We start from the raw sequence: 60,948 nt of genomic DNA, 5'->3' as shown, positions 1-60,948 counted from the left end.
CTGGGTTATACTGTCATCCTACAAACACATTATACAGGTCTCTGCTCAATATCATGTCCTCAGTTCCTTTCGACAAAAAAGACTCTTCCAAAAAAAGTCAACCAACTTACTGAAGCCACCTTCTCTTCTCACATACTCTCATCAACCTACTCGCATCCGGCTTTGTCCTTGACATTCCTCTAAAACTGCTCTTGCCAACTGCACCAGTAACTCCCAAGTGGCCCTCCCTCTGGTGTCAGGGGTCGCTCTGCCCAGTTCTCTTTGCAGGAGCTCTCCTCATCTTTCTGACCTCTCTACACACATGCCCCATGGTGGAACCCTTTCCTTCTGTGTCCGCAGACACTCTCTACATGATCTCATTTATCCTCTTGGCTTTAAAAACTAACTATATGTGAAAGGCTCCCTTATTTATGTCTCCAGGGCTGACCTCTTGCCTGAATACCAGATACTTATACCCAACTAGCTACTCAGTGCCTCCTCTTGGGGATCTAATAGGCATCTCAAACTTAACACCTCCAAAACCAAATTCTTGCTTCACGCCTTTTCCCCCAAACCAAATCTATTTCACCCTAATTCTCTCTTTGCTATACATGGCAATGCTGTCCTTTCTCTGGTCAGTTACTCAAGCCAAAATTCCTGACATCATCTTAGGCCCCCCTCTTTCTGGTAAACCCCACATCCAACTCATCGGTAAATGCCATTGCTTATGCTTTCAAACTACATCAAGAATCCAACTTCCTTTTTTCTTTGTTGCTCTTATTACTACTCTCCTGGTTAAAGTCATCATAACTGGTCTCCATCTTTCTATCCTTGCTTTCCCACATTTTATCCTCAATGCAGAAGCCAGGTTGAACCTTTAAAATGTCATGCCTGATCAAGTCACTCAGTGACCTTGAATAGGTTAAAAATTAAATTCACAGTCCAAGAAGTCCTATCTTGTCCTACAGGGCCATGGGTGACCTGGCCTCCTCCTACCCTCTGAACTTCTCTCCTGCCCTGCCTCGCTCACTCTTGCATCCCAGCTCCAATGGCATGCTTGCTGCTCCTGGAACAGGCCAAGGGCTTTTCTGCCTCAGGGTATTTGCACCTGCTCTCCCCTCTGTCTGGAAATTGTTTGCCCCAAGAAGTCTCTTGGCTTGGTCTTCCACTTGCCTTAGGTCTCTGCTGAAATGTCACAGATGCTCCTAGTGCGAGGAAGCCCTGAGAGAGGAGATGCAGGGGGCATCTGGGAAAAGCTACTGGATTATTTATTGAACCACTACTTTGAGTACTTACTGCATGCCAGACACTTCCAAGCAACACCTCATGGATTACAAAACTGCATCCCCTCCGCAGCCTCAGGGAGCAGGTAGGAATAGCTAACACTTAGTGAGTGCTCACCACGTGCCAGGCTAAACACTTCATAATATGAGCTCATTTAATCCTCGTAACAACCCCATGGAGTGAGTACTGCTATGGTGTCCACTTTACATCTGAAGCACAGAGAGGTCAAGTAACTTACCCCACATCACCCAGCCAGAGCTCAGTTTGAACCCATAGCTTAATCTGATGCCGATGGAGAGAAGGCATAAGGCTTAAGTAGAGCCTTTACAGGGGGCTGAGCAGGTCTTCCTCAACGTTATAAGTAGAGGTAGAGCCTTCCTTTGCGGGCAGAAGGCATTGCATGTACACAGGTGCGGAGGCAGACAGTCGCCTTGACGCTGTCCAGGAAGCAGGTGTGGGTAAAGTGTGAAGTGCGGCTTGATCAAGGGAGCCAGCTGAGGAGTACAAGGCTGCACTCCCGCTGTTCTTTGAGCGCCTGCCAAGTAAGGTCAAGGTGGTGGCTCTCTGCTCAGGAGTCGGGAAGTGAGCGGCTGTAGTAGGTGCTGAAGGCTTTTTAAGACCTTGAAATCCTTGTTGGTCGAGCGACCGCGATCGAAGAACTTTGAAGGAGGGGATAGGGGTAGGAAAGGAAGCGGAGGAAAGGCAAGTGAGAGATAAAGGGGAAGTGCAGTTTCAGAACCGGGCTAGCTCTCTCCTCCCTGCCTGCCCAGCCTCCAGCAGCCTCTTCTCCAACTTCCCCCCGGGCGACCCGCGTTGGACCCCATGGCCGACCCCAGACCCAAGAAAGCCAAGATCTGTCTCTGCATGTTTCTATGTCTTCTGGCGGCGGGGGTCATCGCGGTGGTGGTCGGAATCCGGATGCGGCGCCACTCGTCCCAGCACATGAAGTGGAACGGGACGGGCACCAATGCCCATTTTCAAGAAATCGTCCTGGAGCGATGCTACAACTACACGCAGTTGGTGCAGCCGGCGCTCAGGTGGGTTGGCGTCTTCGGCGCATGGCGGGGCACCGCGCGCGGTGGTGGCCGGGCACAGCCGCGCACAGCCGCCCAGGGCGCTCCGAGTAGCCGTCTGGATTGCCTGAAACAAAGCATCGAGTGTTGCGAGGCAGCTGAGAGCCCGCGGGGCAGTGCTGAGTAGGGAGCCCGGGCTCGCGACTCCGCGCGCCAGTCCCCAGGGGTGCGGGCGGGCGGTGGCGAGCGCGCTGCTCCTTGGCCCTTCCGCTCAACTGGCGGACACCTGCCAGAGACGCCCGGCCCCCGGCCCCATGTGGGACCGCAGCCCCACTCGGCCGGGAAGCCGGGGAGTTGCTGGCGTTTCCTGCATTTCATGGGGTTTGCGTTCGCCATCTCTGACCCAAAAGTGCCCCGGACAGTTACAGACAGCTGGTGAAGCGGCTTGCGGAGCCTGAGGTGGGAGGATGGTGTCTGAAGGGCCCGATCACTGAAAGTAGTTTCATTCATTACTATAAAACAGCATCCCGATTCTTTTTGTGGCCCTGAAATGAATGTGACCACAGCATCCAATAACAAAGCAAAACAAAGCTGTAACAACTTAAAATTTTTTTAAAGATAAAACACACGGTAAAGCTCATCTGCTTAATGAATCCGTTCAGACCCTAGAAACACCACCCACGTCAGTCTACGGAACCTTTCTGGAAGGTTCCTCGGGCCCTCTCCCACCTAGCTTCTAATCTCTCCCCATAGTGAACCGCTTTCTTGACTTCCGTTCTCAGGGCTTGGTTTCACCCGGAAAACTCATTTTTCGAAGTTGTACATAAAGCAGAATAAGCTGGGAAGTAAAAAGTTGCTTCTCAGGCTGCCAAAGGCGGCCAGGGGAGCCTCGATTTTCATCTGTGTGCCTGAGATCAGTTCCGCCTCCAAACACCCGCGATCCCAGGGGATGAGCCCTGAGACGCATCAGGGAATTCCTAAATTTTACGTTTGTATCTCTTTTCTCTGACACTAAAAAGCTTGGTTCCTAATAACATTAATATAATTATGTATTCGCTTTCATATATACAAATAATTATAGGTATGTATTATTATTATTATTATTATTACTAACAAAATGTCTAAATGTCTTTATGGTTCTTTTTGTCCTTAGGATATAGGATATATCCAAGAGTGATGAATAGTGATGTATAGAGCATGTACCACTGTCTGACACCTTATTTAAGGGATCCTTCTGGCTGCGGGGTTGAAACTAGATGGTAGTGGGGCAAGGACAGAAGCATGGAGGCCATTTAGAGTTCTTGTAGCAGTTCAGGTGAGAGGTGATTGCGACTTGGATAGTGATGGATGGTGATGAGAAGGAGAAATATTCTGGATACATTTTGAAAGTAGATTCCATGTGATTTGCTATGGACTTGTGTATGGGATGTTAGAGAAAAAGAAGAAACAACAAAAACTCCAAGATTTGTGGGCTGAGTTACCAGAAAAATGAATTTCCATTTGTCAGAAAGGGAAAGGCAGGGATGAAGCAAGTTGGGAAAGGAACCACCGGTTTGGGTTTGTACATATGAGTTTTGCAATGTCCATTGTCATTCAAGTGCAGATATTGAATAGGAAGCTGGTTTCTATGAGTCTAGCGTACTAGGGAGAGGTCTGGGCTGGAGATATAAATGTGGAAGTCAACTGTGCATAGAAATTCAAGCAGATGTTTCATAAGGAGGAAGTGTTAATTGTCTTATTCAAGTGATTCCGACTGGTTAAGCAAGATGAAAACTGAAAATTGACCAATGGATTGATGACTTTGACAAGATCAGTTTTAGAAGAGTGGTCATGGTGAAAGCCTGCCTGGAATGGATTCAAGAAAAAGATGGGAAGAGAGGAATTGGAGACTGTACATAGACAGCTCTCGCCAGGGGTCTTGCTGGAAAGGAGAGCAGAAATAGTGTGCTGGTTGGATGGATAAGGAGGGATTCAAGATGGAAGAAATTGGGGCTTAAGAGCCAGCTTCTTTAAAGTCCACTGAGAAGTTGTCTAAGTAAAGAATGCTTCCTGGGCTTCCCTGGTGATGCAGTGGTTAGGAATCTGCCTACCAGGGCAGCAGACATGGGTTCGAGCCCTGGTCCGGGAAGATCCCACATGCTGCAGAGCAACTAAGCCCGTGTACCACAACTACTGAGCCTGCGCTCTAGAGCCCGCGAGCCACAACTACTAAGCCTGCGTGCCACAGCTACCGAAGCCCGTACGCCTAGAGCCCTTGCTCCTCAACAAGGGGAAGCCACCGTGATAAGAAGCCCGCGCACCACAACGAAGAGTAGCCCCCGCTAACAGCAACTAGAGAAGGACCAACGAGAGAAAGCCTGCATGTGACAATGAAGACCCAACACAGCCAAAAATAAAATAAATAAATTTATATATATAAAAAAAAGAATGCTTCTAGATTTCTACAGTTTCCTAAGGTCTTTGACAATTGTCCTACCAATATCAAATTCAGCAACATTTTTAAAGTGACTCACCTTGGTCATTTTTACCAAAAAATTCAACTTAGTTTTCATAGAAAACATGTTTTTTTCTTTTCCCACTTATCCAATTTATTTATGAACAATTTAATGAAAGCATATAATTAAAGCAAAAACAAGCATAAACATATTCAAGAATAGGTAAATAAACAACCAAGTGAGTGAAAATGAAAGTTCTTGGGGATACTAGAAGTAGCCTATTAATTGTGTAGAAGATAGGCAACTTGTACAGAGAGAACAGAAAGTGATTCAGTTAAATACTGGTCAGTTAAGAGATTTTTCGCAATAAATGAATTTAGAAGTGGTCGTGCATTTTTTCTTGCCGTTAAACATCTATTTCTTGCCTTAGACCTAGATCAAGTTAGAAAACAACCAGGACAAAATTTTCTTTAAATGAGCTGTGGTGGAAAGAACAGATGCAAGATGGTGAGAACAAAACAGGAAACTGAATGAGAGGTGAATCAAGAATTGTTTTCCTGTGTGTTTGTGTGTGTGTGTGTGTGTGTGTGTGTTTCAAAGACTAAGGGCTTGGAAGGGAAGGATTGATTATATTCACGAGTTTTCATAGTTGATATGAGTGGGGAATAGGGGCTCATCTTTTTCAAAAAAATATCACTAGTAAATACCTGCTCTGGAAGTGGGGGGATGATGAGAATCTTGTTATTAAAGACAAAAAAGAAAGTGAAAACTGAGGTCAGAAACTTGAAGAATAAATTGAGCATGAGAATGACATTCTTTTTTCTTCCAATGACATTTTTTTCTGATTATAAAAGTAAAACATGCCCATTTTAGAATACTTGGAAAAATACTTTTAAAATATAGCGAAGAATACAAAATCACTTACCCCCCCAAGTGGAATTCTAAATAGTGGGGCATACCACATTAAAAAAAAAAAAAAGTAAGGAGCTTCACAAAAGAAAGCTATATACCTGCTTAAATGAATGGCTTCAGCTTATTAGTTTTATAGACATAATTCAAATTTCTTCTACAATGAGGCATTTCAAGAATTGCTAAATTTAGTTCTCCACTTCTTACCTGCTGTATCAAACATGACATATCCACATAGCAGAAAGCTGCCTACATCTTTAGTCTTTGGATGTTTTGAAGCAATTAGTAAAGCTTGATTTGAAGAGATATTAACAATTCCCCCAACACAGTTACTTGGCCATGGTCCATATTTGTCTTGATATAGTTCCAAGGTTTGTTTTCTCTTATTATGACTAATAAGCCAATGTTATAAAGTCATTTCTGGTTTTGGTACCTCATGGTGTAAATATTGTGAAATTCATAATAAAATTGCTTCCTGCATTATCTTGGTTTCTAGGAGTAAACATCTGTTTATGAATTAAGTTGTCTAGAGCAGTAATGAAATCTCCTTGGGGATTCTTTAAGAGTAAAGAAAGACGGAAGACATACAGTTGAAACTGGGAGAGATTTAAAACTACAAAGGAATATGTGAGACTTAGATGAAAGACAATTAATCGCATTTTGGGGATCTGATTTCATGTTTTAATACTTCTTGGTAAAAATTTTAAAAGGTGCTTTGGAAACCAAGGTTACGAACATATCCCTTTACAGCTAAAAATTGTACTTTTTGTATTTGACAGGTCTAGTTTTCTTCATTCTTCCTATTCAAGGGACCACTTTCTCCTTCTTCAATATTCCTTATTCCCCGGTTCATATTTCCTCTCCATTCTTTTCTTTAAAAAAATTAAACGTGTTAAATTATGAAAGTGTTAAATGCACTGAAGTATTCATGGAACAATGTTACAACTAGCCATTTACACATTGTGCAGAATTAACAGACAATAAAACTTTTGTCATATTTCTGTCAGATCTTTTATTCCCTAGTTTTTAAAGAAATAACATGCTATAGATAAAAATAAAAATACCTCTCCCCTCAATTTTCTTTTCTTCTTTCTCAGAGGCAAATACTACTTGTTTCACTTGTATCTTTCTAGAAATGTTCTCTGACTGTATAAGCGTATATTCATATGTTCTTTTTTTCTATACACATCCTCTCTTCTCTGTCTCACTTTTTTTTCACTTACCAGTTTATCTTGATTATCAGTGTAGTTCTGTCTCATTCTAATAGTATTCCACTGTATAGATTTACCATATTCTAGACTTGTACTGATGGACATTTAGGTTGTTTTAAAACTTTTGCAATATATTTCAAACCATGCTGCAATAAAATACTTGGAGATGTAAGATAGAATCCTAGAAGCAAAATCACTAAGTCAAAAAATATGCCATTTTACATTTTGAAAACGTAGCCAGATTTCTCTTTATGAGGCAATTCTCTTCATGAGGCAATGAGAGTTTATTTCCTCATACACTCACTACACAGGATGTTTTCAAACTTTCTGATTTTTGCCAATCTGATAAGGGAATATGTTACTGAATTTTAATTTTAATTTGTATTTATTTTGTGTTTTTGCCCTGTAGAATAAATTTGCTTTTTCCACTTACCAATATGTTTTGGTGATTTTGATTACATTATTTTAGAGATTTATTCATGTTGCTATATGAGCACTAGTTCATTAATTTTAACTGCTGTATAGTACCCTGCTGAATGACCGTATCCTACTTATTAATAGATTCCCTTATTCTCAGTTTTTGCTGACAGAAACAATGCTAAAACATACATGTCTACTTGTGCTTATGATTTTTTTCTAAGATGTTTACCTAGAGGCAGAATTCATAATTCTAATTCATAGAGTATGTCATTTTCACCTTTACTGGGTGTATTAATTTGCTAGAGCTGCCACAACAAAGTACCACAAACTGGGTGGCTTAAACAGTGGGAATTTATTGTCTCACAGTTCTGGAGGCCAGAAGTCTGAAATCAAGGTGTCAGAAGTGTTGACTCTTTCTGAGGGCTGTGAGGAAGACTCTGTTACCTGACTCTCTCATTTCTAGAAGCCTTGCGCATTCCTTGCCTAGCAGATGATGTTCTCTCTGTGTCTTCACGTGTTCTTCCTTCTGTGTGTGTCTGTCTCTGGGTCCAAGTTTCCTCCCTTTCTAAGGACCCTGGTCATATTGGATTAAGGGTCACCCTTACTCTCACCTTAACTTGATCTTCTGCAAAGATCTTATTTCCAAATAAGGTCACATTCTGAGGGACTGGGAGTTAGGACTTCAACATCTTTTAGGGGACACAATTTAGCCCATAACAATGGGTGTACCAATTAAGATGCTTTTGGCTGCAAGTAAAAGAATACTCAACTGTAAGAGGTTTAAAGCCAGAGATTTTTTATATATACACATAACAAGCTATCAGAAGTGGGGTGGTCCTTGGGTAGGTTCAGCAGCTCACTGATGGCCCAGGACCTTTCACTCCTCCATCTCCCTAGGGTGGCTTTCATCCTTGAGCTTCTTGTCACAAGATGGCATCTGCAGTTCCAGGCATTATGTCCTTAGAGAGTGATACCCAGGAACAGAGAGCAGGAGGATGGGCAAGAGTGCCCTCCTTGCAAGTCTCTTTATCAGGAAATAGCATCTTTCCCAGAAGCCCTTCCTCAACTGCCTCTGTGCTTCCCCTTGAATCTCATTAGCCAGAATTGGCTCACATGGCTGCCCAAACTGTAGAGGAGGCTTGCGAAGTGAGTATTTGATATTTGGAATCACTATGATAGGAGACATGCTTTGCCAGTAGGGAAGAAGGGTGAGGAATATCTATTTGGGTTGGGAAGCAACAGTGTCTGTCACATTACATATGGCCAAACAGGTCTCCAAATTTGTGGTATCAATTTCTTTTCACAAAAGCAGTGTGAATTTACTTGTTACTGTACATCCTCACCAGCACTTGGAATTGTCAAACAATTTTGCTCATTTCTTTGTGGCTCTAATTTTTGTTTCCCTGATTACTAACATAATTGATCATTTTTTTAATGCATTTATTGGTATTCTGGTTTCCTCTGCGAATTGCCTATTTTTGTCTTTTGCCTTTTTTTGTATTGAATTGTTTTTCTTCTTTATACGTTCAGGATTCTAATTTTTTGTCAGTTATGTGGATTGCAAATATGTTCTCCCAATCTGTGGTTTGACTCTTGACTTTATTTATTGGGTCCTTTGTCTTAAAGAAGATTTTAATGTAATCATATTTATCTTTTATAGTTGTGCCTTTTGTGTGTTATTTAAGAACTTATTTTCTACCAGAGGTCACAAAAGTATCACATATAATCTAAAAATTTGTTTGATTTTCATTAAGCGTTTTATCCATATGGAATATATTTTTGTGTGTGGTATAAAGTAGGAACCTAATTTCATTTTTTTCCCTACAGATGGATAGTCAGTTGTGCGAGTACTAATTATCAAATAATCCATCCTTTATCAAGGGCTTTATAATGCCATTTCTGCTGCATATCAGGTTTATCAGTTCATTTCTGGGCTCTAATCTGTTTTATGATCTATTTTTCTCTATACCACTCCACATTGTTTAAATTACTGATGTCTTGACATTGAGTAGGGTACCTCTACATTCTGTTAGTAGACATTAGTTTACAGTTTTTTGGAAGTTTATATAAACAGAATCACATACTACACACTCTTTTGTTTTTGGCTTCTTTCATGGTTTTGGCATAATATTTTTGAATTCACCCATGTTGTTGTATGTATTAATAGTTCCTTCCCTTTTATTGCTGAATAGTAGTCCATTGTGTGTATATACCACAAGTTGTTTATCTGTTCATCTGTTGATGGGCATTTGGCTTGTATTCACTTTTTGGATACAGTATTATGAATAAAGCTCCTATGAATATTAGTATACAAGTTACTGTGTGGACACGTGGTTTCATTTTTCCTGGGTAAATGTCCAAAAATGAAATAGCTGAACCATGTAGTTTGGCTATTTAAGAAACTACTAAACTGTTTCACAAGGTAATTGTATAGTTTTGTGTGTTCATTATCAGGGTATGAATATTCTAGTTGTTACACTTCCCTGCTAGAAGTGTTCTGATGGGTTTGCCATGGTATTTTAATGGTGGTTTTAATTTGCATTTTCCTCATGGCTAGTGATGTTGAACATTATCTCATGGGCTTATTGAAGTATGTATTCAAATCTTTTCCCAATCTTTAAAAAATTAGGTTTTTGTTCTTATCATTGAGTTGTAGGTGGTTTATGTATTCTGAATACAAGTCCTTTATCAGATGTATCCTGAAAATATTTACTTCCACTTTATGACTTGCCTTTTCATCTTCTTAAATGGAGTCTTTTAAAAAGCAAAGTTTGTTTTTTAAATCTTTATATGGTCCAACTTGTTCATTTTTTCTTATATAACTGTGCTTTAGGTCTTTGATCCATTTCCAGTTAATTTTGTGTATGGTGTGAAATAAGGGTCAATTTCATTTTTTTCACATATGAAAAACCTATTTGCTGTAGTATCATTTATTGAAAAAGCTTTCTCTTCCCCACTGAATCTCTTTGACTCCTTTCCTGAAATTCAGTTGACCATGTCTGAGTCAATTCCAGGTGCCATAACAGAACACCACAGACTGGGTGGCTTATGAACAACAGAAATTTATTTCTCACAGTTCTGGAGGCTGAAAGTCCAAGATCAAGATGCCAGCAGATTCAGTGCCTGCTGAGAACCTACTTCCTAGTTCAAAGGTGGCCACCTTCTCTCTGGGTCTTCACATGGAGGAAGGGAGGAGGAAACTCTCTGGGTCTCTTTTATAAGGATGCTAATCCCATTCATGATGGCTCCACTCTCATAACCTAATTACCCCAAATGCCTCATCTCCAAACGCTATCACCTTGGGAAACAGATTTCAACTTACAAATTTTGGGGGACACAAAATTCACTCTACAGTACCATGTATGTTCTGAACTCTCTGTTCTATTTCCTTGATCTATAGCTATCCTTTCACAACTCTTATATTGTCTAGATCACTGAAGCTCTTTAGCAAGTCTTGAAGCCAAATAATATAAGTCCTCCAGCTTTTTTCCTTTGATTGCTTTGGCTAGCTTGTATTTTCACATAAATTTTAGAATCAACTTGCCAATATTTTTAACAAAGCATGCTGAAATTTTGATTTGTGATTTGGTAACATCTTAATATTGAGCCTTCCAACCCATGAATATGGGATATCTCTCTATTTCCTTAGTCATTTAAAAATTTCTCTCAGCAATGTTTCGTTTTCAGAGTACAAGTCTTGCATATATTTTGTTAAATTTATGGCTCAATATTTACCATTTTTGCATTCCGATAATTATATATATATGTATATATCCTACTTTGATATAATATGTAGAATATAATTTTAATATATAGTATATAATATGTAGTATTTCATATATAGCATATGTTAAAATATATACTACATAGTATATTATGTATCCTGATCAATACCTCGACCCAAAGCCTTCTCCATCTCAGTTAATGGCAACCCCATCCTTCCAGTGTCTCAGGCCCCGAACCCTGGAATTATCATTGACTCCTTATTTCTCTAACACCATGCATCCTATCTGTTAGGAAATTCACAATGAATCAAGAATCTATCACTTCTCACCATCACCACTGCTACCACCCTGGTCCAAATCACCATGGGCACTTGCCCGGATTACTGGTCTACCATTCTCTGCCTGTTCCCTCTTTCAGACTATATTCAACAAAGCAGTCAGAGAAATCTTTTGAAACTTAAGGGATATCATGTACCTCTTGTGCTCAGTATCCTCTATGGCTCCTCAGTGAGTAGAAGCTTATGAAACTCTGCTCAGTGGGGCAACAACACCTTTCTGACCTCATTTCTATCTACTGCCCACCTTGCTCACTCTGCTCCAGCCACACTGGCTTCTCTACTGTTTCTTGAACACACCAAGCACTCGGGCTGTTGGGAAGGTTGTTCCTTCTGCCCAGAACGCTGTTCGCTTGGATGTCTGTATGACTAAGTTCTTTGCTTCCTTCAATTCTTTGCTGAAAGGTCATCTACTATCCTCCTTGTTTAATGCCAAAACCAGACACCTCCTCCCCCATAACCTCTGACACCCTTATCCCATTCTATTTTTCCTTTTCTTCATAGAATTTATAAATTTCTAGTATACTCTATAACATTCATTATCTTTATTGTCAGTCTTGCTGAAAATTGCTTTATTGTCAGTTTTGCTCTGGTAGAATGGAATTCTCACAGGACGGAGACTCTTGTGTATTTTGTTCAGTGGTGTATCTTACTTACTCATAAGTGCGCTTGGAACATAGTATATGCTCAATAAATATTTGCCAGATTGATGAATTAATGATTTCTGAGCTTTCCTTCAGCCGGAAGAGTCTGATTCTAAGACCCTACTTAGGGAAGTCCTAATGGCCTCAGTGAACGCCGACCATTACTCTCTTCTTCCGCTAGGTGGCAGTCTTCACCTTCAATGCAGGCTTCCAGCAGCCTCAAATTTGAGACTTCATAGCTGAGTTAACCTGCACGTTTTCTTTGGTCCAAGACAAGCTGCCCTGCAGGACATAACAGCAGGACAATTCACAGACTGAGTGTAATTACCCCTTGAGATTCAAGTGCTTTTAGGGAAGAGGATTTGGGATGTGAGCACTTTCCCCGGGAGTAACACATTATGAAGGTGATGTTGCTGCGTTGATGGGGACTTTGAAATATAATTGTCACTTATGGGAAGGATGTAGGTTTAGAGAGAGGTGACATTACAGAGTTATAAAGCCTCAAGTAGGCTGACAACATACAAAATGGATTTAACCACCAAATATATCTTTTTTGTTTGTTTGTTTGTTTGTTTTCTTCGCTTTAGCATAAGACTTTTAACACTTTCTGCCCCATCCCCTCTTACTCCACTTACTTTCTGTTCCTATTCTGGTCTTCAAATTCTCATGTGACCTACAGGGAAACGACAGCCCCTCTGGGGTCTTAGGTCCTCCTTTCTGTTAGGACCCACTTCGTTCCGGGGATAGGTAGGGACATGATTTAACATTTCCTGTGGGACGCAGCATTGTTTAGCAGGAAGAGCAGAGTTTGGACATAAGGCAGCTGTGCCACTTGCTGACTGGCTTTGGGCAAGTTACTAAGCTCTGAGCCACAGTAGCAGGGGATTGTACCCCTGCCCCCCGTGGGGCTGGTGTGAGAGTTAAATTGGATGCATTCAGGTGAGCACCGAGCTCAGCGCCTGGCACATGGTGAGTGCTCTGTGGTGTTCGTGCCCCCCTCCTTCCTCCTTCTAGCATGACTTCTGGGCATGGGAGACAACCTACCTAGGTGGGTCAGAGGTAGGGAGAAGGGGTGAGAAGTGAACAAGAGGGAATACTCTCGGGGGATGGGTAATGGCATCTGCTGGAAGGAGCTGAGTGGAAGGAAGGGGCAGGACATCCCACTGACCTTGAATCCTGACATCTGTGCCCAGCCTGCATGCATTGACCCTCAGGTCACCAGTTAAGGAGGCCAACAGAAAACAGCTATCAGACTGAGAGTCCAGCTCAACACGGAAAGTCGCTTATTAACAAATCATGCCTTTCAGAAGCTGCTCCCGGAGCTTGTCAGGCATAAACACTGATGAAGGTGTGATGATTTTTACAGGCCTTTCGATTCTTTAATGTCCCATTCAGACTGCGGGTTACCGTCAATACCTCCCCCAAGCCCCAAGACCACCCACTACACTGTGGTTGAACAAGGTGGGTGTATCGCTCTTTGCAAGAAGACTGAGCGCTCACCGTAGGGACCCACAGGGGCAGGGGAGGGCTCTGTCTGAGGATGATAGAAAGGACTTGTATGACTCAGGCTTATTTTATGAGATTTGGCAAAGGTTCGAGGAGGCTGGCTTTGCCTGGGTGCTGCCAGGAAGCAGAGGGGAAGGGGGTAATTCTGTGATAGGGAATCTTAATAAATCTTATCTATCAGGCTGGAAGAATGAAGCAAAGCTGAAGCTGTAACTGGTAAAGGAGCAGCAGTCACTCATATGAGCTACAATGAATGGATATTGGGTCACTTTATTTGTGTGTGTGCGGTTTGGACATTGCTTTTGTCTGTTCACATGGCGTGCTGTCATGGTCACACAGTGGCCTTACCTGATGTCATTGTCCTGGAGTTGTGGTCCACAGGAGAACACCAAGGCCTTCCTACCATTGCCAGGCCAGCTCCCACGTGTCAAGGGCTGAGTTTCTCTTTTTTCATCACCACCGTCTCCACACACATACAACCTGGTGCGCTCTGGGACCCAGGGAGGAAGGAGCTAAAGTAGCTAAATTTACTTATTTAGGAAGAGGAATGCCCCTGAGGGAATTAAAGGAAGGCAAGTGAGCTGCTGTGGATCTCCTTGACAACTGGCCCTCTGGGCAGATACACTAGTGATATTCGTTAGAATGAAGAGACTTTTATCTCTTGAATGCCCTCAGCAGGATGTCCTTGGTTAAAGGATCACTGATAGAAAATAAATGCAGTGTCTGTGAGGTGTGAGTCCCTGAAAAATCATGGAAGCTGTAGAGTTCTCCAGAGAATGAAATGGAGATACCTCATCACTTCAGTGCTCCTGGCTGTGTGAGGAACCTTGCAAAACCTCATTTGGTAACTTCATCTATCATTCTGGGCCAGGAAGGAGGACAGAATGGACCCTGGGGGCGATACAGGATGCCGCGACCTGTCCTTGCTTTGTCTGAGCTTCTCAATGACCCGTCTCCTTGACATTATTCACAAAGTTTGATTCTGGGTGCAATCTGGGATAAGTGAGAGTGTGATCTGACAATCCGATTTTGCTTACGGATGCAAGGAAGTCTTTAAAGTGGAAAGAAAGATGCCCTGGAAGAGGTGCATGGCTCTAGCCCTCACCTCACCCCATATTTCATGTCATTAGGTCTTGAGAAATGGGTCTGGGTCACCAGCACTAAGTCTCGCCTGGTGTTGAATTGAACTAGATGAGGAATGAGAAATGTCATCTTTTGGGCCAGAGACGTGGGAGACGGCACAGAAATGGTAGGTGGTGACCACGGGGGTTTGGACCTGAGCTGTTCCCATGTTCTAAGACCTTCCAAGAGTCTCAAATGCTTGGTCTAACAGCTCAAGCAACTTGAAAAGAAAATGAAAGTTTTGCCATGCCTCCCATTGTAATATATGCTTATTATAGAAACATTCAAAGTCTAGGGAAGAAAAGGTCACAAAGCAACCCTTACACTCCTAGCAACTAGATATTACTATTTTTAAGACATGGTTTGATTACTGTGGGTTTTTTTCCACTTTTTAAAAATTGACTGTAATCGTACTGGATCTTCAGTTAAAAAAATGTAACCTCTTCTTTTCTAGGTTACTTGCATAATACAAGAATCCATTTCTGTTGTAAGCCAACAGAAAAATATAGGATGAAAGAGGAAATTTCCCTTTATTTCTCTTCCCAGAGACAACTCCAGTGATCAGTTTGATGCCATTCTTTTTCTATTTCTCTAAGTTTAGGCCTACTTTTCCCACTTAATGTAAAATAAACATCACCCAAACTATTCCAAGCTCTGTATAAAAACTTTGTTCAAAGACTGCTTTATATTTCGCTGAGTACAGGCGCCCTATAAAGCATCTCCTTTTTGTTGGGTACAAATCACTAATCACTCTGGAACCCACCAAAGAAAGCAAAGCCAGCAGGTGGTCAAAGAGAAACCCACGGAGGTTATAAACATATATCAATTTTGTGTGTGTCACAACAATTGGGGGAGAAAACAAAGAAAAATCATTCTCAAAATGAGGATACTGATTCACATTTAATCAAGTTTTTGTTTTTCTTTTTTAAATCTGTTTCTATCCTCGGTAGTAGAAAATGAGAAAATGTTCTACTCTCTATTGTGTTTGCAAATTTTAGTGCCTTGGGCAAGCCACCAGTGCTTTAGTTGTAATGAGTTTTGGTCTTTGTCTGCTCTAGACCTTGACATGAGTGTCTTGAAGATAGAAATGGTGTGTATTTATCTTTTTAGCCCTGTGTCTGTTGTGAAGCTAGCAGTAGGCCCTCGGTAAGTATTTGTAGAATGAAAGGATGGGTGGAGGAAGTAACCCAAGTGCCCATGATGGGTGAAGAGATAAACAAACTGTGGTGAATACCTACGATGAAATGTTATTCAGCCTGAAAAAAGAAGGACATTCTGACACATGTTACAACATGAACAGACCGTGAGGTAATTATGCTCAGTGAAATAAGCCAGTCACAGAAAGAAAAATACTGTCTGAGTCCACTTATAGGAGATAACTACAGTCTTCAAATTCATTGAGACAGGAAGTAGGAGGGCTGTTTCCAGGGGCCTGGGAGGAGGTGGGAATGGGAAGCTTTTGGAAAATTGCAGGTTCTGCTCTCTTCCCCTTCCCTCATCCTGCCTCGGTTGGTCCAGAGCCAGGCACTGTGTGTTTCCCAAAGCTCTCCAGGGGATCCTCATGTGTGACCAGAGCTCACAGGACCCGGTGATATCCAACAACCCTTCTGGGCCAGGTGACCATGAGGAGGGGCCACAGGCATGGCCTGAGCTCTCAGGAGCAGCCGCTGGGCTCACGATCCACTTCAGAGGGAAGGGCAGGCCGCCCTAGAAGTATCACAATTAAAGCCTCTAGTTTTGGAACAGAGGAGCTACTGAAGAGAAGAAAGATACTGAACTCTCAGAAATAGTTCTTACTTCTCCCACGCTGCCTCTTTAGCTAGAGACATCTGCTTCCATCCCCACAGGACGCAGGGATCCTGAGGCCCTCTGTTTCCTCGAAACCAGCCTGCTTGCTCGAAACAGCTTTTGCTTGGCTGCCATTTGATTTGATGGAATGGTGCTCTACCCAGGGGGACAAAAATGAGGACTGTGGGCTTTGCAAATAAAAATAACTAAATTAAGGGCTCACATTTTTACAGCCACACTTGTGAACTTGAGGCCCATGTCTGCAATGACATGTATGAATGAGTACTGCTGACATCTCTGTACCCTCTGTCCTAATTTCTTTTTATTTTTATCTATCTATATTTCTTTCTTTCTTTTTTTTTTTTTGTTGGCTGTGCAGCGTTGTATGCGGGATCTTAGCTCCCTGACCAGGGATCAAACCCGCACCCCCCGCAGTGGAAGCGTGGAGTCCTAACCACTGGACCGCCAGGGAATTCCCTCTTTCTTTCTATCCATCTATCTTTCTATCTATCTACCAATTAAAATGCTTATTGCTCATCCATGGTCAAATGTTTACTTTCGATTTTTAAAAAATTTTTGTTGAGGGCTTCCCTGGTGGTGCAGTGGTTGAGAATCTGCCTGCCAATTCAGGGGACACGGGTTCGAGCCCTGGTCTGGGAAGATCCCACGAGCCGCGGAGCAACTAGGCCCGTGAGCCACAACTACTGAGCCTGCGCATCTGGAGCCTGTGCTCCGCAACAAGAGAGGCCGTGATAGTGAGAGGCCCGCGCACCGCAATGAAGAGTGGCCCCTGCTTGCCACAACTAGAGAAAGCCCTCGCGCAGAAACAAAGACCCAACACAGCAAAAAATAAATAAATAAATAAATAAATAAAGTAAACAATGGGTTAAAAAAAACTTTGTTTTGTTGAAATATAGTTGATTTTCAATGTCGTGTTAGTATCAACCATACAGCAAAGTGATTGTTTATATATGTATATATTTATAGATACATATTCTTTTTTAGATTCTTTTCCATTATAGGTTATTACAAGATATTGAGTATAGTCTCCTGTGCTATACAGTAGGTCCCTGTTGGTTATCTATTTTATTTCTAGTAGTGTGTATATTTTAATCCCAAACTCCGAATTTATCCCTCCCCCCAGATTTTAAGGATGAAAAGTGGCTTCATAAAGCCTGCCCCCAACCTTCTCATCACCACTCCCCATTTCCTCTTACTTTTGGGGCATGTAGGAGGCTCTGGTCTCAGACAGTGAAAGGGAAGATGGATGAGTTATAAACTCTTCCAAGGTCTGTTTCAACTCTGATGTTCTAAACTCTGCTCCTCCTAAACAAGGAACTCTGTTTAATTTTTAACCTGGGGTTTCTTGAATTCTTAAGGTAATGTGTCTTGAAGTGGTCTATATACCTAAAAAGCATAAAAATCTTCTTGGAGGTCTGTGAGTTCTCCCGTTTTTGGTGGTGAAAGCATCTGGTATATGGTAGGTGCCCAGCGCATGGTGATTTCTCTGAACTGCCAGCTTTTTTGTGGTGGAAAATTCTCTTGTCCTTCCACGTCAAGGAGATGTCTCTCCTCTTCCACTCTTTGTGGCTGAGGAGGGAGGCAGAAGAGTTTACGAGGGAGTTGGGATCAGAACAGGAAATTCCTGAGAGGGCCACTGCATTACATTAATTGAAGTAAAACATGGTCCTCCAAAGTAAAACAGCCGCCAAACACCTTTGCTCTAAACTTCCTGTGATGGTGCCTCGTAAACGTGGACTGATGTCGAAGTACATAACGTAAGAACGTTTTTCTCTTAAATATATAATGTATGGGCAGAGCCAGGTGGATAATGGTTTCCCGGCAGAGCTTTCGCAGGCCAGCAGTGATGCAGATGAAAGGTCCCATGCATGTTGGGGAAGGGGAGGGGCGTCCATGAAAGAGCCGGGGCCCGGGGGCCATGCCAAGTGTTATCTCATTTAATCCTCCAAAACTTCCCAGGCATGGGAAGTTCTTATCTCCCTCTTACAGATGAGGATACCAGGCTGGAGCAGTTTAATAGCCTGCCCGGTAAGGCTGTAGCCATGTGGGAGGCTCCCACAGATTTGGGGTCCAGTTCCGCCTTACCACTTACTGATCATGTTACCTCGGGCACATTGGTTAAATTCACAGCCTCAAAGTTTCCTCTTTATCAGTAAAACGGGACAATGGTGGTACCTTCCTGGGACAGAGCCTGCAGGCCGGCCCCTTCTCTAGAATTAGAACTGTGCTTTCATGATTTTTTTATTTTAAATTTTTTGGATTCTTTTATTTCAATTTTTTATACAATTTTTAAAGGTTACTTTCCATGTACAGTTATTATAAAATATTGGCTATATCCCATGTTGTAAAATACATCCTTGAGTCTACCTTACATCCAATAATTTGTACCTCCCACTCCCCCACCCCTATATTGCCTGTCCCTCCACCCCACTGGTAACCACTAGTTTATTCTCTGTATCTGTTGGGTCTGCTTCTTTTTTGTTGTATTCACTCGTTTGTTGCATTTTTTAGATTCCACATATAAGTGAGATCATACAGTACTTGTCTTTCTCTGTCTGACTTACTTCACTTAGCATAATGCCTTCCAAGTCCATTCATATGGCTCCAAATGGCAAAATTTCATTCTTTTTCAGGGCTGAGTAATATTCCATCGTATATGTATACACCACATCTTCTTTATCCATTCATCTGTTGATGGACACTTAGGGCCTTCCATATCTTGGAACTTGTAAATAATGCTGCTATGAACACTGGGGTGCATGTATCTTTTCAAATTAGTGTTTTTGATTTTTTTCAGATATATCCCCAGAAGTGGAATTGCTGGATCATATTGTAGTCCTATTTTTAGTTTTTTGAGAAACCTCCATACTGTTTTCTGCAGTGGCTGTACCAATTTACATTCCCACAAACAGCATAGGATGGTTCCCTTTTCTCCACATCCTCACCAACATTTGTTGTTTGTGTTCTTTTTGATGATAGCCATTCTGACAGGTGTGAGGTGATATCTCTTGTGGTAAAACTGTACTTTTTGATGTGGAATGGCCATCAACATTAAAGGCTGCATTTCTCATCTTTCCTTGTAGCAAAGTGTGCCCGTGACTACATTTTACCAAATATGATAAGAGCAAATAGCAAGAACATCTTCTAGCACCTGTCCTTAAAAGGCAGCTGGCACATGCCCATTGCTGCTGTTACTTTTCCCTTCTCTTCCTTCTCCTCCTTTCTTGTCCCCTTTCTTTTCCCTAACCTTTCCTGCTGGCTGGAATGTAGTCATGATGGCTGGAACTGGAGCAGCTATTTTGGACTGAGAAGATGAGTCTCCAACATACACAGGGTGGCTTTGGTGTAAGGGCCTGTGTCTCACAGGTATCCTCTGATTCCTTGGCTTATCAGGAGGAATAATCCACTCGGCTTGGCCAACCTGAGTTGGGAAGGCAAAAGACCCTCTGGAATGGCTGCTTTGTTAGTGCCCTGCAGGGCCAGAGCAGGCTCAGAGGGAATAGAAAACGAGGGGCTCGTCTTTACTCCCCCAGGTTTAGCTGCCTGACCTGGTACTGTACTTGGGATGCTGGGTCCAAAGGCTGGAGTTTGTCCTGATAACCGTGTCTGAGCACTCCCAGTGGAAACCCACTTCCTTCCCCCCAGGAAATGATGGGCTCAGGTGCACTAGTTAACACAGACACAGGAGGGAAGGTCCAGCTGCAATCTTCTCCAGCATCCCTCCCTCCCCTCCATGTCTGCTGCTTCGCCAGCCTGCCTTTTCACTGCCAGGGGCTGTTTGGAGAGGACGTGGGGTTGGAATTCCTATTTCAAAGACTTTGCTACATCTTTGGGGCTGGCACAGAGTTTTTCAGAGTGACTTTTTCAAAAACAAAAATCAGATGAGGCCACTTCCATGCTTAAACCTATCCACTGCCTTCCCACGGTAATTAGGTAAAATTTGAAATCGTTTCCTTGTCTGAAAGGCTGATTATTTTTTGATTTCTCACCACTGCTCCCCTTGTTCTTTTCTCACTTCCTCAAAATCAGCAAGTTCTTTTCTGCCTAAGGGCCTTTGCACTTGGAGCACCCTCTGTCTGGAATGCACTCCCTCTCAACATTTAGTGTCAGGGAGCCCTCTCCAGACCAGCCTCCCTAAAGTGGTCATTGCGTCAATATTCCCCACTGATTTCCTGCATACTTATCATAATCCATACTTATTTCGTTAGCTTATCTGCTTGTTTGTATACTGTCTGTCTCTCTAACCAGAGAGTAAGCCCCACGAGTGCAGGGACCTTGTAGGGCAGGGAGGGTGATGCTTATCTCATAAAACTGTTGTACACATGAGACGTGATGATGTATATGAACCACTTGGCACACAGATTTTTTGGGGGGTAATTATGCTCTAAACATATGTTTGAAATCTAATTATTCATCTTTTATTTCCCATGTTTTACCTCACAGAGATAGAGACTGCCAAAAGATCAGGGAGGCATTCAGGAATGCATTTATCTCTAAGGACCCCTGCAGTGCGACAGAGGAAGACTACCACCCACTGATGAAACTGGTGAATCAAACTGTGCCTTGTGACAAGGTAACTGGGTCAAGTTATGGATTTAAAAACTGAAGATAAAAGCCAAAGGGAAGAGGTCATGGGACCACATTTTGACCAGGATGAGGGAAGAGGAAAATCTGTATATTAGGATGTAGGCATGGTTGGCAGGGAGGGAGCTTGGGGTCCATTGGGAGACCAGGATGTCACTGGGATTTAGAACATCTGGGGACTGGAGGTAAGAGAGAGAACTGGGGACAGAGAAAGAGGAAAGGAGAGTCAGCCAAAAATCAGGCAAAACAAACCTAACACAAACCCCAGCCCAACCCAAACAAAAATAATCCACCTTATAGAACTGCAAAACTCTCCCTGACCTCCGATGATGATGATGATTATGATGATACCAACAATGCCATTTTGCATTTGCTGAGTGCCTTTTTTTGCTTACAAAGGACTTTCTGAACCCTTATCCTGTTAGGTTTTCACAGTCAACTTGTGGAATAGGTAGATCAGACATCAGCAATCCCATTTCACTAGAGAGAAAACTGAGGCTTGGCAAGTTTAGGTGACCAGTGATTACTCAGGTTTGATGGTCTTGAAAGTGACCAGCTGAAATGTAAATGGCCCAAGATTTAGAGCCAGAGAGGCCTGGGTTTTAATACATTATTTATACTGGAAAAGGTCTGTAATGGAGTGCATCTTTTCTAAAGTCAGTGTTTAAGGTGAAAATTCAATGTGCCCCAAATCATCTTCACGAAGCCCTTAAACCAGTCACAAATTACAGAGTCTCCTCCCATTGTTAGCGCTGGAGCGACTATGGAGCTCCGGTGGGTACACCAAGCCCAAAGCCCTACACAGAGTAGCTGCTGGTAAATCATCACCAGGGGACACTGGCTGAATAAGTGACTGGCCACAGACACGGGACATGCACCTTATTTGCATTGTCTCATTTCATCTCAGCATCTCAGGAGTTCCTTACAATTATTATCGATACCATTTTACAGATGGGGAATGTGAGGCTTAGCAATTCTTTGGTTGTCCAAGGTCACACAGCCAGTGAGCAGTGATGCTGGGTTTCATAAGGCAGCATGACTCCAGGGCCCCGGCTTCAAACCTCCACTGCCTCCCACTAAGAATGATTAGATCCATGGCAGGAGATTGTTCTGAAATTTGACTTTCTGCACCTTTACACAGGACCCTGCAAAAACTCACTGTATTTGTTCTTTTCCTTTTTTTGTAAGGGGATAGGGGAGATTTCGGGAAAAAAAAGCAGGGGTTATGGAGCTGTTTAAGAATCAAAGGACACTTCTCCCAGAAAATAGCACTTAGAAAAAATTGTTTTGCCGAGAACTTTAGGAATTTGGAACTACCTAATACCTCCCCCAGATGTGTTTGGAGCTTAGGTTTATTATAAGATTTTGATCAGTGGCTTTCAGACTTTTTCCCTGCAATTCAGAATAATAACTTCATTTTACATCGTGACCTAGAGAACACACACACACACACACACACACACGCCCTCCACACATGTACTCTCTCTCATTCTCACACAGAGATCCGTGAAACCCGCAACACTTACTCTTACTATAGGTGATTTATTCTGATGTTTCCTATGTTTTATTTCATTTAAAAAGATGCAAATTCAGTGGAGTTTTTTTGACTTAGTAAATTAGATCTCAATAATAGATTGTGTTTATGCTCTCTTAGACAGTCTTTTGGAGCAAAACAAAGAAGTTGGCGCATCAGTACACGAAGGTCCAGCGAGAGATGTTCACCCTGGAAGACACACTGCTGGGTTACATTGCGGATGACCTTAGCTGGTGCGGAGATGCAGGCTCTCATGGTGAGGATCTGGTCCATTTGGGGTCGCCTGGGGACGTGCAGGGTGCAGGAGCCCTGAGCTCTGCTAGGGATCACGGAAGATCAGTGTGGAGGAAGGAGCCACAGGTGCCCAGCCTGATGGCATCTATACCCTTAATGACAACTCAGGCTCATGTAAAACAGCATTCTGTAGACCAACTCATGTTTTCTAGAAAAATTGACTTCAGAGTTTAGGGCTGTTCATGCTTCCTGATTCCCTCCTTTCTGAGTGCAAGAGTCGCCTGCTTCTGAATTGTTAGTGTTTTACTTTCTATAAGGGCATCATTCAGGACCAAAGAATTCTAGAACAGAATGAGGCCTCCGAGGGAACCAGGCCAAAGTCCTTGTTCCACAGAACAGCCGTAGGGACCACATGCTGGGCTTCTCTGTGTCTAGGACCAGTGTGTGGCTTTACCATTGTTCAGAGGTCACCTTCCTTGCCCAGAAAGACCCAGAACACCTCACTGTGGGAAGATGTTTTCTACTGAGAAAGCCCAACTGAGCTCATTTCACTTCTTTTTTTCTTTCTCTTTTTATTTATAATGTAGATATTTTTACTTTATATAATTTTATTCTTATTTTTATTGCTTTTGACTATTTAAAAAAACTTATTGTAGTAGCTTCTTCAACCCAGATTTGCATTATTTCCAATTACAAAAAAGATGTACTCTTCATTGAAAAATACTTGCATATACAGAAATGCATCAAAGTAAAATGTAAAAATTCCATTTCCCCCCACTCCTCAATTTTCATGCTCCTTCCCAAAGGGGGACTGTTGTCAACAATTTGGTACGTACCCTGCATTTCCCTGTGCTCATATAAATACATACAGATCTTCCTTATGTCCCCGTAAACCCATCATAAGTTGAAAATATCATAAGTCAAGAATGCGTTTAATCCACCTAGCCTACTGAACACCGTAGCTTAGCCTAGCCTACCTTAAATGTACTCAGAACACTTCCATTAGCCTCTAGTTGGGCAAAATCACCTAACGCAAAGCCTATTTTATAAGGTGTTGAAGAGCTTATGTTATCTGTTGAATACTGTACTGAAAGTGAAAAGCAGAATGGTTGTCTGGGTGTAGAGTGGTTGTATGTGTCTTGGTTATTTACCCGCCGGCTGGCGTAGCTGACTGGGAGTTGTGGCTCACTACCACTGCCCAGCATCACGAGAGAGGATCAGACCCCATATCACCACTCTGAGAAAAGATGAAAATTCAAAATTCAAATTATGTTTTCTACTGAATGCATATCGCTTTCACACCGTCAAAAAGTTGAAAAATCCTAAACCCAAGCGTCGCAAGTCGGGGACAGTCTGTATATTTGAAATGTACACATACTGTTTTGCAACTTGCTTTATTCATTTAAAATTAGTAGGTATAAATGCAGCCATATTTTTTTAAAAGGCTTCATCTTAAGTGCTCTATGGACATATCATAATTTATTTGAACAACCTCCGATTGATGGACGTTTAGGTTTTTCAGATGTTTTTGCTGTTACAACCACCGTTGCAAGGAGCACTTTTGTACACGCACATGCGTGCACACACACATGCATGCTTGTGGAAGTATGTCTGAAAGATAAATGTCTACAGGTGGAATTTCAGTGTGGAATAAATTGTGGTGGAAACTGACAAATTGTTATTCAAAAGGTGGTAACAATTTATACTCTCAAAATATATGAGATAATCTGTTTACCCAGACCCTCACCAACACTGGACATTAATACTTTAAAATGTCTTGCCATTTTGATAAAGAATACCTCGGCTTATTTTTGCATTTCTTTTACTGTGAAGCTGAGTCTATTTGTATATTTAATGGTGGATATTTCTATTTCTATTGTAAACTGGCAGTTCGTATATATTAATCCTTTTTATTGGGATGTCTATTATTTTCTTATTTATAGAAGTTCAATATAAATTAACAATAGTAGCTACTACTTATGGGCCGTTGTTCTGTGTGCTGTATGAATATTCACTCATTTAATCCTCCACAGCCCCTGTGATGATCTCATTGTACAAAGGAGGAGTCTGAGGCACAGGGCTGTTAAGTAAGTTGCCGGCTAGTAAGTGGCAGAGCTGGGAGAGACCCACGATTACTGGCTGGAGAACTCGTGTTCTTAACCACGTGTCATCCTGCCTGTTTTCTGGCACAAAGGTGGCAAATCTATTTTTCTCAGTTTCTGTTTTTCTTCTAATACTGTTTATATTGTCTTTTGCCACACAGAAATGCAATAAATCTGTCTATCCTTTCCTCTTTGGCTGCTGGGTTTCATATTTTGCTTAGATTTTCCTTACTCAAGATTGGAGAGTTTTCTATATTTTCATCTCGTGTTTTTCTTTTGTAACTTTTCAGTTAATCTTTAATCCAGACTCTTTCCATCTAGAAATATGGCATATAAATGTATCTCTCTATTTACCCTTTTTCTTTTTGGTCAACTTCTATAGTTTTTGCCATATTTCTTGCTTTCCTTTTTAAATTTCCCTTATTGCAAGTTAGCTTTTCAAGGTCATTCATTTAACCCTTTTAGCTTATAAATGTGTTTCCTATAAACTTTGCTTTTAGTTTTATTTTTCAACATACCATGTCAGTTCTTTCTTAGAATAAATTGGAGAAATAAAAAAATCTATTTCTCATCAGTTTACCTTTTAGAGTTCTTTATTTTTGCTTTCTTTTCAACTGAATCCTGTATAGGTTGTTTTATTCTGTCTACTTCCTTCTCCTTTGGCCTCAATTTTTATTGATTTTAACCTCTTTTCCTTATTTTATTTGTTGTCTTTCTGGTTCCTAATTTTTATATTTTAATTGTTCTGTCTGGCTTTTTCCTTAATTTTTATTTTTCCTTAAATTTCCTTAATTTCCTTAACACTTTTTCCTTAATTTTTTTTTCTACCTTAGTTTTGCCTTGTTTTATTATGAAAGTCATAGTTTCTGTTATAACCTTCTAATCTCTCTCTTTTTAACTTCTTATTCTGCTTTTTTATATACCTAATTTCTCTTACTTTATTGTAAAATTTCTCTCCTTTTCTTTTTCTCTGTGACTTTCAAATTTTATTTAATGGGCAGGTGGCAAGGGGGAGACATCCTGGTAGGGAGAGGGTAGGTGAAACTCAGAGACTTCTCTCCAGATATGGTTGTGAAGATAAAAGAGCTTTATGTTCATGAAAACCTATGAACAGGGGCACCCTTGTAGCACCTTACAAAATTATGTTCACTTCATCATCGTCAACATTTTTGCCTCTATTGGAGATGATTCAAATTTATCTTTTGACTCCGCAGTAATTATTTACATCTGTACATGGAATTTTTTTTCTAATTTGTGCTATTTTGTTTTTAATGCATTTAATTATTATAAAAACTCCCAGGATTACTTCCTCATCCCCGGAAGTGTTTCTGATCTAGAACTTTCTTTCTGGTCATTGGCAGTCAAGCCCACGTCTGTGGTTATATTAGTTTCCTGCAGCTGCCGTAATGAAGTACCACATACTGGGTGGCATTAAAACAATAGAAATTAATTTTCTCACAGTTCTGGAGGCTAGAAGTCCTAGATCAAGGTGTTGGCTGGGCCGTGCTCTCTCTGAAGGCTCCAGGGGAGAGTCCTTTGCCTCTTCTAGCTTCTGGTGTTTGCTGGCAACCCTTGGTGTTCCTTGGTTCACGCCAATCCCTGCCTCCATCTTCACATGGCTGTCTTCTCCCTGTGCGTCTTCACAGAGCCTTCCCTTTGTGCTTGTCTATCCCTTTCTTATAAGGACAGCAGTCTTATTGGATTAGGACCCACCCACCCTAATGATCTCATTTTGACCTGATTACATCTGCAAACACCCTTTTCCAAAAAAAGAGATCACATTCCCAGGTACTGGGGGTTAGGACTTCAACATATCTTTTGGGGGTACACGATTCAACCTATAACAAAGTGGAAGTAGAAAGATGGGTATTTGTGCAGGGTCAGCTGTACACATACACGCAGAGGAAATAGGTGGCTCCCGCATGCCTGACTTCTGGGACACAAGAAGGGGTTCCAGGGCTTCTCACCCCGCACTTCCCCTACCTGCTTGATGACGCAAAGTTGAGGGGAGACAATCCCAGACTCTGCCTTCATTCTCACTCCATCCTCCTCTGCCATATCCAATCTGTCACCAAACTAGTCATTTACCTAGCAGTTCATCCTTTCTCTCCTGTGCCTGTTACAACTGCCTGAATCCAGCTCGCTAACGCCCCCTCCTCTCTTGCTGGACTGTTGTCAGATCCTAACTGCTCACCTCTGACCCCTTTAGGTCAGCCTCCGTCTGGCCACCACAATGGAATTGTTTCTGTCTCTTACTTAAAACCCAAATAGCTCTGTTTGCCTCTAAGATAACGTCGGAACTCCTTGGCATGGCCTGGCCTTTGTCTTTCATATGCTTAATCTTCCATCAGTCCCCTCCTCATCCCTTCTACTCTGGCAGTACAAATCTAAATCCCGGTGCCTTTGCACATGCTCTCTCGGCATGGAGCCCCTTTCTCTAGCTCGTCTGTCTGAAGACTTCTATTCATCCTTCAAAACCAAGTTCAACATCAACCTTCCCTCATGGTGCTGCACACCACCCCCAACCCAAGTTGCTCTTTCTCTGATTTATTTGATTATAGTAGATTATGTGGCCTCTGAAGGCAGGGCCTTTATCTAATTCATCTCTCTATCTCCAGGACCTAACACTCAATAAATGTTTGTGTAGTCAAATGCAATGGATAAAGCAAATGTGATACATACATATATATATATATATGTATGTACATATATGTGTGTATATATATGTATGTACATGTATGTGTGTATATATATGTATGTACATACATGTAAATACACACACACACAACGGAATATTATTCAACCTTTAAAAAGAAGGAAATCCCATCATTTGTGACAACACTGTGAAACTGGAGGACATTATGCTAAGTGAAATAAATCAGACAGTAAAAGACAGATACTGCATGGTATCACTTACATGTGGAATCCGAAAAAAAAAAGGTGGAACTCATAAAAACAGAGTAGATAAGTGGTTTCCAGAGGCTGGAAGGTGGAGGAAATAGGGAGAAGTTGGTAAAAGGGTACAAATTTTCATTTATAAGACAGATAGGCTCTGAGGATCTAAGGTGTAACATGGTGACTATAACTGTTAACTCTGTATTGTATAATTGAAATTTGCTAAGAGAGTAGAACTTCAAAGTTCTCATCAAAAAAAAAAAGAATATGCGGTGATAGACATATTAATTAACTTGATGGAGAATCTTTTCACAATGTGTATGCATATCAAATCATTACACTGTACCATTTAAGTATCTTACAATTTTATTTGTCAATTATACCTCGATAAAAAAATAATAAAAATAAATGCTGGTGCGTTAAAGCAGATATCCCTGGAAGAAGTAGCGCAGAAACTATGTGTTCATGCCTTATGTCTGTGGTTCCTCACTGACAGCTGAGCCTGTCTGGATGGGGTGAGTGTAGAAAGACTCTGAGGGCATCTGAGCCTAAGGGTGTGGAGACAGAAGGCGGTGGGGTAGGAAATTATCTCTAATTCTTCCTGGAAGCGGGAATAATACGGGGGGCTTGTCTCTGTCAGATGAACTTTGCTGTAATTTCCCAGAATGTTGACTCAAAGCTGGTCACTGTGTTCCTGTCTGGGATTTGGAGGGTAAGGTAAGGACTTGGAAGGGATTCAGGGGGCACTTAGTTAAATTGGGTTGAGATGTGTCCATTCTCCATCCTCCATCTTGGCAGTGATGCCACTGGAAAGCAGCTCCACTGTGATCCAATAGCCCGCAAAGAACAGAGATCAATTATACCTTTTCTTTTCCACTTTAATTACTTTTCTGTAAACTATGTCTTTTAGAAATGAACTATCAATCTTGTCCACACTGGAAGAAAGACTGCAGCAACAACTTTGTTTCTGTATTCTGGGGCTTGCTGTCCAAAAGGGTAAGTACCACAAGTGAAATTCTAGAATCTTGGAGACCAAAGAGCTTAAGAGGTCATCCAGTAAGTGGTTGGTTTTAACTCACTTTGGGTCACAGATCCTTTTAGAAACAGAAGTTTAGGATTCTTTCCTCAGAAAAATGGTCATAAGCACATGCCAGAATATTTTCATGTGTAATTTGTGGGCATTCATGGAAGGTCGCTGGGCTCTATTTGAAGACTTCTTGCTCTTACCCATTTTTTGGCTTTGGCTGCCTGGCATCTCTGGGTTTTTTAAATCCTCTGATCCAGGTATTGGCCAATCTTAGGTTCCTGAGACAGTCTTAATAATCTACATTTGCAGACCATTTACTGTGTGCCAGGCACAGTCCTCAGGTCTTTACATGGATTAAAATCTTTCGTCCTCACCGGAACCCTATGAAGTAGGCACCATGAATATCACATCCATTTTATAGGTGACAAAATGGAGGTGCAGGTAAATAAGCATTTTACTAAACGTACACAGTAAGTGGCAGATCTGGGTGTTTATCCAAATTGTCTGACTCCAGATCCAGAATCCAGGCTGGGAAATACCATCCTCCCCGCTATCTATTTCTGACCTCACTCTAAGCTGCCTTTGTGCATATTTATTTTTCTTGTAAGTTGCTTATTTGTAAGTGGACTAGGGCAAAAAAAGGGAAAGAAAGGAAGAAAGAAAAGAAATGAATGGAAAACACGGGAGAAAATGAAACTACACTACTTAGAATTCTCCAAAATTAAACTCAGACATCGGAGGAGCTGGGCAAAGTGAGAACTCACATATGTTAAGTGCATATTCATGACAAGTCCTGGGCCAGTTGTGTCACCTGTGTCATTTCGTTTAGTCATCACAACAGGTGGCACAAGAAGGTACAAATGTCCATGTTCCAGGTGAGGAAACTTAAGAGGTTAAGTGACTCATTCAAATGGGCTAGTGAGTAGCAGAGCTGAGAGCCTCACCTACCTTAAGGAGATTCAGGTAAACCCTGGTATGGTTTACCTGAATGCATTCCTTTAACAAATATTTGTAGAGTACCTACTATGTGCTGTGAAAATCAGAGGCACTGCAGAGTTTTTGGTTGTCGTTGTTTGTTTGCTTTTTCTGAGAATAGTTTCTATTTATGTTATCACTCTATGATCCGTTTGGTGGCAGTGCTGTTGCTGAAAACGTTGAAAGCCAAGTCACATTTTGTATGTGTCAAGCACCTACTTGTGTTCCTCACACTGCCCTTGGGGCCAGGAGTACAGGAAAATGAAGGAAGGCGCTCTACCATTGTGAGCTCCCCTGGGACTGCACCTTTATCTTGGCCAAGTTCTCATAGATAGATGGATATAAATGGGCTTCTTTCATCCGACTTGATCTTTTCTTTTGCTGACACCAGAGGCAGTGCTGCTTGGTGGTTTGGATTCCCCCCTGCCCCCTCCACCCCCCCCCCCACCCCGTCTCATTTCCTTGCTTCCAAGTGACATGACCTTGGGGCAAACTGACCCAAGATGTACTCTGCGGGGGCTGCTGAGACTTACATAGGGCAGGGTTAGTGCTTGACACCCATTCTGTTGGATTAGCGCTTGTGATTGATGGTAATCGGGCCTCTGTCCTCTACTCATCACCCCCAGGAGAAAGATAGACACCGCACAGGATTTTCACAATTCCCTTTCAAATCGTTCAGTAGTGTTTTATCTCCCGCGGAGTAAAGGCCAGATTCCTTGGCAAAGCATTCATGGCCCTCTGTGAACTAACTCATCTACCCAGCCTCAGCATCCACTGGAGTTTTCCCCCAAGGATCACTCCTCTCGCAAGCTCCTGGGCCTTTTGCTTTGCGTCTGCCTCACCCTCTACCAGGCAGAATCCGATTCATCCTTCAGGACTTGGCTTCTGTTGTCCTGGGTTCTTCCATACTCTCCATCGCAGAGTATTTGGACTTCTTGCCTCCTCTTTCGCTCCGTCCCTCTTCTCCGTCCGTGGACCTTCCCTGGGCGCCCGCTCTGTGCCGTGCCCTAGCTGCGAGGCTCCAGCGCTGCAGTGGCCAGTGGGATAGCCACTGCTCATGGCTCTCACGGAACTCTCGGTACCGGCGGCTGACCCCGCGTTAAGCTCAACCTCACAATGCGGTGTAGTTGTATAATGTGTGAAGGAGACCTGAGCTAGTCCCAGGGATCTGGATGGGCCTCCTGGAGGAAACGAGTGTATTGCTTAGTTTTGTTCATCTTGTTTTCCCTAGTGCCTAGGGAAGATTCCAGCGGAGTAAAACCCCTTGCTCAAAAATATCCACTCATTCATTCCCCATTTCCCTTTATGCCTTTGCAGGCTTCAGTGTCGCCATCTCTCCACAGTTTCTTTTTTCTTGGCATTTTCTTTTTTCTTCCTTCATTTCTTTTACTCCTTAAGTGTCTACTCTGCTCCCACTAAATGACAAGTGCAGTGTCTGCAGTGCGTGGCCCCCAGAAAGTGCTCTTATCTTCCTCCTTCAGGGATTATGTTGCTCTTACTCATCTGGACTTCCACCTTTTTTTTTTTTCTTTTTTGGCCGCACTGCGCGTAGGATCTTAATTCCCTGACCAGGGATCGAACCCACACCCGCTGCATTGGAAGCACTGAGTCTTAACCCCTGGACTGCCAGGGAGGTCCCTGGACTTCCACCTTCTGAACCACCAATTTAGCAGTGATGATGTTGAACTTCATTGTTCAGACACAGATTGGAGCAACTGCTTCCAGAACTCTCATGGGAAGCATAATCCCTCCAATGACTTGGGATGAAAATTACACAGCTCTGGCCTGACCAAGCTAGAGCCATACAGGCCGTTCCTCCTTCACCAGATGATGCTAAGAGCTGTTTGGGATGGAACTACTGGGGCGTGGCACTTAAGTTTGCATGCTGAGGCATGGTGTTTTTGTTTTTAAGTTTGCAGCAAATGCCTGTGGTGTGGTCCAGGTGGTGCTCAATGGATCCATCAGTAACGCCTTTGATGGAAAGAGGTACTTATTTCTTTGCATCCTATTTGTAAGGGTTAGCACAGTCTCCTATTGGCTACTTCATCTTTAGAAGAATATGCTTTTCATGTTGAAGGTCAGTGCTGAATCTGGGCTAAAAAAAGGTAAAATGTTTGTATTCTATGGAGAGCTTTGTCTTTCTAAGTCAACACTTTTGTCTGGTTTCTCCATTGTTTAAAATCCTCCAGAAGTCCTAATGGTCCTTGCACGTGTCCAGCTCCTCCGGGCTTTACGACGCCTGCTATAATCTTCTCAGCTCTCTCTCCCATGACACTCCATCCTGCCCATTTTCCACCCTTGTTCACACTGCTCCCCCATATGACCTGGCCCCTCCTTCCTTCTGACTGTCTAAAGTCTCACCATCCACGAAGATCTGCCTGACTCCTCTCTCCTCCCTGGACGGGGTGAATCCCAAGTCAGCAGTAAGTCTACTACTGGGAACAGCAGGAGCTCTGCTGGGCGTTTGACCTTCATTACCTCTTTGCAGACAGTGTCAACGGTTTATTGTAGTGGTTAAAAGCGGGGACTCCAGAGGTCATGACATCTTACCTATGTGACCTTAGCAGGGCCCCTGTAGTATGTATGTACCTGAGGAGGTGATGGTGATATGAAGATAAACTGGGATAATGTATGAAAAATGCTGAGCCCTGTGCCTGACAGAGAAAGTGCTGGATGGGTATCAGTTATTGTCCTCTCCTTTGTTTTTTATTTTTTATTAATTCTAAAAAATTACTTTATTTTTGGCTGCGTTGGGTCTTCGTTGCTGCGTGGGCTTTTTCTAGTTGCAGCAAGTGGGGGCTACTCTTCGTTGTGGTGCACAGGCTTCTCATTGCAGTGGCTTCTCTTGTTGCGGAGCATGGGCTCTAGGCACGCAGGCTTCAGTAGTTGTGGCACGCGGGCTCAGTAGCTGTGGCTCGTGGGCTCTAGAGCGCAGGCTCAGTAGTTGTGGCGCATGGGCTTAGTTGCTCCACGGCATGTGGGACCTTCCCGGACCAGGGCTCGAACATGTGTCCCCTGCATTGGCAGGCGGATTCTTAACAACTGTGCCACTAGGGAAATCCCATATTTTCAATTAGTTTTTATTAGAATATAGTTGCTTTACAATGTTGTGTTAGTTTCTGCTGTACAGCAAAGTGAATCAGTTATACATATAAATATACCCACTCTTTTTTAGATTTCCTTCCCATTTAGGTCACCACAGAGCACTGAGTAGAGTTCCCTGTGCTATACAGTAGGTTCTCATTAGTTATCTATTTTATACATAGTAGTGTATATATGTCAGTCCCAATCTCCCAGTTCGTCCCACCCCACCTTCCCCCCCTTGGTAACCATAAGTTTGTTCTCTACTTCTGTGACTCTATTTCTGCTTTGCAAATAAGTTTATCTGTACCATTTTTCTAGATTCCACATCCACTCTTTTAACCACTGACTCTGGTCACACTCATGCCTTCCTTCTCTAACCCCCTTCTGTACTTACAGTTTTTACCACGTTGATTACCTTTCCAGTCTCTCTTCTTCAGTCTTTCCCTGGATAAGTCTGATTGAGAGGAGGGAGCATATATTAATGTGCCCCAGGCACTCCAGGTGCCCCAAATTACTTTTCCTTCTCTCCTCTTTTAATGTTTAATTCCACCAAGGAGCATTTGTCCTTCTGTCTTCTTCTGACCCCAACCTTGTAGGCTTTTGGGTACAAGTGTTAACATTCCAGAATTCTGTAATCTGATACTAGGGATCCAAGTACTTGTAACAGGAGTGGTAGAGACTAATGGGGAGAGTTTAAGGCTGGGGTTAGAGCAGGACATCGGGGTCTTCCAACGATGTGCTTCTCAAACTCAGAGAGTGAGTAGATCACCTGGAGATTGTTTGGCTACAGGTTCTGATTCAGCAGGTGGTGGTGGGCAGAGATTCTGCAGGTCTAATGAGCTCATTACATTGGTCTAAGGCCCACTCTTGGAATAGCAAGTACTTAAAGAATCAACATCAATGTACAGATTAAGAATCTTCTTTTGAGAATCTTACTCATTTAGGGTCACACTGAATGAATAAAGATGCCTGATTCTAATGCAAATCATGGTTCATATCCAAAGGGTAAGTTCTAACCAATGGCACCCCGCCTGCTGGCTTTTCACAGGGGCTGTGGATGCCTGAAAAATTTAGTCTGGGGTTAACAATGTTCTTTGTCTCTTCCATCTTAGCACTTTTGGACGCGTGGAAGTCCATAACTTGAATCCAATGAAGGTTCATACGCTACAGGCTTGGGTGATCCATGACCTTGGAAAATTTCCCAGGTATATGTTATTACCTTGTACCCATATATTCTCAGGGTTATTTCAGGAAATCAGTCCATGAAAGAATCCACAGTCACAGGAATGCATTGAGAAAGGACTGGCTCAGGAAATGAATGGGGCCTTACTCTACATTTACCCCATTCCAACAGTCTCTTAATTTTATTTCCATGGTAGGTATCTACCTAGTTCACACCTTTGGCTCCCCTGCTGACCTGTGAGCTCTTAGAAGCTACCTCTGCTTCACCTCTTTACCCCAGGACCTTGACCAGGACCTGCTATCTGGAAGAAACCAAGAGACTCAGGAAGTGTTTGTGAGCTCTTGTTATTTTAACACTTTCTTCTTTTTTTTCCCAGTGACTCATGCTCGGGTTCCTCCATAAATGATCTGAGTTTGATTATAAAGCAAAGGAATATCAAATTTACTTGCCAGGATAACTACAGGTAATTGATGTCTTCTTGAAGAAGAAATGGCTGTCTTGCCATCCACAGGCATCTTCCCTTGGGCCTTGATGGTGATCTGGGTGGTGACCTATGGTGAACTCTGCTCATCCCCCAGCTCAGCCCAGAAGGTGTTTCCAGCCAGTGGCCTTCTGCTGTCCACCTTCCCTCCTCTTCCTCTTCCTTCCACACCTGACTCAAGCAGTTATTTTCCTGTAAAGCTGACCCAGACTTTGAGGGCATCTTTCCTGGTTTCCCACATGAGAGGCCTGACCCAGAACTCCTAGCTTTCAGAGGAGTAGAAGCACATTTTGCCATATGCAAAGGATTTATAAAATCCTTGTGACTTGGCATAATTTTGCAGGTGAGGTTTCTTTAGTTGGGTCTCAGTGTAGATGCCTAACAGTTGGTGAGTTGCCAAATGGCAGTTTACCAAGCTTTATCATTTTCTAATGAAAAAATGTAAAATCTTAAAAAAAATACTTACCAGTAATACATGTTTATTGGAGAAAAGTTTAAATTACAGATAGGTATATATTTTTAAAGTCACCTGCAACTCTGTTATCAAAACTGGGACCCCTCTCCGCTCACTATTTTTAAGAAGTTGTGGCCAATACTTAATAGAGACAGGGATCTTTGCTAAAAGCATCTTTGGAAATTTTCCCATATGTGATAGTTTGGAACAAGACAGATGCAGAGAGAAAACTTTTCTCAAAGAATGTAGAAGCTGAAACGCTAGGATACTTTTCCCATCACTTCCCTATCACCTCCCTTTCCCACCAACCATGTCAGAAAAACGGAAGGACAGATTCAAAGAACATTCACTGAGGCCTTTGTCTCTCAAATGACCTGAATTCCCCATCAGTCAGCTGGCTTCTCTCTGGAAACTGCCAGAAAATAACAGAAGCCTTCTACAGCAGTTAGATGGGAAAACAAACAGAACAAAGGAACAACTATAAAAGAAACATGGCAGACATCTGACCAGGTTAAGTTACTCAAAGATACTTTGCATTGAGAAAATGGAACGCTAAAACCTAGGACAAGATTGGGGAATGTAGATAAGTCATCCCCAACACTCTTTTATCTCTTTTCTTACATTAAGCATTCCCCATTTTTTAATGAATGGCCCAAACTGCAGGCTCTGGGTAAGCTCATTCATTCTCCACCTGGGAAGAATAATTAAGCATACCTTCCCACCTGGACTTGTATAGTGGCCCACCTAGGAAGAAGTGATTTGTAAGCCAGCACCTGTCACTCAGAGCACCAGCTCATGTGACCTTAAACTTGGGGATCATATTTGAAATCACTGTTGTTTTTCTCCAACCATGAGGTCATGATATACTCGGCATGCCTCCTTGAATTACCAGGACCCCTTGTTGTGTCTAAGAGTTCTGTGGCTTTGCAAGCTGCTAGTCTCTAGGGGAGCCCAAAGTGAATGTAATGGATATAGATGTAGACCGTAGTTTAAATCACTCCATCCCAAACATGCTTTCCAATTTAGCCAAATTTGTCCCGCTGTTTCAGTGCGATTTTTTTAATAAGCAAACAGAATTGTAATTACATTTACATGGATTAGACCTTCTACTGATTCTATTACCTTTTAATAAATCCCACTACTCAAGAGACAAACACGATTAACATATAGCTGTATATCCTTAAAGTCATGTTTTCCATACACACACTCAGTTTTATAAAATATACACAGATTTTCTTTTTTTCTTTTTTTTATTTTTTAAATTTTTGTCTGCATTGGGTCTTCATTGCTGTGCACGGGCTCCCTCCTTGCGTGGGCTTCTCACTGCAGTGGCTTCTCTTGTTGCAGAGCACGGGCTCTAGACATGCGGGCTTCAGTAGTTGTGGTTCATGGGCTCTAGAGCGCAGGCTCAGCAGTTGTGGCACACGGGCTTAGTTGCTCTGTGACATGTAGGATCTTCCTGGACCAGGGATCGAACCCGTGTCTCCTGCATTGGCGGGCGGATTCCCAACCATTGCACCACCAGGGATGTCCCAGAATTTATTAAGATATGTTTTAACCAGTGGAGTTAAAAGACTACTTTTTGGATTACTTTAAAAATAACAAATAGTCAGAATGCTTTTTCTGGCTAGTGTGTCCTAGTGGCATATTAAAAAACCCTAAAGGTGCATTTCTCCTTTTATGTTATTTCAAGATACTCTGTCTCTATCCTCAATGTGTTACCCAACATATCACAAGTGTGTCCATTTTATTGGAACATTGGATGTGGATATTTATATATTATTGGAGAGAGATTATCTTAACAGCACAATTGCTGCTCCTTTACCAAAATTGAATTCCCAATAAATGAGAAACTAATTAAGAAATGTCTTCCTATTCTCTTCATTTACTGTAAAGCAAAGGTGGCTTCAAAAATCCTAAATAGTCCTCTAAAGATCCCTTCTCAGAAGCATTATTTCCTTAAGGAAGAAGATACTTTTCCCTCCTAGAATACATTTATGTGGGGAATCTCAGATCACTGTATTGGTGAGGATGGCTTGACTCTCTACTTAGAGCCACTATACCCAACTGGTCATAACAGTTGGCTAGAAACGAGCCTGAGATGGCCTATCCTAGAAATCCAGGGGTACTGGTAGCTGCTTCTAAGGCTCTCGCTCTCTTTCTTGACTCACATTTAACAAAATCAGATTCAGCTGCAATTTAAGGAACCACTTACCCTGCTATCCACCCCTCTCCTCCTTTGCTAACCACTCCCATTGGACCCTGTTGCTTTGTTATTTGATTTTTATGAAAGTGAGAGTCATTCACCTGCTAATACTTATCTAGGATTCTTTCTGTGCCAAGGATTGTGGTCCTTTTGCTGATGGCCGCCAGCCATCTCCCAGAGAGTCTATGACCTCTTGCTGCCTGACGCTTAGACCCAACACTTCCTCAGGAAGTTTTTGAAGAGAAAGCAAATCCTCAACAGAAAATATGGAGCTCCCTCCTCTTAGGTTGCTGCTTCTGCTGCTTCCTGACTATCAGCTGACATTCATAGCACGTATCTGTGACTTGTGTGAGCCAGACATTTTCATCTCCACATATTATCATCAAGCATCAGTTATTTATTTCTATGGCTTTACAAGTGAAATGAAGCTAAATTGGGCTGTACTTTCAGTCATTCACTCTTGGACTTGACCTTTCTCCTTGTTGTCACTGCAGGAAAGAAACTTGTGTGGATGCTAAGTGGTCCATGCATAGTTTTGTTGTTAACAAAGGGGCTTCTTTCATTGGTGAGTTGACCATAGGTGTATTGTACTGCCTCTTGATCTCCTTTTTTCCTTTCTCGTCCTAGCTCTGTCAAGTTTCTTCAGTGTGTGAAAAAGCCTGAGGATTCATCTTGCAGATGAGCCAGTCTGCGTGGCTGAGGCCGTGCAGTATATACATCAACATGCACGACTCAGGAGACACGCTGGTGGAAAGCTGAGGATGCGGGGGAATTCTCTGTCATAATATCAACACCGGAGATGGGAGCCTTTTCCTCTAAAGTCTTAAAATAACTTATGTTATTGGCATAGTTTTTATTTCGATCTCCTAATAGTCAAGAAAAATTAATTATTGTGTAAAATTAGAGTGGAAATTTTATATTATTTCATTTTAATTTTCATATGATGCTTTATGTTATTAATATGTTGGTAACATCCTTTCCGTTGAAGAATGACCACTCCAAGCCTCTTATTGGCAGGTCAAGAAAAGTAAATGCCCAGACTTTTCAGAAAAGGTTACATTTCCAAATGAATGACCTTGTCTCAGGATATATTTTTGTACCCTTCCTACAGATAAACTATAAATGCCATGGTTATGGGTCATGTTGGGAAAAATATTCTGTAGGATATAAGCTACCCACGTGCTTGGTGCTTTACCTCTAATCCTTCCAATAACCCTATGAGGTTGATAGTATTATCCCCCATTTGTCAAATGAGAAAAAGGAAGCTCAGAGAGTTTATATACTTTTCCCAAAATCATACATTTAGTTCAAGGTGGAGAATGAATTTGAACTCAGCTTTATTCAGCTCCAAAATTCATGTGCTCTCTCTTTCTAGACTGATAAAACCAGACGGACAGCACTTATGTTCCCTTCCAATAAATGCATGTTGAATTAAATTAAACACAGTAGAATCTGAAATGTGATTTTCTGGATGGCTTCAAAACAGATCCTTTTTTTCCTCTTCCTCTTCCTTCTCCTCCTCATTCTCAGTGTCTTATTTATGTAGGGGGCAGTTAAAATATATATATTTGTTCTTGATGTGACAATTTATTTCTCACTTGAATTTTACTTGATTAGTCTTGCTTGGGGATTATCACTTTTACTACTCTTTCAAAGAACCAACATTTAACTTTGTTGATTTTCTCTTTCTACTTATTTGGATTTTCCTTTTCTCTTTATTATTAGAGATATAGATATTCCTTCTAATCTCTTTGGGTTTCTTTATTCAGCTTCTTAAGATGGAAGTTTAGATCATTGATTTTTCAGTACATTTTCTTTTCTTATATGTGCATTTTAGCACTATAAATTTTTCTCTGAGTGCTGCTTTAGCTGCAGCTCTTAAAATTTTTGGATATGCCTCTTTTCATTATCATTTAGTTAAAAATATTTTCTGATTTAACTGTTATTTCAAAATGTGTTGCTTAATTTTTAAACATCTGGAGATTTTCTAGTTTTTGGTTAAAACATAGATGCATTGAGTGAAGAATTAATAAGCTAATTTGAGAATCCTTCAGGGAACCCACTAGGTTTGTTGAAAACAGCATAAATTTTGGAGTCAGACATTTCTGGGTTCATATTTTGGCATCAGTCTGTGATCTAGAATGAAGTACCTAACCTCTCTGAACTTCAGCTTCTTTGTCACTTAAGTAAGGATTATAAACTTACCCTCATCAAAATGAGGTAAGAACCAAAAAAGATGACAAAAATTGACAGTCTAGCATAGTGTCTCATATGTAAGAAATCACTCAACCAAGGTTGGCTCCTTTCTGCCTGCCCCTGGTTGACAATCCTGTTTCCTTCAGCAGCCCTTACAGCTACAGCTTGTTCTCCACTTAGGCACATCCTTGTGGGATGTAGTCTTGGCTGGACATGTGAATGGATACTAGGGACCATTTCTGATTAAGGTTCAGGCTTGCCTCCTGCCTACCTGTAGAATGTCTTCAGAAATAGCTCCCTGCTAATCCACTGCGTAAGCGGGCTGTTTTCTTCTCAAGACTCTGCCTTATTGTTGGGGTTGTTTGCTGAGTTCTGGATCCTTTAACGTACCTTCCTGTTCACCAGGATACCCCATGAAGTGGCTCCCTGTGTTAGGAAAATTTTGTTCTTTATGTCCCCTTTCAAAGATGAAATGGATTTAGTAAAAATCGGTTTGTGAGAATCTCCCCCCAAGAAGACTTATTTAAGTGTTTAAGGTCAAAGCTAGTGAAGACCAAAGAGGAGGCTGGTCCCAAGGCTTCCCATGATACTGCAGAGAGCCCTGAGGAGCCCTGGAGGTGGCTTGGGGCTGAGGTGCTATTTTCTTCTTGCAACACCTTTGTATCTTCATTACCATGATGTTTCATCCCTGCCTCTGCTCTCTCTGTAGTCCCAATTTTGCACCTTTGCCATTGACCATGCACCTCTAGCCCTAAGGACTTTCTGGCCTACATATCTAAATAGATCCTCCATATCCCTCTTCTTATAAGTGACATCTCTACTGAATTATTGATTGCTTATGAACCTCATATTTTACTCATAAACCTGCTATGCCCTGTCTCCCCACTTTATTCTTGTTTGCTCTAGGAAATCCTCTTACTATGCCAACTTGTACCCACCATCATACTCACTCAAAGGCTGAGTACGGGAATGACCCAGAACCTAATTTCCCTTTTCCAACTCCTAAAGGCTCTCTATTTTTCTTCTGTAATGGTTTATGACCTTATAATATTTGAGGCACACTTTCAAATACAGTTCTGATACTTGAAAGGATACACATACATACATATGTATGTATAAGTGTGTGTATGTGTACACACACTTTTGTGTTACAAAAAACAGTGTCTCTCAATCCACAGTGATGCCGCATTCAGTGGGTCTTTCTTTAGCCCCATGTCACTGATTATGTTGACCTGTTTCATGCCACATCTGTGTCTCTTATATACCTGGCAGACAAAGCCAAGTATATATCACATAATTTGGCAAAACACATTCTTTCTTTGGCTTGACAGCTTTCTGTGCATTTTAGCTCTTGTTGGAAACAAGCTCAACCCAGAAGTGCACACTACCTGATGGAAGGGATGCAGCAGGAACCATGTTGACTTACTTCCTGGCATCCCATTCCTCCTGAGAACAACTCCTAAGACTGTGACTTGAGCATCTCAGGTAGAATCTGTACTGCACAGAATGACTCTGTTTTTGTGGGTTTTTAAAAGGCAAGTACTTATGTATATAGATAAATGTTCTGTATGGCAAATTAAAATTGTATGAAGTAAAATGTTAAAGTAAACCTAGAGTATAACTTTAAGAGGCATTTTATAAATGCAATGTTAACCTAACGTTTTTCTCACAGTTTTTTAAAAATAATGAAGGAATTTATTTTCTACATGAGTCACCATTTTAATATGTGTTTTTTATCAATCCATCAGGGAGTCAGTTGCTACCCCGAGAGGCAGTGGTTGGCTGGCCCTCAGATCACACACACAAAGCACAGAAGGGTTGGAATTGGTCCCTGACAGCATTTATGCTTGAACTTGATTCACATGGGTTCACATTGCCTTTTTCATCCTTTAATCAAAGTGCAAACAGCACAAGGTAGTGGGATTAAGAGACAAGTGACCCAGTGAGCAAGTTCATTAACATCTGTGAATCTCCAGTTTGGAATATATTTATAACAGATATAAATGAGTTATACTGTAAAAATAATAAATGAGTAATAAAGGACTTTGTGGAATCATTCTTTTAACAACAATTGTGTCTGCAAATACTGCTTGACCTCACTTATATGTGGAATCTAAGAAAGTCAAATTTATGTCAATAGTAACAGCAAGTAGAATGGTGGTTACCAGGGCCCGGTGGGTGGGGGAAACTGGGAGATGCTGGTCAAAGGGTGTTGTGAAGTTTTGGTTATAAGATGAATAAGTTCTGGAGACCTAGTGTACAACATGGTGACGGTGGTTAACAATACTGTGTTGTGTATTTGTAATTTTCTAAGAGAGGAGATCTCAAGTTTTTTCACCACACACACACACACACACACACAACTATGTGAGATGATGAATATGTTAATTAGCTTAATTGTGATAATCATTTCATAATGTATACATATACCAAAACATCACATTGTATGCCTCAAATATATATTTATTTGTCAATCATAACTCAATGAAGCTGGGAAAAAACCTGCAACAATTATCTATGGGTTTGGAGGAAGAATTAAACAAGCTGGAGATGGACTTCCAAAGGCAACACATCCTCTAACCTACCCCACCCCAAGGTCAAGTGAGTTGGGCAACTGGAAGAGAGGATAGATCGTCATCCTGGGTATGTCTCGTGAGTGGGGGAGGCGGGAATAGATGCCCAGAGGAGTCCAAACTCACAGTCTGTTGAAGACCTGAAAACCCTCACCCATTCCTCTTTGTCCTCGGAGACATCAAAGAAGGAATAGTGCTGTTTGCTTTCCAGCAAGAATCTCAGCTTGGAGAATCACATGATGACACACCTTTTTTCCGTTAAGAAAACTCACTTGAGACTTTCCAAGAGTCTTTGTGATGACATAGTGAAATTTGTGATTCTTAATAAGGGATGTAAGTGTGAAACAACGTTTAAAATGTTGATACACCATGCAGACTTGCAGAGAAGAGAAGACTAACACTTGTTGTACACATGTATCAACCAGTGACTTCAGCTGCAACAGCTGAATACAACTCTGGCTGGAAATACATTTTCTAGGGGATCTCAGAGGCTGACAGGTTCTCCGGGAGGGCAGGAGAGCAGCTTGGAAGCCCCTTAGTCAAGAGCAGCACCCCAGGTGACTCCACAGACCCAGCAGGTAGAGGAGTCGTTCTTGCCCTAAGGGCACTCAGCTGTCGCTTTGTCACTGTCAGACGTGGCCATTGTTGTTTCTGGGAGTAGAAATAACTGAAGTGAATGGCGCATGGTGGAAGCACACGGAGCACGGCGGCGCCTGCCTCCCAGGTCTGCTAGCCTCACGTTGACGGTCATACAGATCCGTCTGATCTCGAGGGCCTGACACATATAAAATGCTTAGAACAGAGCTCAGTTTCTCTACCTGTAAAATGGGGGTGATAATTGCGCCCATCTCTTTGGGTTGTTTAAGCTTTAAGTGAGAAAATAGATGTACAGTTCTCAGAATAGTGCATAACACGTAGAGCACCATCAAGGTTAGTTTTCTAAATTCAAAAACATGTTAGAACCTGTTTTTATTCTGGAGGAAATTGCTTGACGAGCCTACTTGGTTTGGAAGCTGAGACCCCGTGACCCTGTGGGCAACGGAGAAGAGGGTAGGGAATGGCCCTCTTGCCAATCAGCAGGGTCAGCCACACTCTCTCTCATCCTAGGTGAGTTTTGAATCATCCTAGATGGTTAATACTTGCCCACTTGAGAGGACTGGGCCAGGGATCCTCCTAAGACCTTTCCCTAAGAGCTGGCTCCCATCGCAAGCTGGATATTGACAAAAGGTATCAACGTGACCACCGCCCCCCAAACATCAATCTAAGAACTATAATTTTCATTCTTCAAGCCCACTCAGAGTTCAACAACCCCCGCTGTCATTGCAAATCCAAGCCCCTGCTCTCCTGACCACCCACTACTCTGGTGGCTGTAAAGGTGGGCAGCTCTCCTTGCTAGAATAAAATCAGAAGACAAAAGTGCTGGAAGAAAAAATAATGTGCTGGAAGGACAAGCTCCCTCCCAGTGAATATTGTACTGAAAGGGCATTGGAAAAGGGTAAGACTGGGAAGAAATAAGGTAGCTAACTGGAGCCTTTGGTGCAAGAACACATCTCCCTTTGTGAAATCTCCCGGTTCAGTTCCACAGAGCTGCCTTCCAGGGAATTTCCTGGAATGGGTAGAATAATCAGATCCAAGTTGACTGCTGGAGGGAGAAAAGCCCCTTGGGAACCACTAGGTCTCAGGTCACCCTTAGCTGCTGGGAGTCTTTGACTTTGGCCCCGGGCCACAGAAGTCACGAGCTTCTGCACGCATAGCTTGACTCTTGTTGCGGAGCACGGGCTCTAGGTGCGCAGGCTTCAGTAGTTGCAGCACGTGGGCTCAGTATATGTGGCTCACGGGCTTTAGAGCACTGGCTCAGTAGTTGTGGTGCACGGGCTTAGCTGCTCCGCGGCATGTGGGATCTTCCCGGCCCAGGGATCGAACCTGGGTCGCCTGCATTGTCAGGTGGATTCTTAACCACTGCGTCACCAGGGAAGTCCCTCCATTATTTTCTTCTTTTTCTTTCTCAATAAATAATATTCCCCAACCCCACCCCACCCCCATTTTAAAATAGGAACATGGTTTTCCAGCCACAGAATGAAGACAAGTGAAGAAAGTGATGAGTTTGATTGAAATCAGCTCAGTGCTTTGTGACCACTTAGAGGGGTGGGATAGGGAGGGTGGGAGGGAGATACAAGAGGGAGGGAATATGGGGATATATGTATACGTATAGCTGATTCCCTTTGTTATACAGCAGAAACTAACACAGCGTTGTAAAGCAATTATACTCTAATAAAGATGTTAAAAATAATAATAACATTTAATATATATTAAAATGTAATAACCATAAAAAAAAGAAAAGAGCAGGGAAGTGCTGGGACAGCACGGGAGGAACTGGGATAGCTACTCCGACAAGTGAAATATACGGCACTCATGGAATTCATTTAGTCCTAGTGCTGAAGGCAGGGCCCTAGAATGGTTGCTTTTTATTCTAAAGGCATAGATTGGGACCAATTCTGGCCCTCCCTGGGATACAGAGGTCAATTAGGTTGAGTCCTCATCTTGAAGAACTCATAGTCTAGAGGGGACAAATAAAAGGAAAACTTGGTTCATTGATTCAATCATTCATTGATTCGTTCAGCAAGCTTTATTAAGCCCCCATTATCTACCAGTCAAACCACTACGACCCCTCAGCTCTCCATCCTACCTCCAAGACACGGTTTATAGTAATGGTCTGTTTGCATATGTGTTTCCTCTACCACCTCTAAGCTTTTAGAAGACAGACACTCTGTCTTTTTCATTACTTTAATCCCAGTAACATAGTACTTATTGGTTGAAGCAAGTATAACATATTAAAAACCAAAATTAAATCATAAAAGATGAAATAAAACAGATTCTAAAATCAATACAAACAGCAGCAAATAGACCCAACTGTACATCTTATTGATAACCACCCAAGCGTAAGGGATTAATTCAAGTTTTGTTTGAACATAACATCCTGACTGTGCACTATTATTGGGGTATATTCTGAGGATATAAATAACCACAAATAAGTCTTGAACTTTAAAAAAAATATTTTTAAATATTGATTAATTTTTTGGCCACGCTGTGCAGCATGTGGGATCTTAGTTCCCCGACCAGGGATGGAACTCACGCTCCCTGAGTTGGAAGCAGGGAGTCTTAACCACTGGACCACCAGGGAAGTCCCTAAATCGTGAACTTTAATCAATACGTTTGTATTGACATATATCATGTTTTGTAGGTTAGATGAAATTTCACAAAGAATGAATATATAAAGTGGTAAAGATAAAGAAAAAGATAAAGAAAACGCTCTGGTGTTGGATTTGAATTGATGGGATCACTGTGAACTCATACATATTTGCAGCTGAAAAATGGTTTAGCTACTTTGCTATTTTGCCATATTTATTTTCATTTCTCTGAGGTCCTAATTCAACAACATATGCTGAATGCTTACTATATTCCAGACCTTATACTGAGCAGTTTACATGAAATATTTCATTTAATTTTCACCACTGCACGTTGTGATTTGTACAACTATTATTAAAAAGGTGAGAAATTTGCCCATGATAATGGCAGAGTTAGGTGTGGTCTGACCCCAAATTGTGCTTATAATTACAGAGATGAGTAAGACAGGTCATAATTTAGCTCTGTCTTAAAGCACTGCATTCATTTGTAACAATAAACTTGATCTGACTACTGAAGTAAATAAGTTTCACAGGCGAACGCCTTTGGAATCACCTAATTCATCAATAAAAGTATTTGTGCTCATTTGGCATGGAGCATATTCTAAGGGGCCTGGGAAGAAAAACCAGGGGTTTTAGACCCAGCTCTGCCAATCCCAGCTCCGAGACCCTGTGCAAGTACACCACATCTCTCTGGGTCACTCTTTTCCTCTTTTCTAAATTGAAGGAGCTGGAGGACGCAAGGAGTCACAGACTCAAATGTCTGCAGGGGTCAACAGGTAACACAAATGAGTAAAATGCCCCCATGACTTGCGGTGACCTCTATGGTGGTGGTGGTGACCTCTCACCTCCAGCCCAATGTTGCCGGGCAGGAGTTCAGGCCTGAGGTCACGTGATCTTCCAATTCCTCAAGAGAAGCCAGGAATCCAGACTCATGTGACATTTTCCAAATCTTAAATTAATAATTAAAAAAAAAAACTTGTATCAGAAAAACAAACCCACCAAGCAACCCGTATGTGGCCCTCAGGCCAACACCTTAGACATTTTTGGATCAGATAAACTCTGAAGTCCCTTCAAGGGTATTCTTTGTAGAAAACGAAATGGTCCCTCCAGGCACGGAGCAGATGTTCCATGCTTCAAGTTGTGACGCTCAAAGCTGATTGATTGCCTGGTTGATCTCAGAACTTTTCAAGGTTACGCTGGGATAGTGGACAAGTCCTGGTACCTTTTTGGGCCGCCACCTTCTTACCGTAGAATGAAGAGGCTGAAAGTCTCTAGGGAAGGGGGAATAAAGCTAATATCCACTGAGCACCTGTTCTATGTCAGGGATGTCCAAGAATCATACCATTTGTATTAGCTGGGATTCTCCAGAGAAACAGACTATCAAAATATACATGGACAGAGAGAGAGAGAGAGAGAGAGAGATTGAGATTTATTTTAAGGAATTGGCTTATGTAATTGTGAAGGTTAGCAAGTCCAAAATCTGCAGGGTGGGCCAGCAGACTGGAAACCCAGGAGAGCTAATGGTACAGTTCAAGTTTGAAGGTCACCTGCTGGCAGAATTCCCTCTTGTTCAGGGAAGGTCAGGCTTTGTTCTACTCAGGCCTTCAGCTTCTTGGATGAGGATCACCCACATTATAAAGGGTAATCTGCTTTAGTTAAACTCCACTGATTTAAATGTTAATCTCATTTTGAAAAAAACAGCCTCTCAGAAACATCAAGAGTAATATTTGACCAAATATCTGGATAAGGTGACCCAGCTAGGTTGACACATAACGTTAGCTATCATACCATTTAGTTTTCACCATGATCCAATGAAGTCAATTACTAACTCCTTACAGATGAGGAAGCTCTGAGACGTTAAATGACTTATACAAAAACAATTAGGGGCAGAGCTGGCATTCAAACCTGTCTGACTTCAAAATTCATCTCTTCCCACAGTTCTATCATGATTCTAGAAATTAATGCTACTATTTGATAAAGGTAAGATCCAAGGTTGATAGATTTCAGGATCAAGGGAGCTGACTATGGAACCCAGAGCTCCTATTTGGACACCCAGGGAGCACTCCACAAGGGAATATTATCATTCAAGTTACCTTTACATGGACTACATCATCAATCCTCTTTCCTTGGGTCAGGCAAGTCAGGGCCTAATGAACCAGGGATTCATTTTTGTGACTTGGGTCTTTTTCAGGTTTTTCCTACATTCTATCCTACAAATATTTCCTGGGCATTTTCTGTATACCAGGCATAATTCTTGGGGGCTGTGAATACAGAGATGTGTGAGACATACCTTTGGCATCAAGCTGCTGTGGGTGTGTTAGGGAATAAAGCAAATGCAGTGTTGTGAATGGAGCACGGTGGGGAGCCAGAGAAGAGAGACCTGTTTGTCAGTCCCTCCAAATCTGGGGTCCTGACCTTTCCCTGGATTTCATATCCTTGGAGCCTAGCATACTGCCTGCATATAGTAGGGGTTCAATAAATGCCTACTGAATGTCTGCATGGATGAAGGAGTAAGCAGAAATGATATATTTACATGTCTGTACCTCTACTACACAGTTATCTCCTGAAGGACAGGAGCAGTAGCTAAAAATGTGGGCTCACAACTTAGACCATCTGACTTTAAAGTCCAGCCACCCCTCTTACTGACCCGGGCTCAGTGTCTTTGACTGTGAAATAGTGCTAAAAATAGCACTTACCATGGTGTCCCTCTGAGGATTAAAGGAAGTAATGAAATGACAGTGCTCAGTGGAACCCCCAGCACAGAGTAAACGGTTTGTAAACAGTGACTATTTCATTGTCATAGTCAGTATTAATTTCTGGCTTCCTGGCACACAGCAGGACTCAGTAAGTAATTGTTGGTGATAAACGTGTGAATGAATTATCTTATCTTGGACCATTGGGAGCAGGGAGGCAGGCAGATCCTCCCTTTCTTCTCCTCTCTGGGTTGTTTCATCTCAGCTCACAGTTATGTCCCTTGTAAGTGCCTTGCCAGTCCTTGAAACTTTGGAGACCAGGGCAGTAGAACATGGTGGTTTGTGAGGATGCGGGCCCAGTAAACTTTCAGTGATCTTTTTCCTCATTACTTTTCACCTAATCCCTAAATTATTGGCATCTCCAATGAGTTGAGAGTGGATGAGGAATTAGCATTCTTCAAAGCTATGATTCTCACCCTCCCTAGTAATGGCAGCCTAGCTTAAGCAATTCTCTGATGAACACTCTATGACTTCCTTGAAATCCATAAATATCACTAATTCCCCAAAGTCCTTGCTATACTCTCGTTTGTTCCAAGACCAGAGAAAATCGGAAACACTGTTTAAAAGGATCAACTCTCCAGGCTTCCCACTTCTGTCTCCTTCGTTACACCATGTTCAAGTAGATCAGACAGTGCCACTCTGGATGTGACTTGGCATGCAGTCACCGTGCTGGCCAGACTCATAATTTGAAAAGTGTCAGTTTATCTTTACATCTCACCCTTTATTTTGGCTTGGCAGAAACTCATAAACAACTGGAAAAGTTTACGTAAAAATGTGTCCCCATTTCAATTAATCTTTAGGTAAACTTGTTTGAATTCAGTCAAAATTTTTTGCCAGAGAGGTGTAATAAAATATACTTATTTGACCCAAAAAGCCCCCAAACAAATGGATTTGGAGAGAATTAATAATATATTCTATATTATCAATGATAGAATATATTTTATATTAATAATAGCATAGAATATTATTAATATAATATATGCTATATTGGTGAGGCTATATAATATAGCAATACATTATTAATATAATTATTAGTAACATATATCTAAAATATTTTGCCTACATTTTGTCCTTTTAGTCTTAGAGTGACAATATATTGAATTTTCTCTTTGAATCGAAGACCAGATATAGTCAGCTAAAAATGTATTCTAAATAAACATGTGGCAAAGAAAAACTAATGGATATAATTCTTGGATGACAAATTATAGATTGGACTGATAAAGAATATCAGGGCATTTAGAGTTAGGGCATTTTGGTCCCAAACTCTCAAGTCCAGGCTTTGCCCTTCTTGATGTCTGAGGTGTCTTTATCAAAGACTCAATGCTGGGAAAACTTTATGTTCTTTTTGTCATGTAAGCAGGAATGTCATGTCATGTAATGAGGTCATCAGGAAGTACCTAAAAGTCCCCTTTTCTAGCTTCAAAATGCAAATGATTCAGAAAACACTCGGGCTATTTCAGTACTAGAGAATTAATGACAACTCAGCATATCCCAAATTTTGAAATTTAGAACTTGCTGTTCAACTTCCGTTGGATTGACACATTTTATTTTTGTAGGTCTTGGGTTTTTCAGAGAATAGAGAGAAGATTTTGGGGATACATGTAATATAAAAATTATAGCAAATGTTTATTGAAATACTTGATAAAATGAATATTTATTTATGTAAGGTCGATACATAATTTTTATAACTTTGTATCTAATTACAAAACAAAATTTGGGAAATATGCTAAAAAGAGGAAGAAGAAAATAAAAATCACTTCTAATTCCATCACTCAGAGATAATCATCATTTTCATATTTTTAGTGTAATGCCAAGCTTAATCCCTGGTAAAAAGTAGGTCCTCAAAAAGTATTAGTTCATTGCCTATGTTCTCAAGTCTTTATTATTATGGATGCATGTATTTACATATATTTAAAATTGCAATCATAGTATGTGAACTGTTTTGTAATCTGTTAACATATACCTCAAAATTACAAGCCAAAATAAGTTTTCTGTTTCAAAACAGTGCCCTTGGAAATAATTTCATGACTTAAAACAAGTTGGTGGATGATCTTTGAACCAGCCTAAGGCATATGTGTGTTGAAGGTCAGGTTATCCTTGGGAAATAGACTCAGAAGGAGAAGGAGATTTGAGAGTAGAAAGTTTATCGGGGTGCTATTGGGATCAACCCTCCAGGAAGGGAAGCAAAAAAGGCAGGCTTGGGCAAAAGGAGAAACGAAGCTGCAATGCAGCCCCAGCAAAGGCCTCAGCTGATCCCAAAGGGAGCCGGGATGGCCCTTCAGGTGGTCTGTCCTGGAGGCAAGGGCCAGAACACTGAACAGCCATCAGAGGTAGGTTGTGGTGACTTTGGGTCTCCTCATCAGGAGCAATTCTGGAGGGGGCTCAGCTGAGAACCAATAGCTGCCAGCACGGTGCTACAGCTGGGGAGGTGAGTAATGAGTGTCTGGGGCCTGCAGGGCATCTGAGCGCCCGCTGGACTGTGCCACATGTGCCAAGGATGTTGTGCGTCCATCTTAGCTATTATTTCTTTGGATGTTCTATTTATTAATACCTTTTGCATTCTGTCAATATATGCTAGCAAGTGGGGTGTGAATATGTTAATACTTTTTTTTCCCCTTCAAATTGTTGTCTTCTATTTGTGGCTATAGCCCAAATGCTACTGGCTCATTCTTTTGAATACCCTTTGTGAACATGATTTTTGTAAGTCTTTTCACTCCCTGTTTGCTGAAGAAAAGTCATCACGTTGGGCTCAAACAGAAAAATGAGACATGACTTTAAAGGAATATAAATGGCTGACTCTAATGGCCAAAAATCTGGATCCCCATGAAATTCTGAGAGACAGTTTCTAGCAATAATTCTAGAATTATAAAGCGCCATTGGCAAAAGTGTGCATTGTCCCAGGATCCTGAAGTCAGTCTATCTGCTTTAAATGGATGGTCATAATTTAAGCAGATAAAGGTGAGAACCTGTGTGCATTTTACTGACTGTGGCTGACATGACAACACTTTTGGGTCCACCCATCCAAAGGCTGCTTGGTTCTAAAAATAACCCAGGGGCTTCCCTGGTGGCACAGTGGTTGAGAATCTGCCTGCCAATGCAGGGGACAGGGGTTCGAGCCCTGGTCTGGGAGGATCCCCCATGCCGCGGAGCAACTGGGCCCGTGAGCCACAATTACTGAGCCTGCACATCTGGAGCCTGTGCTCCGCAATAAGAGAGGCCGCGATAATGAGAGGCCCGCGCACCGCGATGGAGTGGCCCCCCGCTTGCCACAACTAGAGAAAGCCCTCGCACAGAAACGACCCAACAGAAGACCCAACACAGCCATAAATAAATAAATAAATAAATAAATAAATAAATAAATAAATAAAAATTAAACTTAAAAAAAAAACAAAAAAAAACCCCCAGTATTTGTTTTCCACTGTTCTCTTCAGATATGAATGTTGTCTTGGCGAATATTAAATAGAAGTATGTTCAGGGAAAACTATTAAGTTTAAAGGGAACTCAGCTGAGTGAGAAGTGACAGAGAAGGCTTTATGTTCTGGCAAGACTACAGCAATGATCACACGGGACGAGAAGGCAAAGACCTGCTCTAGGTTGAGAGGTCTCTCCTGTGGCTCCATCCAAGCTGAGTTATAAGATCAAAGCCCTCATCTTCCACCAGTAAGATGCACACACCCACCTGTCAGGCAATCCCAGATTTATAGCAAGACATGATTTCCAGAAACCTGGAGAAAATTCTAGTTACCCCTTGGGGTGTACTCTGGAAACTACTCAGGCTTCCTTTGTACACATTTACACTTTTATTCCATAATTTTATTTTCAGTCTAGGGCATTAACGATCATTTATGAAACTTACTTATCAGTCATGTTAACAGGAGTTTCCATTTCCCATTTCAGATTGTCCCAGTGCTAAATATTGTGAATTGTCACTTAGCAACAGAAATATAACCACCCTTTGATAACACCTCTGGGAATACTCAACATTTCCTTGGGGTTTCCCTGGATATTTAGGAGTATGAAAGGTCCCAAAGGCTGTGTCATACCTCGGCAACTGATTCTAAGTGAACGTTTGGGTGGTCCTCATAGCACAAAGTGGAGTGTCCCTTTTGGTAGATTTCCAGTTAATTTGGTTAATTAGCTAGCCAACACAAAAATCTGATTTTTAAGCAAGTCATCTGACCTAGTGTTTACCAAGTATAAGGGTGATAATTTATTCCTCATCTGCCTTAATTCTAATTTCTCAACCAGGGTATTATTTCTTGGGTCCTTAAAGACCCCAAACATGCTTATTAGAGAAAATCTGGAAACACTAAGGAGAGATAACAACCATGGTTTCACTATTCAAGGACTATAGCTTAGTATATTTCCTTCTGATCATATTTCTTTTTAGAATAAAGAAAAAAAAGTAAACTTTTCTGTTCTTTAGAAAATAGCTACTCACCTCTAACAATTTTGAAAAACCCAGAAATAGATAACAATGAATATAAAACTCATTTATAAACTTACCCCTATTGATCTTTAGTATTTTTCTATGAAAACTTTTTATTGGTTTTAAATAATTAAAACCATGCTATAGGTATAATTTCCTGGCTTGATTTTTCCCTTCAGGTTTTATTTTTATCAGATTTCATAGATGCACATAGAGTCAAAATGTTTTAAAAGACTTGTAAACAACCAGTCTCTTGACTTCACCAACCCCCCTTTCTCTACTCCAGAAACAAACTTGTTCAACTCTTTTGCTGTATCTTACAATGGATGGTGTCTTAGATTTGATAAATTGAGACATATATCAAAAGACTTTATTAAAGAGTTAATTAATATTCTTGACCCAGATGTTTACTGTCATGTTATTTCTATTAAAAACTTGAAAGTATAACCACAGATCAAATAGATAAATAGAGCATGATACCCTCCTACTAAAAGATTCAGTGATGTAGCCATAAAAATTATCTTTAGGAAGATTTTTCAATAATTTGGAAAATTCTTGTGTTGCCATATTAAGAGCTATAAAGTGGGCTAGAGACATCTGTTGAAAGATGATGGATAGAACACAAGCATTCACTTTTGCTGACTACCAAAACCACACCAAATGAGAATAAGTGAGACATATAGAGAAAGACATAAACCTTTCAGGATAAAGACTTTGGGAGAAGAGGTAATGGCAACTGCATTTTGGAAAGTGTGAAGCAGTTGGCTGAGTGGATGTGGCAAATCAAATAAGCTAAATCTAAGCTAGCACAGGGGGAGGCAAAAATAATCCAATTTTACACTGCTTATTATGGGTTGAATTGTATCTTCCCTCACCTCCAAATTCATACATTGAAGTTCTAACCCCCGGTACCTCAGAATGTGAATGTATTTGGAGATAGGGCCTTTAAAAAGGTAATTAAGTTAAGATGAGGTCATTAGGGTAGGCCTTAATCCATTATGGTTGTAATGGATTGATATGATGAATCCATTATGGCCCATCCAAAATGGGCCTTAATCCAATAGGGACCGGAATCTTTATAAGAAGAAGAGATTAGGACACAGATGCACACAGAAAGAAGACCATGTGAGGGCACAGAGAGGAGACGGTCATCTACAAGCTAGGAAACAGACCTCAGGAGAAACCAACCCTACTGACACCTTGATCTTGGACTTCTAGCCTCAAGAATTGTGAGAAAATTAATTTCTGTTGTTTAAGCCACCTGGGCTGTGGCACTTTGTTATGACACTGCCAATCCCTCAAAAGGAATTGAAGAAAACTAATACCTCTGGAAGTAAAGCGAGAGTGGTGTGTAAGACCAGAGGATTCCTTAAATATCTGTAGAAGAAGTAGTTGAAACCCCTGTATTCAATCCTTGTATTTACCCCTCTCCACCCTGGGAAATGATTGGAGGTTTCTTTTTTCTTCTTTTTCTTCTTCTTTTTTAAAAAATTGAAGTATATCTGACTTACAATATTATATTAGTTTCAAGGTACAGTATAATGATTCAGTATTTTTGCAGATTATATTCCATTAAAAGTTATTACAAGATAATAGCTATAATTCCCTGTGCTGCACAATATATCCTGTTGCTTACCTCTTTTATATATAGTAGTTTGTATCTCCTAATCCCATACCCCTAATTTGCTTCTCCTCCTTTCCTTCTCCCCTTTGGTAGCCACTTGTTTGTTTTCTATATCTGTGAGTCCATCTCTGTTTTGCACTTACTTTCATTTGTGGGTTTTTTTAGATTCCACATATGTGATGCCATACAGTATTTGTCTTTCTCTGTCTGATTTATTTCATTAAGCATAATATTCTCTAGATCCATCCACATTGCTACAAGTGGCAGAATTTCATTATTTTTATGGCTGAATAATATTCCATTGTGTGTATGTGTGTGTATATATATATATCTCACATCTTTATCCATTCATCTGTTGATGGGCACTTGGGTTGCTTCCTTATCTTGGCTATTGTAAATAGTGCTACTAGGAATATTGGGGTGCATTTATCTTTTCAAATTAGCCTCTCTGTTTCTTCTGGATATATTCCCAGGAGTGGAATTCCTGGGTCATATGGTAGTTCTATTTTCAGTTTTTTGAAGAATGGAGATTTACTTTCTGAAGAGGATAAAATAGAGAGGATTTCTAGACTGGTGGCAATGGTCAGATAAAAAAAGAGGTGGTACGGTACAAAAAACAAAATGAAGGATTAAGTAACATTTACATTCTAAATGCTGAGACATTGCTCCTACCCTTCTTTTCCCACTCAATCGCCATAAAATTGAAGTGTGGCTTTGCCATTCAAGAGGTTTGAAGTATCTCCTCTAATAAATTTGACCAGCCAAAGATATCATGGGTTTGCTCAGTGAAACAGCAGAGCCAGACCACCCTATAGTGAAGCTTACTTTCCATAAGCACCCCTGCTCCTGTCCCTTGTGCTCAGAACTTCCAGTGGGTGTTTCAAACCTAATTCATTATCTTCCCTGGGCACACATGGCATCCCTCCTCCTGAATTCCCAGTTCAGCTCTTAAAGGAAATCCTCTTCACAGATCCTCTGATCTCCAACTCCTAGTCCTTGTATACCCTGTATAAGCCAGTTTATTAGCAGAAAACAGATGGCACACTCAAAGGGCAATTAATAGAGTCTAAAAGGGTCATTTCCAAAGGTGTGGGCAGGGTTCATGGAACAAAAAGGGATGGTGAAGCACCTAGTTGTTGTCACCCCTAAGGTATGAGTGTAACTGGAACCTGGGAAGAGCTGTGGTCATTAGAGAGAAGCCACATACCAAGAACACTGGTGAGGAAAGCAGCCACTGCCAAAATATCAGCCTGAAAGAAAGGAGCAGAAATGATAGACCAGTTGATTCTGGATGGTATGTGGCTAAGAGTAGAACCCCTGCCTGACCTCACCATACTGTCACCATGACTATGTTTCAGGGAACTTGCTTAAGCACCCTCTCTCTCCCTTCCTATTGCACTCCATATCTTGTCAGTAACTCCTATCGGCTGAGCCCAACCAAAAGCCAGAGGGCATGGGAACCCGGGCCATGTGTGTTACAGAGCCCAACACTCAATGTCTGTGAGGGGTTTACAACATTTAGTCTCCTGCTCTTTTGCAAATTCTCAGGACTGAGGCATCAGACTCACAACTCCTGTTGGTATCTAGGTCTACTTTATCTGGATATTTCAGTTGAAAAGTCCAGTTTACCCTCTTGTGACAATTGCCATGTTAGTCACATCATCAAGGTCTAATCAGAAAACAGAAAATGTTCTAGTTGCTTACAACAGAAGGAATTTAATGGAGGGATTTATTACACCAGTAATGAAGGAGGCCAAGTAGGCAAGTTGGGACTAGAGAGGAGTAACAGCTGGAAGCCATCACTACCCTGAGGCTGGAAAGTCAAAGGGAGGAGAATGTGTCACCGTAACCTAGGGGCCATGTCACTTGGCTGGAGATGGGACCATGATGGACCTCTTGGGCAGAAGTGCGGGGGTCACAGAGATGACAAACCTGCTGAAGGAAAGACTGACCTAAGTAGAGAGGGTGGGATGGTAGCACCCACTTCTCCCTTTTCCTTACCTTCCAGTCTCCACCAACTCCTCCACTAACTGAATTCAGCAAGAAGCCAGAAGACTTAGGAGTCCTCAAGGGTCAGCTGCCCTGGATATAGAGTAGAACAGGGCAGAGTGAAGAATAAATCTGAGGGTGATAAGGCCCAGTGTAGTCTATCGAGAGCAGGAAGGGGAACTTTTATGGAGCCAATCTTCTCTCCATCAATCATCCAAGAATCCCAATGGTCTTGTCTGGGTTACAGTAACGCATCAAGGGGGTCCTACTCTTTACTGTTATACTTGGACAACAGGGCCCATGCTTGGGGCCCCAGGGTGGGAACACTTTTGTTTAAATTCAAATGATTAACAAGTCCCCAGAAGCATGATCTTGGTGCCAGCATGGTGGGGTCGGGTGGGGTTCCAGTCTTAGGCACAGACCTGACAGAATCAAACTTTCTATCATGGAACCTCAGCTTGGAGCCCGACTTCCCACTTTCTCATACTGAGTTCTCCACTGGAAGTTTAAGCTCAGCCAAGATCATTCCAACCACCAAATGCATTCTACTGATGTTGAGTCTCAAAAGGGAAGGTTTTCAAGTCTATATCCCTGTTCTCCCAGGAAGCTCCTTGGCCCCTAAGAAAATTTCCACCTCTAACCCAGTAATCAATTCTGTGTATCAAATGAGAATTGGGAGAGTCAATTTTGTCAAGCCAGAGATGTTCTGTTAAAACTCCGCTAGGACAATGGATACCTATTAAGTCAGCTGAAGCCCTTGTTAAAATGCGATTGCTGGGCCCCACTACCAGAATTTCTGTTTCAGGAGGTCTGGATGGGGCCTAGGAACTTGCATTGCTAACAAGTTCCCAGATGGTGCTGATGCAGCTTATCTGGACCATGTCTGAGAAGCACTCTTTTAAAATGTGCATGGTTAATAGTTAGAAACCACATGGAGAAGGCGAATTCTTCTCTGTAAGACACAGCATCACAAGCATGTTCACCTGAAAAACTGCAAACTCAAAATACAGAACTCTGCAAATAATTCCCCTTCAAACTTTAAAGCCTAGGCTTAAGGACTGATGCACTAGGCTGACCTGAGCAGAAAATTCATCACTGGGTAGAAATAAGCCAAGGGGCTTTAATGACTGAAAACAGTTCTTTGTATGTTGGGAGAGAAAATTGTGTTGCTTTCTGCCATCATCTGTATTCAGTTATTTGTGTCACTAATAAGGCTAAGATGGACTATTTGAAGCCATTTGCTGCGTCATGAATAGGGAACTGTATATAACTGGCTTACAGAAGAAGAAATCCATCCAGAACCCAATCTTAAAACCTCATAGTTATACCAGACTTCTTTCTCATACTCAATTGATCACCAAGTTCTAATTCAATATCTATATCTACAACATTTTTTCTCTTCTCTCCTGGCTTTCCATCCATCTCTGCTTTTCTTATCCTTACATATTACCTCTGGCCTGAACTATAGCAATAGCCTCTTCCAGCAGTTAGGAATGTGTCCAGTTGCAAGTAACAGAATATCCATCCTGTAATGGCTTAAACAAATATGGGTTTATTTTTCTCATGTAACTCAAGTCTAGAAATAGGTGTTGGTTAGAACTGGTTCTGGGCTCCACAATGTCAGTGACCTTGCACTATGATTCTCTTGGTCTTTCTCTCGTGCTTACTATTTGTTGCAAGATGACTGCTCTAGCCCAAGAGAGCACATTTGAATTGGAGGAGGAGAAAACAAGGAAGGCTGGCCTCACCATGCTTTTGCCTTTTGTCAAACAAACAAAACAAAAAAACCCCAAAAAGTCTTCTCAGAATCACTTAGCAGAATGCTCCTTCTGTTTCATTGGCTACTAACGGTGTCATACGAGTAGTTGCAATGGAGCTTGAAAAAGTAAGTATTTTTTTCCTATCCTTTAGAGTAAAAGTGACATGGAAGAAAGGGATTGGGAATATCTATTGATTTGGCCAAAAAACTGTCCTTTGCTCTGTTTCCTCATTTATCTTCCTCCCTCTAATTTCTCTTTCTAAATCAAGGAAAATGATGTACATAGTATTTGTTTCTTAGAGCCACTGTAAAAATTTACCATTAAGTGGGTGGCTTAAAGCAACAGAAATCTGTTTTCTTTCTTTTTTTTTTTTTTTTTCAGTGTACAATTCATTTTAATGAGTTCCTCAATGCATTTCAGGGTTGGTGTTCCATTTAGAATGCTTTTGGTTGCAAGAAGAAAATGAAATTATTTTCTTTTTTCTTTTTTTTCACTTTGGGTATAACTTTTATTAACAGAGCTGGGAGGTTTTTTTTACTAATTATTTTCTTCTCATTTTAAAATTTTATTTTGTTTTTTTTTTGATACAGCAGGTTCTTATTAGCTATCTATTTTATACATATTAGTGTATACATGTCAATCCCAATCTCCCAATTCATCCCACAACCACCAGCCCTGCCCCCCACATCCCCCCCTTTGGTGTCCATACTTCTGTTCTCTACATCTGTGTCTCTATTTCTGCCTTGCAAACCGGTTCATCTGTACCATTTTTCTAGATTCCACATATATTCATTAACATATGATATTTGTTTTTCTCTTTCTGAATTACTTCACTCTGTATGACAGTCTCTCAGTCCATCCACATCGCTACAAATGACTCAATTTCGTTCCTTTTTATGGCTGAGTAATATTCCATTGTATATATGTACCACATCTTCTTTTTTGCATTTGTCTGTTGATGGGCATTTAGGTTGCTTCCATGACCTGGCTGTTGTAAATAGTGCTGCAATGAACATTGGGGTGCATGTGTCTTTTTGAATTATGGTTTTCTCTGGGTATATGCCCAGTGATGGGATTGCTGGGTCATAGAGTAATTCTATTTTTAGCTTTTTAAGGAACTTCCATACTGTTCTCCATAGTGGCTGTATCAATTTACATTCCCACCAACAGTGCAAGAGGGTTCCCTTTTCACCACACCCTCTCCAGTATTTGTTGTCTGTAGATTTTCTTATGATGCCCATTCTAACTGGCATGAGGTGATACCTCATTGTAGTTTTGACTTGCATTTCTCTAATAATTAGTAATGATGAGCAGCTTTTCATGTGCCTCTTGGCCATCTGTATGTCTTCTTTGGAGAAATGTCTATTTAGGTCTTCTGCCCATTTTCTGATTGGGTTGTTTGTTTTTTTAATATTGAGCTGCATGAGCTGTTTATATATTTTGGAGATTAAATCTTTGTCTATTGATTTGTTTGCAAATATTTTCTCCCATTCTGAGGGTTGTCTTTTTGTCTTGTTTATAATATCCTTTGCTGTGCAAAAACTTTTATGTTTCATTAGGTCCCATTTGTTTATTTTTGTTTTTATTTCAATTACTCTAGGAGGTGGGTCAAAAATTATCTTGCTGTGATTTATGTCAAAGAGCGTTTTGCCTATGTTTTCTTCTAAGAGTTTTATAGTGTCTGGTCTTACATTTAGGTCTTTGATCCAGTTTGAGTTTATTTTTGTCTATGGTATTAGGGAGTGTTCTAATTTCATTCTTTTACGTGTATCTGTCCAGTTTTCCCAGCATCACTTATTGAAGAGACTGTCTTTTCTCCATTGTATATCCTTGCCTCCTTTGTCATAGATTAGTTGACCATAGGTGTGTGGGTTTATCTCTGGACTTTCTATCCTGTTCCATTGATCTATATTTCTGTTTTTGTGCCAGTACCATATTGTCTTGATTACTGTAGCTTTGTAGTATAGTCTGAAGTCAGGGAGTCTGATTCCTCCAGCTCCATTTTCTTCCCTCAAGATTTCTTTGACTATTCAGGGTCTTTTGTGTCTCCACACAAATGTTCAGAATTTTTGTTCTAGTTCTGTAAAAAATGCCATTGGTAATTTGATAGGGATTGCATTGAATCTGTAGATTGCTTTGAGTAGTATAGTTATTTTCACAATATTGATTCTTCCAATCCGAGAACATAGTATATCTCTCCATCAGTTTGTGTCATCTTTGATTTCTTTCATCAGTATCTTATAGTTTTCTGAGTACAGGTCTTTTACCTCCTTAGGTAGGTTTATTTCTAGGTATTTTATTCTTTTTGTTGAAATGGTGAATGGAATTGTTTCCTTAATTTCTCTTTCTGCTCTTTCATTGTTAGTGTATAGGAATGCAAGAGATTCTGTGCATTAATTTTGTATTCTGCAACTTTACCAAATTCATTGATTAGCTCTAGTAGTTTTCTGGTGGCATCTTTAGGATTCTCTATGTATACTATCACGTGATTTGCAAACAGTGACAGTTTTATTTCTTCTATTCCTATTTGGATTCCTTTTATTTCTTTTTCTTCCCTGATTGCTGTGGCTAAAACTTCCAGAACTATGTTGAATAATAGTGGTGGAGTGGACATCCTTGTCTTGTTCCTGATCTTAGAGGAAATGCTTTCAGTTTTTCACCATTGAGAATGATGTTTGCTGTGGGTTTGTCATATATGGCCTTTTTATATTGAGGTAGGTTTCCTCTATGCCCACTTTCTGGAGAGTTTTTATCATAAATCAGTGTTGAATTTTGTCAAAAGCTTTTTCTGCATCTATTGAGATGATCACATGGTTTTTAATTCTTCAATTTGTTAATATGGTGTATCACATTGATTTGCCTATATTGAAGAATTCTTGTATCCCTGGGATAAATCCCACTTGATCATGGTGTATGATCCTTTTAATGTGTTGTTGGATTCTGTTTGTTAGTATTTTGTTGAGGATTTTTACATCTATATTCATCAGTGATATTGGTCTGTAATTTTCTTTTTTTGTAGTGTCTCTGTTTGGTTTTGGTATCAGGGTGATAGTGGCCTTGTAAAATGAGTTTGGGAGTGTTCCTTCCTCTGCAATTTTCTGGAAGAGTTTGAGAAGGATGGGTGTTAGCTCTTCTCTAAATGTTTGAGATAATTCACCTCTGAAGCCATCTGGTCCTGGACTTTTGTTTGTTGGAAGATTTTTAATCACAGTTTCAATTTCATTACTTGTGATTGGTCTGTTCATATTTTCTATTTCTTCCTGGTTCACTCTTGGAAGGTTATACCTT

At 41.3% G+C, this 60,948-nt stretch overlaps 1 protein-coding gene across 1 annotated transcript; it reads left to right on the top strand.

Moving 5' to 3' along the window:
• Positions 1-2,085: 2,085 nt before the first annotated feature.
• CD38 (CD38 molecule) lies at positions 2,086-37,833 on the top strand. Its single transcript, XM_068542272.1, has 8 exons — positions 2,086-2,300; positions 20,836-20,965; positions 22,631-22,766; positions 28,652-28,737; positions 31,656-31,729; positions 33,940-34,032; positions 34,387-34,473; positions 37,779-37,833. Exons 1-8 carry the CDS (start codon positions 2,086-2,088, stop codon positions 37,831-37,833), a joined length of 876 nt encoding a protein of 291 aa, XP_068398373.1.
• Positions 37,834-60,948: the final 23,115 nt, after the last annotated feature.

The sequence above is a fragment of the Eschrichtius robustus genome, chromosome 4 (assembly GCF_028021215.1).
Source record: "Eschrichtius robustus isolate mEscRob2 chromosome 4, mEscRob2.pri, whole genome shotgun sequence".
NCBI classification, from domain to species: Eukaryota; Metazoa; Chordata; class Mammalia; order Artiodactyla; family Eschrichtiidae; genus Eschrichtius; species Eschrichtius robustus.
Note: the sequence above shows the minus strand (reverse complement) of the source record. Positions and strands in the feature narration are given on the sequence as shown.

Coding starts and splice junctions, on each gene's coding strand:
- CD38 (XM_068542272.1), top strand. CDS start 2,086: ATGGCCGACCCCAGACCCAAGAAAGCCAAGATCTGTCTCTGCATGTTT. Junction 2,301..20,835: donor TTGGTGCAGCCGGCGCTCAG/GTGGGTTGGCGT, acceptor TTTACCTCACAG/AGATAGAGACTGCCAAAAGA. Junction 22,767..28,651: donor CGGAGATGCAGGCTCTCATG/GTGAGGATCTGG, acceptor TATGTCTTTTAG/AAATGAACTATCAATCTTGT.